A 72,089-nucleotide genomic window follows, 5' to 3' on the forward strand; every position below is an offset into this window, starting at 1 on the left:
TCTCCTGGCACAAAGTCATGGACCACGTCACCTGTGGATTCTGGAAGAGAAGCAGAAACTGTAGAGTGGGTGTTAGACAGTTCCTTAGACAATGCAATCACAAATTGTACAACTTTATCATTTGTCTCAGACAACTCTTGTGGCCTAATGTCTCCTATTTTAGGTGGAGCACCAAAAAGAATCTCAAAGGGAGTCAGGCCGTGTTTTCCCTGTGGGGTGTGTCTGATATGGTATAGGACCACGGGGAGCAAATCTGGCCATGGGAGTGGGTGGTCCTGGCTCATTTTAAGCAACTGGGTCTTAATTGTGGAGTTCATTCTCTCAACTTTGGCTGAACTGGAGGGGTGATAGGGGGTGTGCAGACCCAAATCTGTCCCTAACATGTGCCACAATTCCTCGTAGACATTGGCAGTGAAGGCTGGGCCTTGATCTGATTCAACAACTTCGGGAATTCCAAATCTGCACGAAATTTCAGTGATGAGCTTCTTAGCTGTAGTTTTGGCAGTCATGTTGGTCACTGAGTAGGCTTCGGGCCATCCTGAGAACATATCCACAGCCACTAGGACATACTCATACTTTCCTGACTTGGGCATCTGAATATGATCAACCTGGATTCTCTGCCAAGGGTAGTCTGGTTTGGCAAGATGCTGAAGTGGAACCTTGGCGGTGGCTGTTGGGTTACAGATGGCACAGACTGGGCAGGCTCTTGAGTAGGCTGTGACAGTGGTAGAGATTCCTGGGGCCCAGTAGAGCTTCTTGATACAGGCCAGAGCTTGGTTCTTTCCTCGATGAGTTGATCCATGAGCCCATGCTGCAACGGCTGGATACATTCTTTTGGGTAGACAGGGTTTCCCATCCACCTTATAGAGTCTAGGAAATTGGTATTGTCCGGCAGAACTACGATTCCCATGAATGGCTCCTGCAGCTTCCCACTGCTTCTTTTCTTCTTTAGAGGTCAACTTTTGTTCTTCCCACAATCTCTCTTCAGGTGTTCGGGCTGGCTTCCAGACAGATCCGGTGGCAGGGTATTCCATTTCCATGTCTTCTATCAACTCCCTCTTCTTTCTTCGGGCTTCGGACTTCTCAAAGTCTCGTTCTTCTTCGGCTTGGGTAGCTTCTTTGGTTGCCTGTTCTCTTGTTTGTGCTCTGGTAAGCACAGGCATCACAGGTGTATCAGTGCCTTCCCAACAGGGTTTTTCTGGTGCTGTTTCTTCTTCTTCCCACTTTGCTGAGACATTCTTTATGGCAGCAGCTTTGGCAGCTTGATCTGCTAAATGGTTTCCTCTAGTCTCCTTCGAATTGACTTTCCCGTGAGCTTTGACCTTGATCACCGCAATTTGTACAGGTAGCTCCAATGCCTTCATCAGGGCTTTAATCCTTAGTGCATGTTTAACAGGGGTTCCTGTAGCCGTAATGAACCCTCGGGACTTCCACAGGAATCCAAAATCGTGACAGATTCCATAGCCGTATCTTGAGTCAGTGTAGACATTGGCCGTCTTCCCTTCTGCTAGATAACATGCTTGTTGTAGGGCCACAAGTTCGGCTTCTTGAGCCGAAAGGTGAGGTGGCAAGGCTTCAGCCAGAAGGACTTCTGTTTCAGTGGTGACCACATATCCAGTGTGGAACTTGCCATAAGAGTCTGCAAATCGAGATCCATCAGTCCATAGTTGCAAATCAGGGTTGAGAAGTTCTTGAGTTACCACATTTTGTGGTGCAGAGGCTTCTTGTTCCAGTGCTTTTACACAGTCATGCGGGTCATCAGGTGACCTCCCGTCTGGTAAATCCTTATACCCGTCAGGGAACTCCCCCCTAGAATGTGGAAGCAAAGTGGCTGGGTTGATGGTAGTACATTTCTGGAAGGTGATGTTGGAGGGCAGAAGTAGAGAGCATTGAAGTCTGAGATGTCTTTGGCTCGTTAGATGCTTAGGAGATGTTTGTTGGAGGACAGCAGAGAGACCATGTCCAGCTTGAATGACCAAGTCATGACCAAGTGCTATGTCAGCAGACTTATCCAGAAGAACATGGGCTGCATGCACAGCCTTGAGGCAGGAAGGAGCAGTTCTGGCAACAGGGTCCAGCCTGGCTGAGTAGTAGGCCAGAGGACGGAAACGATCAGCATGTTTCTGTGCCAGCACACCAGAGGCATGTCCTTCAGATTCTGAAACAAAGAGATGAAACGGCTGAGTGTAGTCAGGGAGACCCAGAGCAGGGGCGCTGACAACAGCTTCCTTGAGAGCCAGGAAACAGTCCTTTTGCTGAGCATAGATATACGGATTTTCAGCATGATCCCAGTCCGGTCCTCCAGTCTTGAGGCAATCATACAAAGGTTGCATGAGTCTTGAAGCATCCGGAATCCACTGTCTGCAGTAGGTAATGAGTCCTAAGAAAGACTGCATAGCAGAGTATGTCTTTGGATAAGGGATATCCTCGATTGCATGTTTTCTGTCCTCGGTGAGGTGTCTCGAGCCTTGAGAGATGCAGTGTCCGAGGAAGACGACTTTCTCTTTGCACCACTGGACCTTGGCCTTTGAAACTTTGCAGTTGGCAGAATGAAGAAAAAGGAGCAAGGACTCAGAAGCAGCAAACAGATTCTCTTCAGTTCCACAGAGGAGTAGGTCATCAACATACTGGAGAAGCGTGACATGAAGATTCTGTAACACCCACGGATCCAGGGTCATCTTCATAGCATGAGTGAACTGGTTAGGGGAGTTCTGGGCACCCTGTGGTGTCCTGGTCCAGGTCAGCTGAGATCCTTGAAACGTGAAGGCAAATAAAAACTGTGAGTCTTCATGAAGCGGGACACTGAAGAAAGCATTAGCCAGGTCAATAACGGTGAAGAGTGTTGCTGAAGTAGGCACTTGAGAAAGCAAGGTGTTTGGGTTGGGTACCACAGGAGTTTCCAAGATGGTGGCTGAATTGACTGCTCTGAGGTCCTGTACAAGTCTGTACTTCGGAGGGTCTCCAGGAGCTGTCTTCTTCTTCACTGGAAACAGGGGTGTGTTACAGGGTGAAACACATCTGATTAGCACTCCAGAATGTAAGAGGGAGGTAATCTGAACTCCAAGGCTCCGCTCTTGGGCAGCCTTAAGTGGATACTGAGGTAGTCTGGGGTATGGGTGCCCAGGTTTGAGGTGGACTTGTACTGGAGGCACTTTGAGCAGACCCACATCCTCAGGTCCAGTTGACCACAGAGTGGTAGGTAGATTGGGCAAATCCGGGGAAGGTGTCGTTTGCAGAGTCATCATCATCAGAGGGAAAGCCTTAAGGACACAACGATCTTCAGTGCCTTGTTGTGAGGCAGGATCTTGTAATTGCAATTCCATCCCTTGATCACCGAAGATGATGGTAGCGTGAAGCCTTTGAAGGAGGTCAGCTCCTAGAAGGTTGACGGGGCAGGTTTCAGACACCAGAAATTTGGCAAAGACACCAGAGAATGGGCCAGCTGGGACGGGAACAGTGAGTGGTGATGAGGTTTGTTGACCTTCAACTCCAATACATGTGAGGAAATCTGAAGACAGGGAGATTGTAGGAGGCAGCTGAGATGAAGAGATAACAGAGGTGGCCGCCCCAGTGTCCACTAAGAACTTGAGAGGTTGATTGTCCACTTCCAGGGTCACTGTACCACAAGACGAGGAAGTACAGGTGGCGGGAAAAGTGGGCACCGGTTGGCCTGAACTTCATGAGTGTGGAGGAGGAAGAGGTCTCTGAGGGTGCCCCCTGCGAGGACAACTTCTTCTCATATGACCAGGGCTGGCACACTCCCAACACAGAGGTCTCCCTTGGTCATCACGAACTGGTCTGTCCCTGTAGTTTTGGCCCTGGGACCCTCTCGGCCTCAAGCGTGGTGATCCATACCGGTCCTGAGCCTGATACACCATAACAGGTACTTCTGAGGCTTCTGCCATATACATGGCTGGTTTCTTCTTGCCTTTGTCCTTCTGTGCTTCCTTCTCTGCTTCCTTTTCTTCCCTTTGAAGCATTTTCTGATAACTCTTCACAACAGTGAGGGCCTGTTTTAGGGGACCATCAGGTAATTCGGGACGAAGCTTCATGACCTTATCCTTCAGTGGATCTTCCAGACCATCAATAAAAGCACGGACCAACAAGGCTGCCTGCGTCTTCACATGAGTTGAATAACCCAAGTCTTCAAACTGCATAGTTAGTCTGGCAGCGTATTTCTCCACAGCTTCACCAGATTCTTGTTGTATATCCTGTATTGATCCTGCTTCGTCACAGAGACGATCCTGGGCCCACTTTGTGAGTTGAGCGATAAACTCCTTTCCAGACTTGAACTTGTTGAGAGGTCCTGCTTTAGTGGGGTCCAATTCCTTCATGATGGTGGGGAGAAAATATTCGGAGGCTTTGATTGAGGTGATGCCTGATAGATCAGACCATGTAGCCCCGTAGATGCTCCTAGTCTGTTCCAGTTTCCTTACATACTGCATGGGAAATTTGTCCGGGTCAGGTAACTTGTTAACAATAGCATCAATTTGTACCGGAGTGAAGGGTTTGTATTTCAGCTTCAGCCCTTCTTCGTCATGTGTCACTGCCTCATCCTTCGGGGCAGTTGGGGGTGCTGTGGGTATTACCTCATCCAGGGGCTTTATACCTGTGTGCATCAGTGGTATCATGTATTCAGCTACCAAGGGCATGATGCCCTCTAATCCGGATTCATGGTAACAGACGATCCTAACTTCTTGTAAATCGAGATCTGGGGTTGATTGGAGACAATTCTTGATGACTTCAACGTGTTCCTTCATACAGGGGCCCAGTGGGTATCCAAAGAGTCCTGAAGATATCAATGGTATAGCCAAAGTTCTACGAGGAAGTGTATCTCTCCCTAGCCGTCCTGCAAAGATAAGCACTGTCTGTAAGGCGGTCTGCAATATTGTACGGCAATGCTCGGGTGTCCTGTAATCATATATAGGGCCTGCAGTGTGTAACACTATATCACAGGGCAAATTCCCTCCCTGGGTGGACATAGCGTCTCCTGGATGCAAGGGGCCATAATTGGTAAGGTAGGCCTGACACTCTTGGGTTATGGCTGGGCCTCCCTTTTTAGCTATCTGTTGGGCCAAACCACCTCTATGCGACAGGGTAGAGTTAGCTGGGTTCACTATGACTCCTACCTGGTGGGTAACTATGTCCCCATACCCCACTGAGAAAAGAACCTGGGAGCCCTGAGGTGTGATGTAATAGCGTGAATGACAGGGGAACCAGATTTCAGGGTCATGGGGCAACCTAGAGGATTTGTTGAGAGGGGTAGGTCGTGGGCTCCTTCCGGGCCGGGGGGATTCGAACGGACCTAATAGCAGTGGCGGGGCAGGGGGAATTGTAGCAACCTGATTGTCAGAATCTTCTGATCCCTCATCATTTTCGATAGCTTGGCGCCTCATACGCATTACGGACCGGAAAGCCGTACTGCCGGTCAGGGCATCAAGAGTGAAGGGACCTTGACCAGGTGTATTTACAAATATCACAGTGGGTTGCACCGGGAGACTAGGCCCAGAGGCCGGAACAGAAACAGGAACATTAGAGGTGGGAACAGCATCGGTCGGTGCCGGAGGTTTCTCAGGAAGTGGTGGTCCCTGATAGTACTCGCCGGAAAGTGTTACCAGCGGACATAGTGGCTGGGGAGGAATTCCGGGTGCACCAAGATGGCTGCCGGTGGAGGCGTGGCATGCCCCACTTCCGTCCATGGTCTGGGCGGAACCCCAAGGACGGCCCGCCCCACACACACGGCAGGTTTCCACCCAGGTTGGATTCTGCACGCCACAAACAGGACACACCCACGCTTCTGGAGAGCTCGTCTTGTCGCCATTATAGGGCGGTGGTTGGGACTGCATTTTCATCATCAGTGGCACGGCGGCCATTTTACAATCTATAAGATCACAGTTCAAAGGCATTTTATAACCAAACACAGGTTCCGCATTGTCTGATCCTCCTTCCCCATCAATCTCTTTCCATCCTTCATTCTTCAAGCCTCGCGCAACTCGCAGATGCGCTTGTGCTTGTTCTAACAATCCTTTATCTTTCAACATGCCTCGTTTGTTCTCTATGAGATTATGCCACATAGCCGGCTGTAATCTCCCTGACGAGGGCAATCCTACATGCTTATACAATCTCTCAACATTCTTGACTGCCTTCTTGTGACGCTACTATTGCCTTGACCTCCACAGCATCCTCATCTAACTTGTGGGGCACAGACTTCTGCTTTAAGATACGCAGCATGACTCTTACAGAATACTATGGTTCTCTGCAGAAAAACCACTGGTAGCGATATCAACACTGATGTTCCACAGTACGGAGCCTCACGTTCGACGTACTAGGAAAAGAGCCTCGCGCTCAATATTTCCTTTCCCTAACCTTGAACAGCAGTGATTAACAGATTATCCTGCCACGATATTCCAACAGTCGGGAGGCGGTCTCCTAGTGAGAGCCCTCCACAGAAATACAGGTGGTCCCTTCTCGGGACGTCTTAATTACCTAGCTGGTACAATATCACAGAGGCTGCGTCTCCTATCCCTTCCTCTAAGTTGCCCCACAATCTGCAACTAGCTCAATTTATCACTCCACTTCTAGACAATAGTCACGGGTAGGGTGGTTAAATGGAGTACAATGACCGGTGGAGGAGGTGTGGTGTACACGAGGACGCGCAGAATGCGACGTCTCTCAGTTGCTGGTTCAGAGCGTGGCACAGGATCGCACTCAGTCTCACCACTCGACCGGTCACCCCTCAGACCCAAGGAGACCACAGACAAACCAATAACGGCTGAGACACTAGCAAGTGTGACACATACAGTGTATATGATCTCACTTACCGTGTTTTGGAGGGTGATCAGTCCTCGAGGTCAGCCACTACAGGTATCATCCACAGACATCCAGGCATGGGTCCAGAGGAGCCTCGGATCACTGTCCACGCCCCCCGTTGGGCTCCAAATTGTCGGGGTCGTAAACGACAATAAATCCTCATTCACCAGTCATTCCAAATCATTGTGCGAGCGCAAAACATCTGGTACCAATTAAGAATGACTCAGACACGCAGTTGATTCAGTCTTAGCTAATGTCCCGCATCCACACCTGTCAGGAGCAGTACAACAACTGGCTTTATTTACAAATACACAATACTATATTGAGTGTTAGGGGAAGGCGTGCATTAGGCGGGGTTTATGCAGTATACATCTAGTGTCCAGTCTCTCTCTGATTCGTCAAAAAGTCTCCCGATGGTTACTTCTTCACATTCCTGAGTTATCTTTTTTTAGGAGAAATGAAACTTAACTTAACTCTTTAGACACTGAATTTAAGTGAAAGTGAACACTGGCAGCCATCTTTAATACAGTTACATTTGCATTAGCAAGCAATTAGGAAAAACTTATTGTTTCACAGTATAAAAGTATAAAAGTTATATAAGAAAATATATTTTCACCTTGACAATTCCATCTTGAAGGTCGGGTTCTTTATCCATAGATTGAGGCGTCTGAGATTTATGATTGTCCTGAACGACTGATCCGGTTTTTTTATTAGGAAAAGGGGTGAATAAAACCCCTTTCCTTCCTGTAAGCGTGGCACCTCGGACAGTACCCGCTTGTCTATCAGGCTCAGGATTTCTGTTTCTAAGGCCAGTTGTTCTTCGGTCATCTTCCTGATAGGTGTGATGACGACCACAGATTTTGGCTGACGAATAAAGGGGATTTTCAGGCCTTCTTTTAGGATGCTCAGAATCCAGGTGTTGGAGGAGATCTTTTCCCAGGCCTGGAAAAAGAGTGCCAATCTCGCTCCTACTGGAATACTGGCGTCACTGTGGTGACTTTTTGGAGGTGGAGGTGCCTCCACCAAACATAAACCCTGATTCTTTCTTCTTTTTATCCTCCCATCTTCTTCTGTCAGCGGGAGGACGCCCTCTATTGAATCTCCCCCTCCGAAAGGGCTGTCTCCTCTGATCCATAGGGAATCTGGGGAAGCCTTTTTTCTTATCGCCTGCTTTCTCCAGAATATCGTCCAAGTTCTTGCCGAACAGGAATCGGCCATCGCAGGGGAGAGAGCACAATTTGGCCTTGGACTGAAGGTCACCCGGACAGCCCTTAAGCCATAACGCGCGTCTAGCAGCATTTGATAGTGACGCTGCTCTGGCTGTCAATCGCATAGAGTCCGCCGAGGTATCTGCCAGAAAAGCCGCTGCCCCGTGCAAGAGATACATGTCTGATAAGATCTTCTCTCTTGGGACCCTTGACACCAGCTTCTCTTCTAACTGCTGCAGCCAGATCATGAGGGAGCGTGCCGTGCAGGTGCCCGCTATCGCCGGCTTAAGACCTCCTGCTGTCGCTTCCCATGCGTGCCTCAAATATGAGTCCGCTTTTTTGTCTAGCGGGTCTCTAAGAACCCCTGCGTCTTCCAAGGGCAGGGCCGACCTTTTGGAAGACCTGGACACCGCTGCATCTATTTTTGGGACTTTGTCCCATATTTCCGTATCCTTGTATTCAAAGGGGTATCGTCTCTTAGAGGCGGATGGAAGGGCCCCCGATTTTTCAGGCTTTTTCCACTCCTTCTCAATAAGCGCCTGGATTTTCGCGTTTACTGGAAAGGTTCGTTTTTTCCTCTCCTGAAGCCCCCCAAACATGACGTCCTCTAGGGTTTTAGCCGCCCTTTCTTCCTGTAGGCCCATTGTGGTTCTAATGGCCTTTAGGAGGGCATCTGTATCTTCTATAGGGAAACATGGCTTACCCCCTGTGTCACTATCTGAGGAGTCTGAGGAGGATGATTTTTCCGCCTGAGATGATACTGATGCGGAATCTGAGGGGGAACTAGGGAAATCCTTCCTGCTTTTTTTCCCTTTTTTCAATAAGGACTTAATTGAGCCTTCCATTTCTGACCTGAGGGCAGATATTAGATTGGCTGCGAAACTAGGCGCTTCCTCCGCCATAGTCCGCTGAATGCACGAAGCACAGAGATCTTTTTGCCAGTCTCTTGCTAGGGGAGATTTACATATAGCACAATCCCTATTGTTCTTCTTGCTTCCCGCTTTTCTGGGCCTTTCCTACAGGGTGAAGCATACAATAGAAAAACCCCCTATTAATATACTGCTGACATTCACGAAGATCACTCACCACCCGTAATCAAGGGTACCGGATTTGGAGGCTGCGTCGGAGCACCTGACCCGCGCTCTTTGGACCTTGAGGAGTGCCCCGACCTGCGGCTGGGGCGACTGCTGCTTGAATGGCTTCCATGCTTTCTGCCAGAGGGCTGTGAGGGAGGCAGGGACGCTGAACGTTCCTGCTCGGACTCCATCTTGCACCGCCGATCTACAGCTGTCTTTCTCCTTTTAAATTGCATGCCTCCGCCTGGTGAGCGTCTTCCTCCCCTCCCCCCTGCGACCGCCGGCCCAGCGCTTCAGAAAGCCGGCCGGCGTCGCACCCGGCGCCATTACACCGTCGCCTTCTGCTGACGTCAGCCGGCGCACCCAGCATTCCAAGCGCCGCTGACGTCAGCGGCCGGAAGACGCCAGCGTCTCTCCCCTACCACGGGGATAGAGATGCGGCGTGCGCGAGGGGAGGGCGGCGCGGTGGGGGCTTCCCGGAGCCACCGGGATCCCATCCACGCCCGCACGAACCCGGAGCCCCAGGGACCCCGGGGACTGCGCTTCCAGGACCCGACGGCCGGCGCTACAGGTAAGCTACCTGTTCTTCCCGCGCCGGGACGGGCCTGGGTCTTTATCTTTCTCTTCGCCCATGACAGGCACCGCCAGTGGGATTCCTTCCAGGACAGGAACCCAACTGAAGCGGGGGAGAGGTGCCGCCCTTTATGTCTCAGTAGGTTCCTGTCCTGGCGGGGCGGATCCCTCTCAGGTGGTGCTGTCATGGGTGAAGGGAAAATTATGCTTTTGATGGTGAAAAGAAAATTGTACTCCACCATCAGAAGCACCACAAGATCCAATGGGCATCTCCGGACCAAGCTCGGTGGCCTCCTCTCTGCCAATCCACTTGACATGAATTACGTCCTCTCCAACATTTGCAGAGACTATGGAATTTGTGCATTTAATCGTAGGGCCAGTGCCTTGTTTCCCATACATGAGAAGTGCCTGTACTACCAAGGTGTTCAAAGGGTAATGTTCCCGTGCCAACTACAAGGAGCGGACTTGCTCTGGTAAGGTGGTTATTCGAGCAAGCTCGGGTGCTAAGAGTGTCTTCGACGTGCTCGAAAAATGTTCAAGTCCCCACAACTGCATGTCTAACTGGGCTCGAATACGTTTTCCAAGCTCTTTGAAGATAGTGGGTTAGCACACGAGCCTGCTCGTATAACGCTTTTTCTGAATATGTTCGTTAATCACTAAAATTTGACACCGCCAAAATTTGGAGCAATTTTTGCCATGGCCATGACACCAACACCCATACCAATATGACCGTCACATAATGCCTGCGCGGCCCTAACTCAAGGGGTTAAGAGCGCCAGCACATTCATGAATAGTATGTCTATCCCCCATTGGTGTCATCCAAATGCAGTTTTGGAAACAGACTTTTCAGCAACCCAGTGGGAAGAGCACAGTGTCCGTCAGTGGCTGTGTCCTAATGAGCTTTTACAGTGGGATCAAGGCTAGTTTCTGGTATGCTATGTCTTGGAAATATAGGCTTCATAGTTGGGTTTCCATTACTTTTTTTTTTATGGATTTCTTTCTTTATACTTCTTTGATAAACATGGTCTTGAAAGTACCAGTAAAAACGTGGATGATCACCTCTGGCCATCTGTCCCATTAATGCATAAGATATCATGAAGCCCATGCAGAGAAAATGAAGGATTAATTGGAAGCTATAAAACATTTTCACTTACACAATAATGGAAGCTCACACGGAGGGGTCCAAAAACACAGTAGACAGGATAGTGTTTTGCAATTTACAAATAGAATATACAAAGTTCCTTTTTTCCTATCCCGGAGTCCAAAATTGAAAGGACACCGGATATGTATAAACCTGCAGATCACGAGCTGTGCATGAAATCACCCATGGACAGATTGTCTCAAATTTAATGGACATTTGATACTAAATCAGATGTTGAATGAGAAATGTACTCAAATAATAAGAATAAATTTCCCTGCCTAATCTTGCATGGTTCCAAGTAGAGCGTGGCCTCAGACAAGGCTGGATCCTGTCACCATTTCTCTTCAATTTACATGCAGAAGCTATTTTCAGGAAGGCTGGACTTGCCCAAAAAAAAGGAATCAACAATCGTAAATATGTAGACGACACAACATTGATTGCAACAAGCGTAGATGGAATGAAGGCCTTATTACGGAGTGGCCAAGATGGAAAGCTCGAACCTTGAACTGCTACTCAAAGCAAAGACGACTACTGCCAGGTACGACTGGGACACTTGAGATGGACAGAAATTAACAAAGTTGTAAAGGACATCAACCTACTCCGATCGATGATCACTAAAGATGCAATGACAACACCGGAAGTCAGAAGAATAGCTATGGGCAAATCGATAATGAAGTCACTGGACGAGGTCTTCAAATCAAGGAACATTTCACTGGTGATGACGACAACGGCACCTACAAGTAAAAAATGAAATCATCCAACCAGAGAGAATTGTATGCCAATCACCTAGCCCTTTTCTTCTTCAGGGTCATCCCTTCATCTGGACGATTTGGAATCAGTTTTATGTAAAACAACCAGGGATGGACCAAGTCTCCAACCCCAAAAGTTCACATCCTTCAAGCAGTGAATGTAAAGGATCGTCTAAGCAGGAACTTCTGGAATCCAGGCAAGGGAATTCTTCATCCAGAAATATTCCTTAGGATCACTCAGTTCTGAATATTACAGAGTCCAGATTTAGTTTTTTTTTTCCAAAAGGGAATCACTCAGACATGCCAAAAATTTCTTGGAAGTACACAAACAATTTATCCATGCTCTCCCTTTCCTCAACCAGATCCTGGAAGATCCCTGCAATTGTCTTTCTTTTCATTCTGGTTCCACAAGACCTTGTCTGAGGCTTTCGAAAAACGTAATGGAAAATTTACCATACTTTTTATTCCTTTTGAAACTCAAGTTGAAGCTGACAAAGTACCCAACGCCACGTGGAAGTCTACACCTTCACATTTATAAAGAGAGAGGATGAAAAGCATCGTTAAAACAAATCTGTCCGATCTCTCCCCCGGTTTCTGTAATTTTATGTGCTACTGACTCATGAGGATCTACTCAATTTTCCAAAAATTTCCAGTCGACGAGTCATTGATTTTATGCATAAATATAAGCATCTTCACTATTTGGGATGTGAAGAAGGGGTTACTGGAGAGTTTCTCATGATTGATGGTCCTTCATTTCAGCAAGGTAACGTCTGAAGTCAGTGGCAGCAGATCAGCCACCTACTCCCTGGCACCTCTTCTCACTAGTAGACCTCCTTGACGTCAAGCATGTCACATCACAATGGCGTTGTTGGTCCTATCAGAAGATGCGCGCACAATAGGTGGATCACAGGTCTCTGGACCTGCGGGCGGGGTCAGACATACCGTCTGGACCAGGGTCCGGATTAATCTTTTTGCACAGCTCTAGTTAACCGGGGGAAGACCAGTTATCGACTCCCGTGAGCTTTTTCATGTCGCACGTTGACTGAAGGTGTTCCCTCCAACTTTTTCAATTCGACAAGCTGCTTGTCAGAAAGACACGGCTTAAAAATAAAAGTACAGCAAAAACTTGCTGTTTCAAATAGCTCAACAATGACCACAACACAAAAAAAAAAAACACCCAAAACATTCATAAAATACAAGGTTTTTATTTCAAACGCTTCTAAACAAATACATGAAGGTTCAACTAATGACGACTGGAATGCTATGGAGAGTTCACTCGTTTTCTACAGCTCCACAGTACAGGGAGGGCGGCAAACACTGTTTACACAAATCTTGACATTTGGCATAAAGACATAAAATGAAATGAGAAATTGATAAACTCTAGCCAATTTTAAAGCGGTTCTCCAGAATTAGAAAAAAAAAAAAAAAAAAAAAAAGTGGCTTCCTACTTCCAAGAACAGCACCACCTCCAGTCTACAGGTTGTGTGTGGTACTACAATCCCATCTTCAATGCCGACCAAGGACAGTTGGTGGCGCTGTTTGGGTGAAGAATGCAACCATATTTTTCTAAATTCTGTAAAAACTCTTTAAACAAAAAAAAAAAAAAAGCGGTAACCCTCGTCTAACAGCTAATTCAACTTTTGGAGGAGACAAAACAACTACAATTCAGTGACACGTGAATACTGATCATCGCTGAAGGTGCCCGGTGGTTTACTGCATCCCGCCTAGGTGTAGACTAAAAGACTGAGGAAATATAAGTTCTGAACAACAACTTCAAAAAAAAAAAAAAAAAAAAAAAATATAGCTTACTGAAGTATTGTGTTCTCAAAAACAGAAGCCTGATGATCATCTCTCTGGTTTAAATCACTATAAATGACATTTAAAAGGAGTTTTCCACTGCGGGACGCCGGAAGGTAAATATACCCCGATTTTTTATTCTTTTTTTTTTACAGGGGTATGGTACCCAGGGCCTGGAGGACAGTCTCCTCTCCTCCACACCGTGGGTACCAACCGCACATGAGACGCTTAACTTCCCGCATGGTGGGCATAGCCACATGCGGGATGTAAGTGATTCTCATGCATTCCTATGGGTGCGGAATCGCGGCAATTCTTTGCGATTCCGCACAAAAGAAGGACCCATGCTGCGCTGAAAAAAGTGCAGCATTAGCACAGCATGTGCGGAATGCCATAGGAATGCATGGGGGTGGGTTCTGTACACGATTATTAAACATTTTCGCAGCGTTTTCGCGCCGAAAATCGCGGCAAAAACACTTAAAAATCGCTACGTGGGCACACAGCCTTAAAGTCTCGTCTCACATCATCCAACCAGTCATAAACCAGTTGATATTGTCTGGCAGCCGACAAAAATCTGTTTTTTTTTTTGGGCTTGGGGTGAAACAAAAAAAGTGGAGTTACCAAAATAAAACAATGAAGTGAGAGAATACGGGAATAGTAAATATAGTCATCATGAGATTGACAAAGATCCATTTTTTTTCCATTAAACTGTCAAAAACACACTAACAAATGAAATAAATCGTCAAAGTTCTGCTCTAAAATCAGAAAGTTTAACAATGGATATCACAGGTGAAGCCAGCAGAGGGGTCTCATATTGATTCCATGCAGTTTTGAATATAGGGGGGGGGGGGGGGTCACACAATTGAGAAACAATCTTTGTTTTCTTGTATGATGGCAAGACTATAGTTCTGTTTATTGTGATGGATTTAATGGGATCGCTTGGTCTTTAAAACAAAAAAAAAAAAAACAGGAACAAATAAAAACAGCCACGCTGAAAGCACATAAAGCATACTAAAACGATAGAAAACATTTCGCTAGTGCAGAACGTCAAATATGCCGAGGCTTCACAACAAGCTAGACACCAATATCAATGACAACCGACGGTTCGTTGGCTATGTAGTAGTCGGATGTTAGAAATTGCAAGATGTCACCCCCGCATCAGATAATGTAGGTCTAGGATGTGTAAACCTATTGCAGAAGAAAGTTTAAAGGACATTGCTGCCCACATACTAGGTACTCGGCACATCACCATAAAGCATTAACTTCTCATGTTGCAAACTAAACAGAACAAATTAAACAACTTTTTTTTTCTTCAGGCTTTTAGTTTGTCTCTGGAGCCTTTCCCATCTTGCTGAAAAGTTTCTAAAAGAGAGAAAAAAAATAAAAATAAAGATGCATATATGTACAATTGTCAGAAAAAATACATACATATACACACCGTATATACTTGTGTATAAGCCGACTTATTCCTGTACAGCAGGAAATTAATGAGAAAGCGGCAAAGGCAACTAGGGCAATGGCACTGAAGCAACGAGGGATTGAACAAGAGAATAAGGACATAATATTACTCATTAAAATCTGCCATTGATTTACAGCCGATGGTCTAGTGCAGGGTTCCCCAACGCCAGTCATCAAGGCCCACCAACAGATCATGTTTTCAGGATTTCCTTTGTATTGCACAGGTGAAGCAATTATCACCTGAGCAATACTAAGGAAATCCTGAAAACATGATCTGTTGGTGGGCCTTGATGACTGGAGTTGGGGGAACCCTGGTCTAGTGGGCTTCATCAGTCTTTCGTACTGTACAACCAATGCCTGGCCGTAGCAGTCACATGCTGTGTATGCCAGCTCCAAACACCAAACAGCAGTGGAAATCAGCTTCGCACATGGGGGAGGGGAGTCTGATAGGCTGAAACAGAACAGCCATCCTCTAAAAGCAGCCAACAAGCAAACAAAGCAGCAATAGGTAATGATTGTGAAAGGACAGACCACTCACCTTCAGTTTCTGGTAGTGGGGCAAGGTGCTGCAGTGGGTGACCTTAGCCACGTTCTCATTGGTGTAGAACAAGGAGCACAGCTTGCAGTAGAAACCAGTCTTGGCAACCACAAATTCCACCCCTTATAGCAACAACATAAAACAGAAGTCAAAACATGACAACTTTTTACTGGAGAAAACTGCAGCCGTTTTTCTGCAGTGCACCACGGCACCGCACCGTTACATATACTCACCAACAGGCTTGTTGGCCTCAAATGGGCCAAGGTTATAATCTGCAGATAACGCTGTGCCTCCAACACCCTCACTAGCAGATCCTGGGCGCGTTTGGTCGGGATCATCATCCGCTTCATTTTCTTGCTCTGCATTCTCCATGCTTGCGTTGAGCTCCATATCTTTTGCAGATCTCTTGGCAGCTCTCGCCTTATCTGAATCCTCTACGTCGCCAACCTCGTCAAGAGTAACAAAATCATCTATGCGCCCAGAAAACTTAGCTGCTCCCTGAAATATATGACAAATTTATACCAGCCCCTTATTAATTCACAAATGTCATCCAATTGGTGTGTTCCAGACGAGCATTCAGCTTAGTACTTCTGACATGGGAAGGATGACTCTTTACTGACATCTCTTCCGGCTCCACACTGCATAGTGGAGACAGAGGATGGCGACTGACTGCACCGATTGTTTATGCTCCCATTCAGACTGTGCTGATGCTTCTGCCTTTTTTTTTTTTGCCATTGGCAGGAATCCATACTCAATAGACTAACTACATGATTACCGTCCGGATTGCGATCGTAAGCGTCGGCACATACCGTGGTGTATTACTCGAGTCGTTCTTACCTTCTGTTGCTTGGGGACAGGTGCAGAGGGATCTGAAGAGTTCGGTTCCTGCGCCTCACTTTGGTCTTCCATATCATCGTTTCCTTCGGCCTCATTTGGGTTCGGAACTTCATCATCAGCCACGGAGCTGGCGGTTTCTAGAAGAGCAGCGGCTTCTTCATCGTCCCCCTCTTCCTCCTCCTCTTCATCCTCAACTAGTTCAGGTTCACAAGAATCGGTCACTATATCCTTCTCATCCGTCTCCTCCGAGGTGTGAATGGTGTCATCAGCGGTGGCTTCTTCAGATGCGGCCTGAGCGCCAGTTTCAGAATCTGTCTTTTTCTGCTTCTCCTTTACACCCCCTTTTCGGTCTGGAGAATGAGCTCTCTTGCTACAGAAAAAAACAAAGAAAATATTTGATAACTGCAACTGACAACCCTGCTTGCCATGGCGGAATAGGTTACCCAACATTCTGTCACAAAGGGGCGCTAACGGCGCCAGGATTTATAAAGTTACCATTGGACAAGGCAGTAAATTCGCTCTAGCGGGAACTAAAGTTCAAGGAAATCGTTTCTGCAGTCTCTAAAAACTTCTAAATATGTCGGACCCAGGAGAAGATTCATTGGATGGGATTTGGGGCCATTCACTGGAATTAGGCTGAAAAGTCACCAGTTAAATTAAACTGCAGCTGAGTGAGGGTTCACAGGTTACGCCCTCTGCCAGGCTGTTCTATTTGAAGGCGTGAAATGTGAATGGTGGATCCTGTGTTATCTACTGTATATAGAGGTGTTATCAGTCATTGTACAGGAGGAGGTGGTGAGCTGTGATCTTGTATTGTGAATGGCAGATCCTGTGTTATCTACTTTATATAGAGGTGCTATCAGTTATTGTAAAGGAGGATGTGACATCACCTATTGTGAATGGCGGATCCTGTGTTATCTACTGTATATAGAGGTGTTATCAGTCATTACATACGAGGTGAGTTGTGACATCATGTATTCTGAAAGGTGGGTCCTGAGTTACTTTTCATTATAACCCTGTATTCTTAATCCTCTCTTGTACAGAGCAGGAATGTCAATATGAGGCTTAAGGTCCGTGAAAAACATTGGCCTCAGTTTAACCTTCATTCCAGCGGACCTCTTTCCATCATTTAGGCCTAACCCAAAACTGCAAATCTGACAGTGAGACAGCAAACCCATTTCTGAATGGATTATACCAAATTTCCCATAAATGCCATTGTAACCATAGAATAGAATAATTAGGATAAAGTAGAATCAGAAGCCGGCGAGACTGTGATTGAAGTTGGTTCACCTAGGCCATAATACATTATACACAGAGTGAAAGAAATACTTGCCGGTTCTTTTCTTTTTCTTCAATAAGTTTGTTTGGGATCTGGAGAAAAAAAAATTGGAACAATTAAAAAATCAGCACTAAATGAACATAGGAACATATGGCATTTCCGAAAAGAAAAACAAAAAGGTCATTTTATGATAACCCTTAAAATAAGTGTTTTATCCGCAGATCATCACTACAGGATTAAGTGCTTCCTAGTAACTAGCCCTGTATAATCCCACCTCCACCACTGATTGGCAGCTCTCTATGTACACAAAGCTGCCAATCAGTGGTGTGGGCGGGGTTATACAGAGATCAGTATTCTAAGCTCTGCAGCACAGAAAACAGTGATTGTTTCAAAATGAGAGCATGCAGGGTAGCAAGTGACCCCCGCTGGAATCAGGGTCTCTGTCTCCACATCATGCTGCTCTCAGATTACATAAACTGAACAATTATTTTAAAACCTGAGAAAACTTAATCTTTTTTATATACATAATACGGGAAGAAAAAAAAAAAAACCCTGAAAACATCTAGATATCACTCCACAGGATGCAAAGCTGTGGGAAGTGGTTTATCAGACTAGTCCATCCACCGGATGTGCCTGTAACATGGCGGTAACAATGATGGTTTCTGAGGCTAGGGACCTACCTCTAATTGTGACTTACACCCCATCATAGAAACACAACAGTAAGGGACCCCCTCCTGGGAACAATGCAACGCTTACCCTTAGCACAAGCTTCTTGTATCTTTCAGAGAGGTCTACCTTCAGTGTTTTTCCATGGAAGACTAGAGGGACAGTTTCACAGCGCTTTACCATGTCCCGAGCATCTTCCACTTTCTCCATTTCAACAAAAGACTAAAACAAAAGAACAAAAAATAAAAATACATATTTCTATAGCGCCAACACGTTTAGCAGCATTTTTCATTTCAGAATACATGTAATATATAAAATTTCGTATATACCAGAGTATAAGCTGACCCGAGTATAAGCCAAGGCCCCTAATTTTCACACATACAACGGGACGGGGGGAGCCAGGCATAGCAGGACAGAGATGAGGGGACAATGCATACCCGGCTTATACTCGAGTCACTAAGCTTACCCAGTTTTTCGTGGCAAAAGTAGGTGCCTCGGCTTATACTCGAGTATATATGAATATTAAACACTACAATACCTTTCAGGAAATCTAAAGTATCTTCCTGACAGTCACCTCATGTAATTTTACCTGATTCCTCACTCTCATTAGGATGTAGGTTTTCACTTTGCCAAAGTCCTCGACGAGCTTCAGGAGCTCAGCATCCGTGTAGCCGAAACTGGGCAGTTTACTGAGGTGCACAACCTTGCCCGGTTCTGATTTTTTCAGTGGCTGCTTGGATTTTGCTTCAGGCTTTTCCGATTTCTAAAGAGAATAGAACAGAAGATAGGAATTTAAGGTTTCGGCCTTTTCCTTTAGGTCCCGGGCACTGTGCTGTTCCTCAATCTTGCTGGAAAAGCATGAAGAAATACTGGAAACGTATGAACAAACCGATAATAGAAGGTTACAGGCTACGGCTCTCCACACAGTGATCACACACTCTGCGTACTGCTGCCCAATAAGGTGTCAATGTTATGTGGCTATTGGATATCACAAAGGATGGAATTTCAGGCGCATCGGCGACCACCCTACTGATAGTGAATGGTGACACCCAGTTCCTATATATATGAAGAACAGCACAAATATCCGCTGTCCGGACACATTCTGACTTGATGTGCAAGTCTAGTCAGAATTTAGATCGGAGTATGCACATCGCATACTTGCGGTTACATGCCCTGTATGTACCGTGTCTACTGTTAATCAGAGGAGATGCTGTGGTCAACTACTCTGGGAAGTAATCTCTTGGAGATAAAACCTTCACTGTAAGTAAACAGCACACAGCTTAATAAATGACAAGGCTGAATTCTGTGATTTAGGCTTTATCTCCTGCTGTTTTTTTGGATATAGCAAAAACCTGCTGACAGATTCTCTTTAAGAGCATTACCCAGGTAGTGGACTACTTTAAGGCTAGCATGAAAGGTATTTCTGCATATACACAGACCAAAAGACGAAAAGGCAAATTTATTCACAACAATTGAGAACTTACCTTAATACTTTTATATTTCTGAGACAAATGAACACGAACAGGTTTCCCGTGGACGAGAGCTTGGTTTGTGCTGTAATAGTCTACTACCGCCATTGCATCTTCTGGTTTGGACATTTCAATGAAAGCCTTTACAAAAAAAAAAAAAAAATATGGGGAAAAAAAAAAAACCCTTTAGCTTTGGAACATGGAAACTGCAGCACCAAGGAGAATGATATGAAGATGGTGAAAAAAAACATGGAAACATTGTCAAAATATCCTTTTTTTTTTCCATTATCGAGCATGTCATGCAGAAATCCCGGCACTTACAGCCTCGACTGTCAATGAGGTCATTAATGGTCATCTAAGGAACGTTCTGCCGCGCTGAATGATTTGGGCAACTCATTAAGATCCGATACTGACAGGTCCTGTCTAATCACCAACCAATGACGTCCCGGATGTGCTCGATGGGAGACAAGTTCGGAGACGATGCAACCATGGTGGCACGTTTAGGTCACGCAGGCGTCTGACACTAGCACCAGCAACATGCGACCTTGTGTTTTCAAACACTAAGAGGGGATGGGAGGAAAAACAGCAGACAAGAACATGCAGCAGAAGGACAAACTAATCAAGGATACTAGATGTGCTACAGAGGACCCAAGATGGGGTACTCAGAAGGAAGCTAAGAAAAAGGAAGCAAAACTTCTTTCCTGCATGCAGACCAACGCAAGGCGCCCAACCAATAAGACTGAAGATCTGGAGTTGGTAATGTATGAGGAAAAATACGACCTAGTAGGAATAACAGACATGGTTAGACGACAGCTATGACTGGGCGGCTAACTTGCAAGGATATGATTTGTTTAGGAGGGATCGTAAAAAAAGGAAAGGGGGTGGAGTCTGTCTATATATAAAGTCCACTTTAAAGCCCACACTAAGAGAAGACATACAAGAGGGAAATGAAGAGGTGGAGTCTCTATGGGTGGAGATACAAGGAGGGAAAAGTAATAAAATCCTCATAGGGGTTTGTTATAAGCCACCAAATATAACAGAAACCACTGAAAATGTATTATTGAAACAAATAGACAAAGCAGCAAATCCCAATGAGGTGATTATTATGGGGGACTTCAACTACCCCGACAGACTGGGAAACTGACAGTGACCAAGGATAATTATCTGTCACAACTTGTGCAGGGCCCAACTAGAGGGACAGCCCTTCTGGACTTAAGTTTAAGCAACAGGCCAGATAGAATAACAGAAGTGCGAGTCGATGGGCACCTAGGGAACAGTGACCACAATACAATACAATTCCACTTGTCCTTCAGTAAGGTGCCCTGGAAGGGGGTTACAAAAACGCTGAATTTCAGGAAAGCAAAGTTTGATCAGCTTAGAGAGGACCTTCGCCGAATTGATTGGGACAATGTCCTCAAAAATAGGAGCACAGAACATAAATGGGAAATATTTAAAACAGTTTCCCACTGTGAGCTATCCATACCGCACAGAAATAAAAGGGCTAGGAACAGGAGAACACCAATGTGGCATAATAAGGTTGTAAAAAGGGCAATAAATAACAAGAACAAGGCATTTAGGAAGCTAAAACAAGAAGGCAATGAAGAAGCATTAAAAAGTTATAGAGAAAAAAAATAAAATTTGTAAAAACCAAATACATTTAGCAAAAGTGGAAACTGAGAGACTCATTGCTAAGGAAAGTAAAACAAACCCCAAACTATTCTTTAATTATATAAACAGTAAAATGATTAAAATTGATGGTGTCGGCCCTTTAATGAACAATGAGGGTGAAATCATAGAGAGCGATGTGGGAAAAGCAAATGTTTTAAATACTTTTTTCTCAACAGTGTTCACACAGGAAAAGGATTTGCCAGAGGAAATGCAGAGTGATAATGTAAACTCCCCATTAAGTATTACCTGCCTAACCCAGGAAGAAGTGCAGAACCACCTCAGTAAGATTAAAATTGACAAATCACCAGGCTTGATGGCATTCACTCTCGTGTATTAAGGGAGTTAAGTAATTTGATAGACATGCCTCTATTCCTTATATTTAAAGACTCTATAGAAACAGGGTCTGTTCCTTTTGATAGGCGGCAAGCAAATGTGGTACCAATATTCAAAAAGGGGTGTAAAAGGGAACCTGGAAACTATAGGCCGGTAAGCTTAACATCTGTTGTGGGTAAAATTTTTGAAGGGTTTCTAAGGGATACCATTATGGAATATCTCAATGTTAATAAATGTTTAACTCCATATCAACATGGATTCATGAAGGAGCGCTCCTGTCAAACTAACCTGATCAGCTTCTATGAGGATGTAAGATCTCAAATGGACCAAGGAGAATCATTGGATGTCATTTATCTCGACTTCTCTAAAGCATTTGACACTGTCCCACATAAAAGATTGGTAAGTAAGAGGAGAAAGCTTGGGCTAGGGGAAAATGTGTGCAGATGGGTAGGTTAGCGGGCTTAGTGATAGAAAACAATGAGTGGTTATTAATGGTGCATACTCAGACTGGGCCAGGGTTACTAGTGGGGGACCACAGGGTCCTGTATTGGGCCCCCTACTATTTAATATATTTATTAATGATCTAGTGGATGGCTTACACAGTAAAATATCAGTATTTGCAGATGATACAAAACTATGTAAGGTAGTTAACACAAAGGAGGACAGTTTGCAACTACAGACAGATTTGAGTAAATTGGAGAATTGGGCTGAAAAATGGCAAATGAGGTTTAACACAGATAAATGTAAGGTTATGCACATGGGAAGGAGAAACAGATGCTACAATTACTTACTAAATGGGAAACTGCTGGGGAAATCAGACATGGAAAAAGACTTAGGCATCTTCGTTAATAAGAAGCTAAATTGTAGTGCCCAGTGTCAGGCAGCTGCCACCAAAGCAAATAGGGTCATGGGATGCATTAGAAGAGGTCTGGGGACACGAGATGAAAAGATGGATTTTTGGTTCTTACCGTAAAATCTCTTTCTTGGAGCCTTCATTGGGGGACACAGAATACCATGGGTGTATGCTGCTGCTGCTAGGAGGCTGACACTATGCAAAAACAAGAAAATTAGCTCCTCCCCGGCAGTATACACCCACCGACAGGCACCAAGCACCTCAGTTGGTGAAAAAGCAGTAGAAGCAACGATAAAAACTCGAACCATATGTACCAACCCAACAAGGGACTCTAAGACCCAACACGGTACAACTGAAACAGGGAGGGTGCTGTGTCCCCCAATGAAGGCTCCAAGAAAGAGATTTTACGGTAAGAACCAAAAATCCATCTTTCTTTATCGCCTTATTGGGGGACACAGAATACCATGGGACGTCCCAAAGCAGTCCCAAGGGTGGGAACAGCAAAAAGGAACGAAAGTAACCGAAAGGCTCAGGTCGGCCGGTGAGCCACCGCCGCCTGCAGAACCTTCCTACCAACCACAGCATCAGACGAAGCCTGGGTATGAACCCTGTAGAACCTCGTGAAGGTGTGCAAAGATGACCAGGTTGCAGCCTTGCAAATTTGCATGGCCGAGGCCTGGTGACAAGCAGCCCACGAAGCCGCCACAGCCCGGGTGGAATGAGCTCTTACTCCCGGAGGGGGCCGCTTTTCCTGAAGACGATACGCTTCCAGAATGGTAGAACGAATCCAGCGAGCGATTGTGGATTTGGAAGCCGGAAGGCCCTTCTGGCGACCTTCAGAAATGATCAGCAAGGAATCGGACAGACGAAAGGAAGAGGTCCTGGCAAGATAGACACGCAGGGCTCTAACTACGTCCAGTTTGTGGAGAGACTTCTCAAGAGGATGAGATGGAGCCGGACAAAAAGAAGGAAGGACGATATCCTTATTGATATGGAAAGCGGAAACCACCTTTGGAAGAAAAGAAGGAACGGGCCTGAGGACGGCTTTGTCCTGATGGAGAATGAGGTAAGGGGAACGACATGACAAGGCCGCCAATTCAGAAACTCTTCTGATGGATGAAATGGCGATCAAAAAGGTGACCTTCCAAGAGAGAAGGGACAAAGGAATGTCCTGGAGAGGCTCGAACGGCGCCTTCTGGAGCGCGCTAAGGACGAGGTTGAGATCCCACGGGTCTATTGGCGAACGATGAGGAGGAGCCACGTGGGAAACCCCTTGTAGAAAGGTCTTGACCTGTGGTAGAGAAGCTAGCTCTCTTTGGAAGAGGATAGAGAGAGCGGAAACCTGGCCCTTGAGCGTACTGAGGGACAGACCCGCGTCTAACCCAGCCTGAAGAAACCCCAGGATAGACGGGATAGAAAAAGACATTGGGAAGACTCTTATCATCGCACCAACGGAAAAAAGCCTTCCAGTACCTATAGTAAATGCGGGAAGAGGCTGGTTTCCTGGCTCTGATCATAGTTTGAATAACCTGACTGGACAGACCTGATTCCTTCAGAATTGCGGTCTCAACGGCCATGCCGTCAAATTCAGAGACTGAGAATTCTCGTGGTAAAGGGGGCCTTGCGAGAGAAGGTCTGGACGGTCCGGAAGCCTCCAGGGAACGTCCGCGAGCATGTTGACCAGTTCCGCGTACCAAGGCCGTCTTGGCCAATCTGGAGCGACTAGAATCACTGGTACGCCTTCCGATTTTATCTTTTTGACCACCCGAGGGATCAATGCCAGAGGCGGGAACAGATACGGAAGTTGAAACTGGGACCACGGAGTCACCAGTGCGTCGCATGCGACGGCTAGAGGGTCCCTGGACCTGGCTACGAACTGCGGCACCTTGTGGTTCATCCGAGATGCCATGAGATCGACATCCGGGGTGCCCCAACGGTCGCATATCTGAGAGAAAACCGCGGGATGCAGGGACCATTCGCCGGACGCTAGGCCCTGGCGACTCAGAAAGTCGGCTGCCCAATTTTCCACCCCTGGAATATGGACGGCGGAGATTGTTGGAACGTAACGTTCTGCCCAGCATAGTAACTTGGCCACTTCTGACATTACTTGTTTGCTGCGCGTGCCCCCCTGATGGTTTATGTACGCCACGGCCGTGGCGTTGTCCGACTGAATACGGACCGGCTTGCCGGAGAGGAGGGGCTGCCAGTGAAGAAGGGCCAGGAAAATTGCCCTGATCTCCAAAAGATTGATTGGAAGGAGAGACTCCTGTGGCTTCCAGCGGCCTTGGGCCGCTTTCTGATGGAACACGGCTCCCCATCCTAGAAGGCTCGCATCGGTGGTGATGATTCGCCACTGAGGCGGAAGGAAGGACCTCCCTTGGAGAACTGACGCTGGCCGTAGCCACCAAGTGAGAGACTGCCTCACTCTGAGAGGAAGCCGAATAGGACGGTCCAAGGACCTCGTGGTCTTGTCCCAGGCTGAAAGCAGAAACAGCTGGAGGGGGCGAAGGTGAAACTGCGCAAAGGGCACTGCTTCCATGGAGGCCACCATCTTCCCCAGGACCTTCATGCAGAACCGAATGGGAATGGGAGCAGGCCTCTTGAGAGTTCTGATGCCCTTGGACAGAGTTGTAAATTTTTCCTTTGGAAGAAAAACACGGGCTAGCTCCGTGTCGAATTCCATACCCAGAAAGGTCAGACGCTGGGTGGGGATCAGAATGGACTTCTCCTTGTTGACCAGCCAACCTAGGCGGCTGAGAGTGTCCAGGGTTATCTGAAGGCTCCGGAGACAGTCCTGGCGAGACGAACCCTTGATCAAAAGATCGTCTAGATAAGGGATGATGAGGATCCCTCTGGAGCGAAGGATGGCCATGACGGTCGCCATCACCTTCGTGAAAACCCGGGGCGCTGAAGCTAGGCCGAAAGGGAGAGCTGTGAACTGAAAGTGGTCTCCCTGAAACGCAAATCGAAGATACTTCTGATGTTGCACACATATTGGAATGTGCAGATAGGCATCCAGAATGTCCACCGAGCAGAGAAATTCCCCGGGCTCCATGGAAGCAATCACCGACCGAAGAGACTCCATCCTGAAATAAAGAATCTTCACGTGGCGATTGAGCAATTTGAGGTCCAGAATAGGACGAAGAGAGCCGTCTTTCTTCGGGACTACAAAGAGATTGGAGTAGAACCCGGAAAACCGTTCGTCTGAGGGAACGGGAACAATGACTCCGGCGGAAAGAAGGGAGGAAATGGCCTGCAGAAAACCCGGAACCTGGGCCCGCTGTCGCGGAGGCCAAGACCGGAAAAACCGTCTGTTCGGGAGTGAAGCAAATTCGATTTTGTAACCGGATGCGACGAGTTCTCTGACCCAAGCGGACAGCAAAGCATCCGCGAAAAAGGAAAGTCTGCCGCCCACCCTGTAAGAAATTCCAGGTGGGGGTGACCCGTCACTTAGACGAAAATCTGCCGGAATTGGCTCCTGCAGATCTGGAATATTGTCCTCTAGATCTCCAGCGAGGAGTGGGTTTGTAGGAAGGTTTCCTCTGATCCCGCTCCCTGGTGGCAGGCGGCCGATCCTGTTGAGTGGCTCTCTCCGTGGCAGAGAAGGGACGAAAGGGCCTGAATGGTCGAAACCCCCTTTTGTTGAAGGGACGTTTTGGTCGAGACTGGGGAAGCGAAGTACTTTTACCTCCAGTGGCATCGGAAATTATCTGATCCAGCTTTGCTCCAAAGAGCCTAGAGCCATGGAATGGCAGATTGGTAAGCGACTTTTTCGAAGTAGTGTCCGCATTCCATGACTTTAGCCAAAGGACTCGGTGTACAGCTACTATGTTACTGTTAGCCCTTTCTACGCAGCCGGCCGCGTCCAAGGAGGCGGCCAAAAGGTATTTTCCCGCCTGGTTAATCTGATCTGCAAGATCTGCCAATTCGTCTCGAGGAGCTGACGCTAAGATGCCTCTGCGAAGAATTTTTGCCCAAGCGGAAATGACCTTCGCCACCCAGGCGGATGCGAAAATAGGGCAGAGAGAGGCGCCAGATGCCTCAAAGATAGACCTAGCCAGAGATTCAATCTGCCTGTCAGTAGGATCTTTGAGCGATGCCCCGTCTGGCAGAGAGAGCACCGTTTTAGAGGCTATCCGGGATACTGGAGGATCTACCTCTGGAGCCTTGGACCACTTTGAGAGCAGTTCTGCGTCAAAGGGGTACAGAACGTCCAAATACTTGCGGCCTGAGAAGCGTTGCTCAGGGCGCTCCCAGTGTTTGGATAAGGTAGTATCGAAATCGTTGTGATTGGGAAAGGTTCGGGACGGAGGTCTGGCTCGTCTAAGGAGAACTGAGCTTTCCTGAGCCGGAGCCTCATCCTGTTTAAGTTTTAGTGTTTGGAAGATAGCTGTAATAAGACTATCGACCATGTCCCGCGTTTTAGAAACGCTGTTCCCCTCTGAGCTAGCTTCCGAATGAGAATCATCGCCTGACTAAAGGCTGTCATCCGAGGAAGGAGAAGGAGGCCTGGGAGCGGAAGGGCCCTGCGAGCTCGAAGACGAAGTAGACAGAGCCCGCTTCCTAGAAGTCCTTCCCTGTCTGTCTCTCTGAAGGTCACGGTCAGGTGCGGACGACTCACCCCGAGAGGTGGTCGGGGCAGAGGTGGCTGAGGATAGCTGAGGTAATCGTTCTAAGACCTGGACCAGCGACTGTGATACTTTTGTCAAGTCAGAAACAGACTGTGACATTGTAACGGCCCACTCCGGGGGGAGAGAGGAGGGAAGAGCGCCCTCCGCCCGGGACTCTGTGCGTTCCTGAGATGCTGACATAATGGAAGGACTGCTGGGGGGGCAGAATGGGGACGACTGACCCGATGCCCACTTCTTTTTACAGCTCGCACAGGCGTAATAGGTAGCGGTGGGCCTGAAGCCTCTGCTTCAGAGGGTTGGGCATAAGTGAATGGCCTGAAGCCTCTGCTTCAGAGGGTTGGGCATAAGTGAATGGCCGCAGAAATTAGGGAATAACTGCCGAGGAGAGCTAATCCCTGTCCCAGAGCCGAGCCTACCGAGATTCTGTGCGAGCAGCAGAAGAAACGCCGAAGTGTCCCCCAAGCAGCGCAGGAAGGTAGTGAAAACCCAGGAAATCCTTGTGCTGGAAGATGGGGGCGGAGCTTAGCGGCTGCGCCGTGATTGGCTAACGGCGACGGAGAGGGCATGGCAGAAAGGGGAGGCTGGCATCTCAAAGAGAAAGAAGCCCTGTGATGGGCTAGAAAAGCCGCGCTGAAAAGAGCGCGCTCAGGAAGGGAGGAGGGAGCAGAGAAATTCCCCTCGCTGAGGGGGTGAAAGTAAAAGTGACGGCGCCGCAGCCCCATGCCTACCCCGACATACCGCGCTCAGGAAGCAATATGACAGCGGTCCCCTGCTTGCGACGCTGCTGCGGTGAGTGAAGGGATCCCCAGAGTCTCCCTGACTAGAAAAGGGGGAGGGAAGGGACGCAAACAGCTGTGGGAGCGCGCGGCAGGCAGAAAGGGCGGGAGATTCAAAAACTGTGGACATGTAATCCCAAGGTCCAACTTCTCCCATGCACTGAAGCCTATGCGGGGCCGGAGGGAACGTACAGGCACTTACCTGACGTCCCTGAAGAGGATGACCACAGGGGCCCACGGGGAAACGGCAGGCCGCTGGGGGGAAGGGAGTCCTCTGTACCCGCATCCTGCAGAAGACGGCTTGAACCACCTGCGATCGCCGTCTTCCTCTCAGCCCTGTCCCGAGAGAGGGGTGAGGAGGGGGATTCGGCAAGGACCAGCCACCTGTCCACAACCCTTATCACCGGAAGGTGATAGGGAAAAGTCCTGCCTGCGGTACTGAGAGTTGCGATGTGGGTGACACCACACTGCTCGCTCAGCCGCATGATATAGGAAATCAGGGTGATAAGTATACCCTGTTTCCCAACGGAAAAAACCTAAAAGATAAAAGAAGAAAGGATTAAAAAGTTCAAACTAAACCCTGAAAGGAAAAATTGGATTAATAACTGCGGATCTGGGGAGATCCCGGTCCGCCTCCTACAGACACTAAGCACAAACTGAGGTGCTTGGTGCCTGTCGGTGGGTGTATACTGCCAGGGAGGAGCTAATTTTCTTGTTTTTGCATAGTGTCAGCCTCCTAGCAGAAGCAGCATACACCCATGGTATTCTGTGTCCCCCAATAAGGCGATAAAGAAACATAATTCTCCCTCTGTACAAATCAGTCGTCAGATCACACTTGGAGTATTACCAAATCCCGTCCGTCCCATAGGTAGTCCCAACCATACCAAAAATAGCACAACCCACTCCCCGACATGCCCCCTGAGGAAGAGGACGAAACGCGCGTCGGGGAGTGGGACATGCTGCTACTCACATCCATGTAAGCAAGTTGTGCTTTAATTGTTGCTGACCGCGGGTGTAGCATTATCTGCAAACACGGATTTTTACATAGTAGTGCTATTAATTATGTTGGGGCACTTATAATTAATTGTGTTGCAAGAATTGCTACCTAGCGGTATCGGACATTTGAAGGGAGAGTGAGTTGTGCTATTTTTGGTATGGTGTCCATGAGGAGCCTTTTCTAATTCAGTAATTACCATGATTGCTATCTGAGCTATAGGTTTATATTTATTTGGCTTACCTCATGGTAATATTTTTTCCATAGTATTTTCATCCATTGTTTAGCATTTATGATCTCTCCATTGTCCAATATTATCGATCTTTTGGATTTATATAGCTATGCACGTGTCTTATAACAGAGGTTTTCCATGATTGTTTTTTAATATTAATCAATAAATTTATGTTTTTATTATGTTTGTGCATAGTGCTTTTTCTGTCTTGGGGTAATTTTTACTACCTATGGGACGGACGGGATTTGGTATTGTTAAAAGACACTTGATTATTATTGGTTGGATTTCATGTTGATCACACTTGGAGTATTGTGTGCAATTTTGGACGCCGGTGCTCAAGAAAGACATTACTGAACTTGAAAGGGTTCAAAGGCGGGCTACTAAAATGATAAATGGAGTTGGTTCACTACAATACCCAGAAAGGTTATCAAAATTAGGTCTATTTACTCTAGAAAAGAGAAGACTTAGGGGAGACTTAATATATATGTACAAGTATATCAGAGGGCAATACAGAGATCTCTCCAATGAACTGTTTGTACCAAGGACTGTGACAAAAACAAGGGGGCATTCTCTTCGTTTGGAGGAAAGAATTTCTGCACCAGCATAGAAGAGGGTTCTTCACGGTAAGAGCAGTGAGGCTCTGGAATTCTCTTCCTGAGGAAGTGGTGATGGCCAACTCACTGAATGAATTTAAGAAAGGAATGGATGCTTTTCTTGTAACAGTATAGAAGGTTACGAATAACATAATATTATAGGTAGATGGTTGACCCAGCTTTGGGGAAGGAACTTTTTTCCCTATGGAGAAAATTGGCTGCTACTCTGTGGGTTTTTTGCCTTCCCCAGGATCAACAATGCAGAACAGCTGCACTAAAAATAGGCTGAACTAGATGGACATAAGGTCTTCCTTCAGCCTTCAAAACTATGTACTATGTAGCTCCTCGGACACTTTGGAGAAATGGCCGCACCATCAGTTCCACCAACATATCGATGTAATACCGAGGTGTTAGTGTACCTGGGATGAAGGCCGCCTTTGGTCCTACTCGCGGGGATAAAATATAAGTGGCCGGACCCCTCTAGCTTTCATTCCAGCACTAGCAGCTCTGCGTCACATGAATACACACATATACTATATATTACACATACACTCACTGGCCACTTTATTAGGTACACCTGTCCAACTGTGTGTTAAGACTTAATTTCTAATCAGCCAATCACATGGCGGCAACTCAGTGCATTTAGGCATGTAGACATGGTCAAGACAATCTCCTGCAGTTCAAACCGAGCATCAGTATGGGGAAGAAAGGTGATTTGAGTGCCTTTGAACGTGGCATGATTGTTGGTGCCAGAAGGGCTGGTCTGAGTATTTCAGAAACTGCTGATCTACTGGGATTTTCACGCACAACCATCTCTAGGGTTTACAGAGAATGGTCCGAAAAAGAAAAAAAATCCAGTGAGCGGCAGTTCTGTGGCCGGAAATGCCATGTTGATGCCAGAGGTCAGAGGAGAATGGGCAGACTGGTTCGAGCTGATAGAAAGGCAACAGTGACTCAAATTGCCACCCGTTACAACCAAGGTAGGCAGAAGAGCATCTCTGAACGCACAGTGCGTCAAACTTTGAGGCAGATGGGCTACAGCAGCAGAAGACCACACTGGGTACCACTCCTCTCAGCTAAGAACAGGAAACTGAGGCTACAATTTGCACAAGCTCATCGAAATTGGACAGTAGAAGATTGGAAAAACGTTGCCTGGTCTGATGAGTCTCGATTTCTGCTGCGACATTCGGATGGTAGGGTCAGAATTTGGCGTAAACAACATGAAAGCATGGATCCATCCTGCCTTGTATCAACGGTTCAGGCTGGTGGTGGTGGTGTCATGGTGTGGGGAATTTTTTCTGGGCACTCTTTGGGCCCCTTGGTACCAATTGAGCATCGTTGCAACGCCACAGCCTACCTGAGTATTGTTGCTGACCATGTCCATCCCTTTATGACCACAATGTACCCAACATCTGATGGCTACTTTCAGCAGGATAATGCGCCATGTCATAAAGCTCGAATCATCTCAGATTGGTTTCTTGAACATGACAATGAGTTTACTGTACTCAAATGGCCTCCTCAGTCACCAGATCTCAATCCAATAGAGCATCTTTGGGATGTGGTGGAACGGGAGATTCGCATCAGGGATGTGCAGCCGACAAATCTGCGCCAACTGTGTGATGCCATCATGTCAATATGGTCCAAAATCTCAGGAATGCTTCCAGCACCTTGTTGAATCTCTGCCACGAAGAATTGAGGCAGTTCTGAAGGCAAAAGGGGGTCCAACCCGTTACTAGCATGGTGTACCTAATAAAGTGGCCAGTGAGTGTACATGTCTTGTAACTTATTTTTCCATCCTTCTTAACACATACCTCATTCATTGTGTTTAAAATGAGAAAATTGGTGATGACTCCAAATGGCTCAGCCAGCCACAGCAGCTGGTTCTTCAGATTCCTCCCTCGCTCAAAGTTTATGATGTGAACAACTCTACCGGTTTGCTGGAAGAGAAGATGAATAAAAATTTAACGCCGACGCATTCAGTGTGTCCCAACATTCTCTATCTCTAGCATAGGACGCAGAGAGGCACTAATGCGCACCGAGTGGGACAGCCTCTGAGACAATTGGTCAATGCATGTCCCATTGTACTTAAACAGGACACTTGTGCACACCGGCCACCAGGATAGGTGTGCGCGTGTCCTTGTGAGATGTCAGACCGCCTCTGTAAGTGAACATGTACATACCGATCTGTTCTGCATACGCCTTGGTCCAGGGCCCTGATCATTCATTCCTGAAATACAAGAGTACACAATTACAATAAACATTACAATACAATAGGATGTGAACAAGTTGTCATTAGTATATATGTGGTCCATAGAAGTCTATGGACGGAGTGGTGTGTGAAAGGAATCTTTTATTTCTCTATCGCTTCATTGGGGGACACAGGTAACCATGGGTGTATGCTGCTGTCGCTAGGAGGCTGACACTATGCAAATAAAGCAACACTGGCTCCTCCCTCACAGCATACACTCACCGACAGGCAGGAAGTACCTCAGGTTAAGCTTAGTGTCTGTAGGAGGCGGACCTGGATCTAACACCAGATCTGCAGTGTTTTCTTTCACAGGTTTCTGTGTGAACTTATTAATCTTTTTCCCTTTGTTTTTCAGATACAGCTCGTCGGGTAACTGGGTGCAGAATTCTCACCCTGTTTTCCCACATTTAAGCGACCGAGAGAGCAGTGTGGGGTCACCCACATCGCCCACTCTCGGACCCGCTGGCAGGACTCTGTCCCCTGTCCCCCTTTGGGGTGTTTCAGGGTGACTCTTGGTGGCCAGTCCTTGCCTTATCCTTTCCTCACCCCTCTCCTCGGAGAGGGCTGAGAGGAAGACGGTGGTCACCAGTGGTGGCCTTCCCCCTTTTTTAATAAGGGGTCGATACAGTCTTCTGCACCGTCTGGAGACGGTGCGGGAAGGAGGATCATTTCCAGGACCCTCTCACTTCCGAGGGCTGCTGATGCGATTCTAATCTATCATCTATCAAGAGGAGCCGGATTCAAGCATGTGGTAAGCCAGCGGACCCCTCCACCCCCCCTGCAGAAGCTCCCTCCGGCAGCAGTTACCCCGTTTACCGGTGTATAGGTCCCCGCTGTATTTCCAGTAGTCCTGACATCTACAAGCTGTTAAGTCAGACCTGGTACTTGGAGCTGGCATACATGCTCATGGACGCCTCCTGGGGCTTTCCGGACCGTCCGGATATTCTTCCGCAAGGCCACTCTTCTGCCACAGTTTCACAGTCGTTTAAGTTTAACGCCATAGCTTTGAAGCCTACTTCTGAGAGGGACTGGGGTTTTTCTCATCAATTCATTCTGACCATGCTTTGGGCAAGAAAACCTGCATTAAGTTTCTACGACAGTTTCTGAAGATCTGATTCAGGGAGCGTAAGAACAACTATTTGGTTCCATTAGCCTTATTGGCTACCAAGAGAAATCAGGGGAGTTCTGTGTTGGCAGCATTATCCTGCCGTCCTCCGTTCCTTTTTCATTCCACTTTAGTGCAGACATTGTCCTTCTCTAGGTCCTTCTTGCCCCTCTCCGGTCCATACTCTGGATAAATCCTGGGGCTGTTTCTCGCTAGGCCTTAGCTTTACAGGTTGCAGGGCCGCGACCTAGTCATCTCTGCACGGTATTGCAAAGTCTTACAAAGTTCCTACTTATGTCTAGTCCGATGCAGGCCTAGGAAGGAAAGGTGCTACAGGCGGCGGTTACGCACCGGCCGCCTCAGTCCTTTTTTTCTCTGCATTCTTTCCGCTCCCACCCTCGGGGACTGCTTTAGGACGTCCCATTGTTACCCGTGTCCCCCAATGAAGCAATAGAGAAAGATTTTTGGTACTCACCGTAAAATCTCTTTCTTGGAGCCTTCATTGGGGGACACAGCACCCTCCCCATTTGTTTGTACTGGCTTTGAGCCTACGTGCCTTGGTTGTTGAGCCGGTCCATATGTGGAGTTTGTTGGTTACTTCTCCTACTGCTTTAACACTTAACTGAGGTACTTCCTGCCTGTCGGTGAGTGTATGCTACGAAGGAGGAGCCAGTTTTGCTTTATTTGCATAGTGTCAGCCTCCTAGCGACAGCAGCATACACCCATGGTTACCTGTGTCCCCCAATGAAGACTCCAAGAAAGATTTTACGGTGAGTACCAAAAATCCTTCTTTTTGATACATCAACAGGCAGATTTAAGTTTCTGCACGACTGAAGCTCTTGATCGTTCCCCTGTTTCTGAGGCAAGCAATCAGATGTTTGTGATGTTCCCAATACATTAAAATATCGTTAAAAAAAGAAAAGTGGAAAAAAACTTGGCAAAATGGTTCTATACGTGACAAAAATGACCACCAGCGATCAGTGCAAGACTCATTCAAGATCAACAGGTTGTCTTTATAATGCCGGAAATTACAGATCCTCCAGAGAGACGCTCTTTAAAAAAGCTGTTGATGGTGGGATCCCAAAGAAAGTGTCCCTTCTCTGGATAACCCAGAGGCATAACTTTTATTTTTCTGTCAATACGGCCATGTTAGGCATTTCTTTGCGGGTCAAATTTCACTTTACAACGACACTACATGACAATATGATTCTCCATGTCACTACGAGTTTGCAGATACCAAACATGTATAGGTTCTTTTTTACTTAAGCGGTGAAAAAAAAAAGTAAGTTGCTTATGTCACCATTTTACAAGACACGCAGCGTTTCCATTTTTTGGGATTTGGGGCTGGGTGAGGGCTTATTTTTTATACCGAGCTGACATTTTTATTGATACCATTTTGTGGTAGATACAGTGGTTTGATAGCCTGTTATTGCATTTTATTGCAATGTTGCGGCACATTAAAAAAAATAAAAAATAATAAAAAAAAAATAATTCTGAGGGTTTGATTTTTTTTTCTCATTACTCAGTTTATCGCTGATTAATTTACTTTAGATAAATCGGACGTTTATGAGCGCAACAAAACTAAATGTGTCTTATTTTATTTTCAATTGCTCAAAATGGGGGCGATTTGAATTAGTGTTATTTTATTTATTTTTTTTAAACTTTTTTTTTTTTTTTACTGTTATGTGTGGGAGAAATCATGGTCTATGAATGCCGGCCACGAGCCGGCATTCATAAGAGTCAGTGACAGGCACTGGGGTCTTCTGCAGACCCCTGGCTGTCATGACAACTCAGCGGCAACCAACGATCACATGACAGGGGCGCCGATGGTCAGGCCTTGTGTGGTGCTTCCAGCCGACACATCTTAAACGCCGCTGAGAGTGATTGCAATTTAACTGGTTAACAGATTCAGTTCAGATCTTAAAATATAGAAGACACCGACGCATATGGGGTATTAATCTGAATATATTGAGGAAAAGTGACAAACTCTCAGGCTACTGACATGGGGATGTTACGAAAAAACAACTGAGGACGCTTATGATGGCTGCAGTCGGTGGATCGAGGTTGGACCTAGTGGGAAATACTAGGTACAAGGATAATCCGTTGCGATGGTGCTGCCATCCAAATAAGTCTCGTCTCCCACAGGAAATGGGTAATACATATGTGACCCATAGTGGCGCTGGGAACAAGACTAAAAGGTGTGCGAATACACCAAAACACTAGTGGTGACCACGACAGGCTTGTCTATGAGTAACGGATCGATGATTTTGAGTTGGGTGGGTAATTAATAGGACAAATCTCACTCACCTAAGTGACCCCTTTGATTTCCTCGTCTTCCTTCAGGTCCACCTCCCATAGAAAACATTGAATTAGGTGGGGGTGGCGGTCCCAAAAGTCCTGGTGCATTATTTGTAGACTGCCGCAGCATGACTGCGTCACCTCCACTGCAAGACAAATATGTTTATCACTATGTAGCTGTTGCAGAAACAAAATACAAGAGGATTAGAAAAAAAAACAAGAGCATCCATTACTAGCAGATGTTGGGATTGATTGCCACTGTGAATGCACAGACTTGACTGCCACCCATCATAATGGCTCGGGTGAGTGGATACTTACATGCCATGTCCTTTCCAATCTGGATATCTAGATTTTAAAAAGAAAAAAAAAAAATATTACACCTCACACTTAAGGTCTAAAATTGACAAATTATAAAAGAAATATATATTTTATAAAAATAACAAATATAATAATAATAATCTTTATTTTTATATAGCGCTAACATATTCCGCAGCGCTTTACAGTTTTGCACACATTAGCATCGCTGTCCCTGAAGGCTCACAATCTAAATTCCCTATCAGTATGTCTTTGGAATGTGGGAGGAAACCGGAGTGCCCGGAGGAAACCCACGCAAACACGGGGAGAACATACAAACTCCTTGCAGATGTTGTCCTTGGTGGGATTCAAACCCAGGACTCCAGCGCTGCAAGGCTACAGCGCTAACCACTGAGCCACCGTGCCGCCCTTCATTAAAAAAAACAAAGAAATTATTAAAGCGCCATCTTTGATGGACCCATAAATGATGACTGGAGCAGCTGCATTAGTGGAAAGCAAGCCATTTTCCAACCTGTGTCTTAAAATTAACGGCTTTTGGACTGCCCATCGCGATCAGAGGTGGGTAACTTGCGGCCATATCCAGCCCTTTGGCTGTTCCACTCTGGCACACAGACAGCCATCAGAAGGACTGAAACAGTGGTCCACGGGACGCACCATGCCCTCACCAGCCATATGTCCACTTGCACCGCTATCTACATCCTCAGGATGCAGAAAGCAGTGAATACATTGATGAAGGAAGTAGCCTCCAGATCCTTCTTCCACTAATCAGTGAGACAGCAAACGTGATGACGTCATTACATTGCTGTATGGAGAGTCAGTTCAAAAGAGACCGGAGCAAAGCACCGAGGATTAGGGAGCGAGGAGAGTGTGATTTTTTTTTTTATTCGTAAGTGTATGGGATGTTTACATGTATATAGGAGGCCGCGCGGGGGTCTCACGCTGCACAGAGAGAGGCCACGCGGGGGTCTCACGTACAGGAAGCTCATACTGTATGTAGGGAGCGGTGTGCGGACTCGTATAGTATATAGGGGATATCAGCAAAATTCATTCTGCTCAATATTAAGTGATACAATTATTTTATATAAAGATGCTAATTTTAATATTGAGCAAAATTGCTTTCAGCCTATTGGTTCGGCTCTCCACAACAGTCTCGTGGCCTCTCGGGAATATTAATTGCCCACCCCTGCCACAGACTATAAACGTCTGGACAATCCACACTAATCCTTGCATTATCTAAAACATTAATGCAGTCTAAGGGTGCTTTCCCATTGCATTTAGGCACACTCTGTTCTCTGTCAGCGCATACGTACGAATCCCCTTCCCCACGCAAAACGGGATTAGGATGTATGAGCTGACGGGGCCATAGAAAGTAATGGTGCCGGAAGAGGAAACGTTTTTAGGAGTGTACGCCTACAGGAGGTGGACGCTCAGATGCAGTCTACTAAGTCTCAATGTCAGACTCCTCTAATCATACACACCAGAAAATGATGCACATTAAGAGAGCATGTTCGCTCTGCCGGCACCATTAGTCTATGGCTTCGTCGCCGCAAATGTCCGAATCCCAGTGTGGGTTTTCGGACATATGCCCCGACGGGACACCGAGTGTGTCCTTAAACGCAAAGTTAAAGCACCCTAAGAAGTTTGCACAAGTTCCTGAAGCTGTGGGGAGCGGCTGTCAGACACAGCCAGACTCCCCAATGAGAAGACAAGTCATGGTTTATCATCATAACTCATAAGTGTGCGCTTGGAACACTCAGAGAAGAGGGAAATCTAAATTAGGTGGTTATAGAAAAAAAAAAAAAAAAAAAGTGAAACCGACGTGGTCATGTGCTGACTCACGTCACGAAGGTCCTGTACACCTGGAGCAGCTCACAGACGTCGGTAGCACGAGAGGCCGCTCACGTCTGCTCCACAGCTGGAGGTACACTGACAGGAGGCTGCCACCGGCTGGGGCAGCCCCTGTAACTCGTCTACACCCCTGTGTACAAACCCCCCCTCTTTTTCCAAGCGCTAGCGCAGAAAGCGCTATTTTAACCTGCACCGCTTACTGGAGTGAGGACTCCGCATCGCATTATCTTTACAGGTACCACTCTCTGACTTGTGCATTTACTATTGCGGCTACTCTGCACAGCCATTCACAGGCTGCAGTTTGACTTTTTCTTAAGCTGCTATCAGGTACCCTGTAATATATAACCTGTTCAGTGATTTTAGGTTTTTACCCTTACTCATGCCTTTTTAGTTTTTAATGATTGTTCAGGTTGGAACTAAGATTGCCACCAGCATGCATCCATCCATCCATCTATCTATATATATATATATATATATATATATATATATATATATATATATATATATACACACACACACACACACATTTTTTCGCTTAAGCACTTCTGAGGTCTTACAATTGTCTATTTTTAATCACAATTTTCTTGTTATTATCCAGCTACATAAAGAGCACTTATAAGAGGTTTTTTTTTCTATAACCACCTAATTTAGATTTCCCTCTTCTCTACGAGTGTTCCAAGCGCACACTAATATTATGAGTTATTTTAACTTATTTCTTTGACACCCTTGTGACGGATGTCTTAGTGTTTGCTGCTGGAATTACCCTCATACACAAACACCACTGAATCTCCATTTATATGGTTTATCATCATGTTTACCTTTTCCCATCTCTGTATACACAGCATAGAAGCAGTGCTTGTGTACACAAATTAGGCTGCAATACGCTCTTGGGGACCCAGTGAACCAGTTGTCGCTGGGTGTAAAGAGGAAGCAGTAACTGCTGGGTCCTAGGAGATCCAGTCAACTTTGCAATGTAGCCAGGAGGCTGAAATTCTCCTGTAACTGGGGTAATATACCAGCCCAGTTACAGGGGAAATCAGCAATGTGGTCATAAAAAAAAAACAAAAAAACAAGTCCTTAAAGTCCAATCTGCAATCCTAACGCCTTGACAATACATATCCTATTCCGAAACACAAATGTAATGATAATACTTGACGTACAGGTTGATCAGCAGCAGACAATGCCTTCTGTGAGTCGGGCCGATGACGTGTTCATGCCAACCCTACAGAAAAGAAATATTTAGTATCACAGTACAAACATGATAAAACTGGGCAAAATAATTCCCTCACAAAATCGGTGAATGGGTATGAGACATTGTGCTATTTTTCTCTTTATTACAGAACCGTATAAGACAGCAAAGGCCAAAAAGTTCCTCAATTTAGTCTTTTGTCCACACGTAGTGATTACAAGTGTCTGATACCATCAAGACCAAGCTACCTATTCTTCCCAAGAAACGGGTCGTCTAGAATTAGAAAAACATGGGTCTTATCTTCTAGAAACATCACATCTGCCCACAGTTATTTCTGGCATTTCAGCAAACTGCAATATCACACTCTGCCTGTGGTCAGATATGGCACTGTCTTTGGAAGAAAGTAGCTGTGGGTGTCTCGCATTCCATGACAACCAGTATCAGGCAGCCGCAGATAGAGCGGAGGAGTGGACGTCAAAACTTGTCTCGCTCTGTATCCCTCATAAAACAAAAATGGAAAAAGCCATTGGGTCATCTTGCCATTTAGTCCAACAGGAACCCCATACTACCCGTTGTAGAAGTTAGACACCCCCCCCAGCTTTTCTTTGCTTCTATTTACCCTCATATTACTGATAAATATTGAGATATCTTCTCTATGGGTCTCTACCAATCCCCACTCCTCCCTACTCACTGTCCTGTCTTTAGCTGTAAAAATATTAGCTACAGCAGGAGCTTGCCCCCTTGGCATTAGGACAAAACGATCACTAAGCTCTGTTCTTGATCCATGAGGTCAGAGCATAAGTTATCCACCAGTCAAAAATGGAACTAATCATGAGGTCACCACTCCTGCTGGATTTCTTCTATACTTCTTGTTTAGTACATCTAGGTTTCGTTGCCGGTTTTACACATCCGTCAAGCACGCATCATGTGTGACGCTGAAGACGTAGCCCTCCTGCCCTCATCTAACCGTGTAACATCTATATATGGAGCAGCTAGTTCAGGTCGAGAGACATGGCGGTCTGGCTTGATTTTCCCGATTCGAGCACAGTCGGCATTAACCGACACATGAAACCGGTCTAAGTGAAGGGAATACGGTTCTGTAATAAATTCAGATGGTTGAAATTAATATTTTGCTCTTCTCTACGGTTACAACATTCCTTAGAAAAATATTCTTTGGTGAGGTCTATAAACTGCTGTAAAGAAAAAAAAAAAAAAGTTATCGAGCTCACGATGTTGGAAATTTTGGTGCTCATCGAGAAAACAACAAAAACGCTCAAGTGTTTGTAGAAGACAAGAAAGTAGTGGTCACATGAAACAAATCTGCCATCCAGGCAAAAAGTTGGCTTCCATTTTTTATTTTTTAATGTTTAGAAACTGAGTGAGAATAGAGAAGGAATTCTTGGGGTAAATGTCAAGCATCAGATTTCAAGAGACTGTAGTCGGAAAAATATAAGTTTAAGGGAGTATCGGGCGAGAGAGCAGAAGGCATGGCCAAGTGCAAGGACTCAAACGGGATCTTCAAATAATGCCCACCCACCCACTAGACATTACTTAGTACATAAATTAGAGGGAAGATGTGACACACCGTTGGTCGATATCGGAGGTTAGCCAACGAGGTTCAGCAAGGCCATCAAATAAGATTTTGCCCTAATCATATTACATTGATCAAGGGCTAGTGGGAGCTGAAGAACCAAAGGATTTGAATAGGGACCTCCCTTTAGTTTCCTAAGACTTTTACAGCCCAAACCATCTAAGTGAGATTAGAGTATAAAATCCCAGAGAAATTGGGATCCAACAAGACTACAATATTTTGGAACAAGGCAAATACAGATACGACTCGAGAGGGAATGATACATGTAAGAAAATTAAGGGAAGAGCAGCGGAACAAAATTGGATTTTGGCTGATGATCATATGCATTATACAGACAAAGTGAGAATATTTGAGAAGATACCATTATCTAAGAGTTGTAGAAAATTCTGATTAAATGTTTTTAAAAGATCAGAGTGAACCCAAAGTGTAGGATTTATCATGACTTCAACAAAGGAGTACAAGGTTTCATGGCCAAAATAAGCTATGGAGGTAGGAACTCACCTTCTTAGTATGTATTGGTATGTCACATAGAGAACAGATTTGGGGAAAATCTTTCGGCATTACTCCATGGAAATCGTCAATATTTCTAATGGACGGCATTCCTCTTGCCTTTTCAAAGACAGATCGCTCTTGCGCTTGTCTGTAGCTCATGGAGTCGTAGTCGTTACTAAGCTTACGGAAAGGAGCATCAGATGCGAAGCGGTCTTCTCTAAACCTTTCCCGATCTCTTAAGCGGTCGTCTATATCCAGCCTTTCGCGAAATGTGGGCTCTCGAGAGCGGCTCCCGTGGTCATAATCGACCACGTGGTCGAGACCAGAAGAGCGTTCACCAAAGCTCTCTCTTCTGAAAGCTCTTACATCATCATCCCAGTCACTGCCAGATCCTCTCAAAGACTCTCGAGGAAGCCTCTCTCTGTAACCTAACATAGACATGTCTTCCGACCTCCTCCTCTTAATCTGCTGAATTAGCTGCGGCAAACTTTCAGGAGTAATCTTCTCCTCGGGATAGCGACTTAATTCATCCAAATCCCTAGAGGACAGACCAAAGCTGGCCAAGATCTTATTGGCCGGATTGGTTTCTCCTCTGTGTTGAGGAGGCATAGGTGGAGGACCTCGATTACCAAGACTAAATATCGATGGCAAGTTTTTGGAGGAACTGGACAAGCCACGAGAGCCTTGGGGGCCAGAACCGACGTTCATAAAGTCTCTGCCTAAAGACTGAGAAAATGGCTTCGACATGTTACTGGGCTGGTTTGTGGCAAGAAGAGCAAAAATGAGAATGTCCCGAGAAGGAGTATATTTACGGCTGAGAACGTAGCTATGAGGAAGACTGAAGGATCTTCGTTAAGCAGAAAGACGGCACACAATTCTGTAGAAAAACAAGTAATTTTAGTCAACAACAGAAATCTGGATACAATTTGAACAAAAATAGGATTAAAAAAAAAAAATTAACATTTCCTAAACACAGTCCCAAGAATGAAAATAAAGTAAGGATCCAACAACAGAGGACGTTCTGCTGAGCAGATCGTGAACAGAGGGGCAAGAAAATTGCATGTAGAGATGGATCTACATGAGACTTCTCAGTTTTCAATTCGGTACTGGTTTGGTAGAACTTTGTAAGTTGAGTCATTACTTAAAGTGTCCACATTCTTATACTGTTCATGGTAAAAAGGACACTGACCCAAGAAAGAAAACATAAAAGTACATCTTAAAAGGATACACCAAGCAAGATTGACCAGGTGGGTGTAACAGGACTAACGCAATTCATAAAAGGTGAACATGATACTTTATCAACCGTTTTAAAATGAACGGCAATACCTCATACTGGGAGCTAAAAATACGGGATAGGACATCTTCAGATCAATTATTTTCTACCAGCACTTACAGAGTATCGAACAAGGTAAAGCATGGACACAGCGAGAGCTCTTCCGAAATGAGAGAGGAAGTCAGAAAGTAAGGTTTCCTGCTAGGTTTTATCCTATGAAATTGCACCGATCCAGTCTAAATGGTAAAGCAAGAAAGTAAACCGATACCGTAGAGTCTGAAATAAAGCTACATAAAGTTGGAAGTAAGCTTTCTGATGGATCCATCAGACGGATGTTTTTCTAAAGCAGTTAAGCCAAAGTATACAGCTACAAAAGATGAAGTTAATCTTCCGTTCGCACTGAAATGGCACAGTATACAATAAACTGAGTGTAGCTTAAGCATTTAACGTTTTCTGCCACCCATCACCGGAGCAGACTAGGTGATAAAGTTGTATCCCATCAGCAGGAAACCATATATTTTCTGACTTCTCCTCGTACAAAGAGGTGGAGCATCAAATTAGGCCCTCAAATAAGAGCAGGAGGCAATGTAGATTACAGAACCCTACATAATGAGAACTTCATTCTGTAATCTAAAGATCGTATATTACAAACGCTCCCAGGTCGCAGTTTTCCCACATATGAAAGTGATATTGAATAGTCACACCAGGGATGGAGAGATACCAACTTGCTTTTTAAGCCAATGTATACCATTCTGCATAAAGCAAACATAGGGAACAAGGGCATTTCCTAGACATGAGAGAGAATTAGAAGTCGTCTGAACAGGTTGCACCTCTTGGGGTACCTTGATGGCAGCTAGAACACTGGTCCAACTTTTAGCCTGAAGTCTCCCCTTCATAGGAACAGATTTAAAAATAGATCATTACATATGCATAGAAGAACTCTATGACCTGTGTGGTCATCATTAGATAGGATAGAGATTGCAGATTTTAGGAGCCGGTCAGGTCAGTTAAGAAGCAACATTAAAAAAAAACGACAAAAAAAAAAAAAAAAATGAAATGTTAAAAGCACCAATAACCTGGTGCTTCTGGGGCATAGCCAGTCCTGGAGAAGTCTGGGGTGGAATAGTGTAAAGTCACAGGACTACGATGAAGCAAAGGCAGCAAACCCTATAGCAGAGGCCCCAACCTTTTCTGTCTCACAGGACATTTGCAAATGGGGTATAACCAATTGACATGTGCCATCGCTCTAGTACTATCTGCAAGTGACACACTGATGAGCTTAGTGACAAGTTACGGAGTTGCCACCAGCTGGAGAAGCGCATGGGGATCCCAAGTTACTGGACGGAAAGTGCATTAATGCTTTAAACAAAGTTAAGAATCAGAAGGAGAAATAAAATCTGTAAAGTTTTGACTTTTACAGGTTCTTGAAGCAGTTTGTATTTATCCCTGATCAGACATGTCAACCACAAATCTAACTTCAGACATAGGAAAAAGGGGTGAGAGATCAAATAAAAGTCACCTGGGATATATGCAATTAACTCTTTAAGACCCATTTACACGACCCAATAAATTGGCAAACAAGTGTAGTCACGAACTAGTGTAAGGCTGGGTTCGGTCGGCATTATACAGACAGCAGTGCCTGGACTGACTGCGGGTCTGCTGACCTAAACTTAGTCTCGTATATGCATCTGACAATGAAGGTTCAAATCAGTCAGGACATTGTGGTCCACAGGAGGTCCTTGAAATATAGTCGTCTGAACCATGCAACCGAGTACTAAATACAGAGGCAATAAGTGGTGGGCGACCATGCAAAAAAAATAGTGGGGGTTGGGGGAAACAAGAACTTTACAAAACAATTAAAAGATTATTTTTCTATGCATGGACCACCTCCATTCATAAGGTACACCTTTAAGTCTCTAATGTAATTGCACCTGCTTCAGGTCCTGGCATCATCCTGCCTCAGCATAGAAACATTGCGCATATATAGCCTCACCTCTCCTTCGCTCCGTGCATTGGCCAATTTACCTGCAATGTAAGTTTATTTTATAACAAGCTCTATACATATTGAGCGAAAAATACTGGGAAATTTCAGCTCTGAAACCTTAAAGGGGTTGTCCACTTATAGGATTAAAAAAAAAAAAATATATATATACTCCCCTCCCATGCCATGCCTGTACCGTTCCTGTGACGTCAGCACTCGCAGTCTCGGGGCTCTCCTGTCGTGTTGTGACACGTGGTGCCCAGTGCCCGATCAGCACTGGCATCACTCTCTTGAACACTAAGAGGAAGCCAGGCATCAGCTGCAGCCCTCATATTCAATCCAAACGAAAGCGGGGATAGTCACACCAGTGCCGATTCAATGCTGGGCACCACGTGTCACCACCATCGCACGAGAGCCTCGGGACAGTGAGTGCAGACACCGCTGGAACAGAGCTAAACGGGAGGGGAGTATGGTTTGTTTTATTGGGGCCAGACATTTAGTTCAAGAAGGGGTTGTCCTAGTAGTTGGCATCCCCATTAAAAGGAGTTGGACACTACTTGGACAACCCCTTATTCCCTGGTAACAAAAAAAAAAAAAAAGCTTTTACTCACCTCCAATGCCAGCGCCATTCCAGTGGTGTTGGCACTCGCGTTTCAGGCGCTCACATAAGGTTCTCTCATTAAGCCCTACACTCAACCACCGCCGGTGTCACTGTCCCCACCTTCACACGTATAAGTAACGGGAGGTTAGTGGCTAGCAGCAGCACTCACTGCCTCTTGATTAGTTATACATCCGATGGCGGGCACAGTGACACCAGCGGTGGTTGGGTGCAGGGCACACGTGACATAAGCTCACGTGAGGTAACACAGAACCCACCCAAACTATTTGGTGGTTGCAGATCGCTTTCTTCCCCCCTTGCATCAAAACTTGGAACCCACAATTAGGCTCAGCGATGTACTGCTCTGTTAGCGGGGTGTTACTGCCAAACTGAAGGGAGCCGGCTATAAACTAGCATGACATCGGCAACAGAGCAGCACAGAAGAGGAAGTCCTGGACGAATCCTTTAAAATATTAAAGATTTAGCCCTCCTCCGAGGCTCCCTTAAAGGGAACCTGTCAGTAACATTACTCACGTCATCACTGTTCTGAGAGCACAGCCTGTGTGACCCGTGAAGCTTTGTTCTCAGAACGAGGCTCCATAGATTGTGTACTACAGAATCCGTGTACGTCATGGGGACACCATGGACCACGTCAGAGCCGTGAGGTTAATAAATTGGTGATCGAGGGACTGTGTTGTCTATTTAATTCTTTTTATATATTTCAGGTTGCCATTTGTGGACTACTTTGGACCAATATAGCTTTTTTTTTTTTAAATTAATAAACTGGTGAACCAATTTTTTTTACAATAAAAGAAAAATAACGAACAAAAATATTTTAACATACTAAGTTAGTAATGGGATTGTCTGATAGATGCCTTTCCATTACTAACCCCTGGGCTTGATGCCAGCTGACACTATACAACTGACATAAAAACCCCAAAAATATCACCCTGATTGTCAAAACACCAGCGCAATATCAGTAGAACCAAGCAAAGGGCCAGAATTTGTGCATCTCATGTGATGCACCAATTGTAGGGCAGCTGAGGGCTGGTATTTATAGGTTGGGAAGGGGGCAATATTCATGGACATTCCCAGCCTGATAATATCAGCCCCCCACCTGTCTGCTTTACCTTGGCCGGTTATGGGGGGGGAAATAAGGGGCGAACCCAAAGTCATTTTTTTTTAAATTTATTAGGTTAAGCCAGGCACCTGGTAAAACACCGTAAACGCACTTACAATGCATGTGCTTTTTATTTTTTAACTGCGTATTTACTGCATCTAATGCAAGTCTATGTGGAAATTCAGCACAGAAGACTTGCCGCAAGAGAAATTGATATGCTGCGGCTCAGAAACACGCACTGCATGTGTGCTTACGCAGCGTACAGAAGCAGCACAGGGGGCATGAAATTTCACGAAAAGTCGGCAGAGCCCCCGCACCAACGATCACCTGCAGTGGCGCACAGCGGAATACCCCCTCATCCCAGCCTGCAGCAAAGCTCCACTTTTGCCTGCTCCAGCAGCGACCCTGGGACCCCGATTCACCGCAGCCACTACACTATAATAGACCACTTTTTGCATCAGCCACGATCAGTGTTGGCAAAGTTCATATCTGTTTAACCCCTTAGAAGCTCTTGTCAATAGTGACTACATCATATAAATGGTTAACAGAGTGTGGGGTCTCGCTCTTTATCCCCATCGGCACCCTGAGATCATGATTGTGTGGTCCTGATGTTTGCCATGGCAGTTCACTGCCAAATAGCGGCCTTACCGACTGCCGGCTACAGCGACCTGTTCCGAAGTTAACGACATTTAAGCGGTAAAAATACAGTTTTTCATTCCTGTCATGCCACTTTGCATTAATTCCTCAAAAGCACCTGAAGGGTTAATAAACTACCTGAAAACAATTTTGAATATGCTGAGGGGTGCCGTTTTTAAAATGGTATCACTTTTGGAGGTTTTCCAATATATTGGAACCTTACAGTAACTTCAAACCTGGATAGGTCCCTAAAAAATATTTTTTGTACGTTCCCTTGTAAAAAAAAAAAAAAAAAAAAGAAAAATTACTGCTGCATCTTTAAAACTCAAAATTCTAACAAAATAAAACAACATTTTACAAATGGTGCTGATGTAAGGCAGACATGAGCAAAATGTTGCTTATTAATGCTTTTATGTGGTATGACTATCTGGATTAAAGGGAATCTGTCACCCCTTTTTTCGACTATGAGCTGCCGACACTGACATAAGGGGCTTATCTACAGCATTCTGTAATGCTGTAGATAAGCCCCCGATGTAACCTGAAAGAGAAGAAAAAGGAGTTATACTATACTCACCAGGGGGCGGTCCGGTCTTGGTCCGATGGGTGTTGCGGTCCAGCGCCTCCCATCTTCATGTGATGCCGCCCTCTTTGCTGCCTGTCGTGGCTCCGGCGCACTGATCTGCCCTGTTGAGGGCAGAGCCCTCTTCAGACACCTGCGCACTGCAGGACTCTGCTCTGCCCTCAACAGGGCAGAGCAGTGCGCCTGCGCAGGAGCCACGACAACAAGCAAAGAAGAGGACGGCATCTTATGAAGATGGGAGGTGCCGGACCGGGCCGCGACACCCATCGGATTGGACGCCGGGGTGAGTATAATCTAACTTGTTTTTCTTATCTTTCAGGTTACATCGGGGGCTTAGCCCCTGATGTCGGTGCCGGCAGTTCATAAGCGGAAAAAAAAGGGCGACATTCCCTTTAAAGGGAATCTGTCACCTATTTTTTGGCCTATAAGCTGCCGGCACCGCCATCAGGGGCTTATCTACAGCATTACAGAATGCTGTAGATAAGCCCCCCGATGTAACCTGAAAGAGAAGAAAAATGAGTTATATTATACTCACTCAGGGGCGGTCCGGAGGGCGTCGCAGTCCGGTGCCTCCCATCTTCTAGCGATGACGTCCTCTTCTCTTACCGTCGCGGCTGCAGCACTCTGCTCTGCCCTCAACAGGGCAGAGCAGTGCGACTGCGCCAGGAAGCAAAGAAGAGGACTTCGCTAGAAGATGGGAGGCGCCGGAGCGGACCGTGACGCCCTCCGGACCGGTCTGCCCCTGGGTGAGTATAATCTAACTCATTTTTCTTCTCTTTCAGGGTACATCGGGGGCTTATCTACAGCATTCTGTAATGCCGTAGATAAGCCCCTGATGGCGGTGCCGGCAGCTTATAGGCCAAAAAATAGGTGACAGATTCCCTTTAAAGGGATAATCAAAGTTTGAAAATTGCATTTTTTATTTTTACATTTTGGCAAATTTCTGATATTTTCTATAAACACAAAACATATCAACCTAAATTTAGCATTATCATATATTATAATGTGTCACGAAAAAAAACCCAAAAACAATAAATGGGATATGTTGAAGCGTTCCAGAGTTATTATCCCATAAATTGACATTGGCCAGGTTTAAAAAAATTTGGCTCGGTCACTAAGGGGTTATATGGAATATGTTCATTGCACCAATTATCTACATATATTCCATATTCATTCCCCACCTATAAAGCACATGGAATATAATATAATCTGACAGCCCATAATGTCTGTACCATATAGGTGGTGTTATATGGTAGGATACAAGGTAAAATATCCAGGCTGTAAGAGAACACACGAGAGATACAGTGTAAGCACAAAAGACACGCAGCAGGCCCGGGCGCCATTACAGAGCGCGAGCGCCATGATGGACGACAGACGGCTCCCCCTGCTCATAAGAAGCAGCTGCGTTTTCCAAGGAGAATAAACACTCAAAAATCTCCCTCCTCCTCCTCACCGGTATCCCCGCTCGGTGCCCCGCGCACTCCGGTCTGACGTCGTCACGAACACGCGCGAGCCTCCGAAGACGACGACAACGACTTGCTTCACCTCTTCCGGTTCCGGGCGGGAAAAAAAAAATGCGCAGATCATAGAGTTCACTTCCCGCTGGCTAGATAGTACACAGCAGAAACAACCGGAAGTGACGGTTTACCACTGCGTTACTTTGGCAACGTGTATCTCTATTGCGGTGGAAGAGGAGGGAATAAAAGGATAAAATGTAAAAAAAAAAAATGTAAAAAAAAAATGTAAAAAAAATAAAATAAAGGAAAAGGAAAGAGCAGATGAATAATGAATGAAGGAAAAAAATATAGATGCAAAACTGTAAACTCAAAGTATAGCCTAATAAAACCAAAAAAGAAAACTCTGGTGTCGTCATTGTTTTTCCTCGATACGTTGTTCTGTATTTCCCCATCTGAGTAAAATCGCATTGAGACAATTTTAGTTCACTTCAAATTAAAAAAATAATTTTTTCTGGAAAAATATATAGATTTTTTTTGCAAAATCCAGTCAAATAGCAACCAGACGCCATTTTACTGATTGTAAGGGGCCAGGATGGGGTTAAAAATATAAGTAGTCATCTGTGAGGGACTAGGTCTCATGCAACGTCGACTCGGGTCCATCAGCCTCTGAAACAGAGGCCTGCAAATCTCACCTCCCGGCATCAGCCGAGCTGTTGCGACGTCATGTGCGTCATCACACTTTAATTAATGACGTCAAAGAAGAGCCGCGAATGGTTAGGTGGTCATAGATGTCCAATCCAATGGACTGAGGTCCTGCAAATCGACTCTCCCATCTTCCCTTCTCTTCTTATGAGGCCAAGTCAGCGCTGAACATGCTGGAAGAATGTGGACCCCAGAGAATAACATGGCACATTCGATTCACATCGAATAAATTTGATGCAAGCTTAATTTCCTAGTAGAATTTTGAGAAAATTAATGCCCGCGGCTAGGCCATCAATGGATTAATTCCAGACAACTCCTCTAACCCATTCCCGACATATGACATGCAGTTATGGCATATGTCTGATCCCTGACGCGCGCTGAGCCCAAATCTTTCCCGGCAGATGATGGCTGAGTTATTCCAATTATTATTATAGGTGGGCATAGTACCGGTGGGTCCTAATGGGACATCTGAAACAGCCCCCCCCACCTATCAGGTACCTTAATAGTACCGGTGGATCCTAATTAGAGATGAGCGAATATTTCAATATTTCAATGGTAGTGATGAGCGAGTATACTCGTTGCTCAGGTTTTCCCGAGCACGCTTGGGTGTCCTCTGAGTATTTTGGCCTGCTCGGAGATTTAGTTTCTGTGGAAGCAGCTGCATGATTTGTGGCTGCTGGACAGCCTGAATATGCAGTATGTGAGGAATGCCTGTTTGTTAGGGAACTCCCACATGTATTCAGCCTGTCTATTAGCCATAAATCATGCAGCTACTTCGACAAAAACTAAATCTCCGAGCACGCCAAAATACTCAGAGGTCACCCGAGCAACGAGTATACTCGCTCATCACTACATGGCAGCAATCAGCCACGCATGAGGTAAAAGGGTCTGGGCCAAGATTTACAGCTTTGAACTGAACTTCAAATTAAGACGAGGTGGGTGAGGGATTGGTGTAAGCCTGCTTTCCTGGGAGCCCTGTTACCACATGCAACAGCTCAACCTGCTTTGATGCTCAGCCACACTCAGGTGGCACAAATATCAGTTTCGTAAACTACCATTGTCAGAAAAATATAAGTATAGTAACACGGGTAGTTGATTCACAGGGTGTGGAGGCCTGTCGGTCTCGGAGGCCTACTGCTACAGGCATCACATATAAAGGAGACCCAACCAGGAGTCTACACATTTCCAAAAATTAGTGGCAGACACCACCAAAGTGGCATCAATTTCACCAGAGTAGAAATAGTATAATAGGGGCCGACAATTCTTCCACTACAGCCAACCCAGCAGATGGAGACCCGATCAGGAGTGTTCACATTTCCAACAATTAGTGGCAGACACCACCAAAGTGACATCAATTTCACCACAGTTGAAATAGTATAATATGGACCGACAGGTCTTTCACTATACTCAATCCAGCAGATGGACACCCAAGCAGGAGTGTTCACATTTCCACAAATTTGTGTTAACATCTGCAGCAGCAACAGCATGCACAGAAGCCACAGTAAAGATATCACAGACTGCAATTAGGCGAGATCAATACTGCACACTAAAAACTACAACATTGCCTAGTCTGTGCACTCTGCGATTGTGGTGCAAAAGTCCTTGGAGATCCATGACATGTTCATCTTGATGAAAGTTAGATGGTCTACACTTTCAGAGAACAGCCGGCTGCGTTTATCCGTCAGGACACTACCGGCAGTGCTGAAGACATTTTCTGAGAGAACGCTAACTGCCGGGTATGATAAAATCTCCAAGGTGTGAGAGGCGAGCTCAGGCCACTCATCCATTTTTGAAGACCAAAATGTAAAAGGGTCCAAACCCTCCGTGATTGTATTGATATTGAGTTCTAGATACTCCTGCACCATCCTCTCCAATCATTCACCATGTGTCGGCTTGGAATCTGTTGTGCTGGTGCACGAGCTGGTCTAAAAAATGTGTCAAATGACTCACAGAAATTGCTCCTACCACTTACACTACTGCTGCTGCTGCTACTGATGTTTTGGCGTTGACGAATTGACGTGCCGGAGGTTGGAAGTCTACAGCTGCGATGTACACTGTGTGCCTTACTGCTGTCTTGGGGAAGACCTCTCTTAAGGTTGTGTAAAAGTGTGTTTTGATACTCCAACATTCACAGGTCCCTTTCCAGAGCGGGAAGCATCTGGCGAAATTTTGTCTTATAACGTGGATCTAACAAAGTGGCAACCCAGTAGTCAGCACTATTTCGAATAATAACTATATGGGAATCATGTTGCAGATAGTGCAGCAAGAAGGCACTCATATGTCGGGCTCTTCCATGAGGTCCAAGCCCATGCTGTGTTGGTGGCTGGGCAACACTGATGCTTGTTTCCTCCGTCACCTCCCGCCAACCATGAAAAACAGAGAGGGGATGATTATCCTCTTCATCTCCTGACAGATGCTCACCCATCACCTCTTCCTCCTCTATTTGTTCCTCAGCTCTTGCATCTTCACTAACAGTTTGGTAACATCAGCTCCCCTCGATCGCAGTATTTCACCCTCCCTCGGCACCCACCTGTGTGACGACAGTCTGTAACTTTGAGACAATGTTATCCCTTCCGCATCCTCCTCTGCTTCCTCTTCTTCTTCTGAGACCACCACCTCCTCCCGCAGGCTATTCAAAGTCTCCTCCAGCATGTAGATGACCAGAAGGATGATGATGATGATGATAGTGATGCTGATGGCGTCATCGTCAGCTTTTGCCATCTTAGTAGCCATTTTGAAACTGTGCAGAAGGATGCAGTGGTCCTTAATCTGTGCCCACTCCGTAAATGTCATATGCGCCACATCTGTACTGTGTTGCCCCAGGCTCTACAACATGACATACTGTATCAGGGCTCGTTGCTGCTGCCACTGACGCTGCAACATGTGCAGAGTGGAATTCCACCGTGTCGGCACATATCATATCAACCTGTTAGCTGGCATTGACAAAGACCTCTGTATTGATGCAAGTCAATGATCTGAGGGGTGCAAATGGCGGAAGTGAGCACACAGCCTCCATGATTTCTGCAGCAGCTCACTGAAGTAATGGCAACTGGGCAACTGGTACTGGGGGACTGCGATGGCCATCAGCTTTCGAAAACTGTATCTACCAGGCAGCATTTCCATTACCAACAGATTTGAGATAGTGGAGTTCAACCTCTTAGCTTTGTCATGCCTAGGAGGAAACAATCTTTTATGTGACCACAACTGCGAGACCGAGGGCTGGCTGCAGTGCTGAGAGAGGGTGGAGTACAGTGAACCGGACAAATTGGTGGACCGTGAGTGAGGTGCAAGCAGAGATTGCATTATATTTTGGTGATCCTTACTATTTTATACACAATTCTTTCCTTCCCCCTATTTTGCATTTATCAGTGTGTAGTTTGTGATCCCATTGCATATTAAATGTAGTGCCCTCAGCCCTTTTTTTCTATACAGGTGCAGGCAGAGATGTTACTATGGATTAATAAAGTTGTGGTGTGCTTGTTCTCTGACAGCAGGCATTTCCATTACCATTATAGCTGACGGGCTCTATCTCAGCCTGATTGGAGAGGGTAAAGAACCGTAGGTTCAGCGGTCGGAGACCTGCGTGACACTACTTGGCACGGTAACAGAGGAGGTGGAAGAAGCAGCACATGCAGTTGATGGGGCAGCTGATGTTTGTTGAGGTGTAATGGTGGTGGAAGGTCATGAATTGCTTCCAGAACCCCAAGGGTTTAACGTGTTTATGTACTTGTATGTGGTGCAGGTAGAATACCCCATGGGGCTGCAGTTGGCTGGGACAGGGTTAACTGTACTGGCCAACCCAGATGGGAGAGGGGGAACTGAGTCAGTGGCAGGAAGTGATAGTTTGGTAAACGCAAATGCAGGAGTGCAGATGAAGCAGGAATAGTAGGCTGCTAAGGGCAACACGAGCGCAATATTCAGGACAGCAGATTTCTGTAAATACCTTCCATGTGATTCCTTCTAATGGCCAAGGGGAACATTGAGATGGATGTTGGGGGCCAGGGGCACACTCAGCTTGTGAAGCTAGAAAGAAAGATGGATTCAAAATACATGGGGCGGAAGGTATCACAATCCAGAAATGCTGCTAGAGATGAGGAAGATCCCCAAGGTATAGGAAAGCAAGAAAGGGGGATATGGGGATATGCCACCTATCCCGAGAACCAGGGCTAGAGTTGTATCCGGTATCTGTGGTTCTGTGGAAAAGATGACAACCCATTCGGCCTTATCCTTTAAACCTGCTTGTAAATATTGTACAGACTGCCATTCTCTCAGAAAAATTTTGGCTTTTATGAACCTCGCGTCTCCTGGACTGTTTGCTGCCCTGGTTCCAGAAGACGGATTCCTGGACTCAGAAGAGGCCTGCTGGCCACAAGTAAGTGGGAGGCACCACATACACAGCAGAACACCAGGAGTGAGACACCCCTTGTCTGTAGGATGCCAGAGCGAGTGGGGACCAGAGCTCGCCCATGACTACCTCGCTTGGGCATCTTAGGCTCGTTTCACATTAGCGTTACCGGGCGTAGCGCAGGGCCGCCGCTAAGCTCCACCCCTGCCGCGCCCCCTCCGGTCAGCTCCTCGTCCATAACGCTGCATGCGATCAGCATACCCTATACTTAGCGTTGGGTACACTAGTCATATGCGCTGGTACACTTTTGCCCGCACATCCGCCCTTTTGGCATTGCGCCGAGCGCACAAAAATGCAACACAGTACGTTTGGCGCACGTCAGCGTAGCGCCAAAAGAGCGGATGCGCCGACAAAAGTGTACCAGCGCACGACCAGCGTACCCAAGCTAAGTATACGGTAAGCTGATCACATGCAGCGTCATGTGATCGGAGGAAGAGCTGACAGGAGGGGGTGAAACTAGCCTTACAGAGGTCTGCTGGTCTGCATTTCATCGCAGTGGGATTGCCAGAGTAAGGCGTGTTGATATATGTAGTAGTCAAATTATTGCACTTTTTCCCTCTACTTAGTTTTTTTTGCAAAGTTGGCAGATAACGTGAATTGGCTCATCCTTTGCAGTGTCAAAAAAGGTCCAGGCTAGGCAACCCTTGCCACCCCTGTGAGCTGCAGACCAGCTAACGTTGCTGGCCACAGACACATTTGTGGCTGAGGATGCTATGCTCGTCGTGGCTTCATCACTCCATGTCTGCGCCGTGTGGTGCAACGTAACCTCCTCGTCTTCCTCCTCCTCCACCTCCTCAGATGACCTACTCATCGGCATGCCTCACACCAAGTGGGATCTACAACCTCATCATCATCCTCTGTGTTATCCCATTCCTCGCCCTCCTCTTCCTGCCCTAACAGCACAGTACAGTCCACGTGAGCCTCAGATATCTAAGTCTCATCAGGATCACCTCCTCCCCCGTGGGTTAATGTCTGGTGACAAAGGTCAGGATGCTGCTCTGACCCTACTTCGTCCTGCCCCTGATCCAAGCTAAAAAAAATTTGGGCATCGGTGCAGGTGATTTCCTCCTCTTGACTCTGTGAATCTTTGGAGTACACTTCTGATGTCCGTGGCATAGAATGTGTGAACAGCTCTGCAGACTCACCCATCTGTGGTTCCCTACAGTCAGTTGGGCGGTTGGAGAGTTGTGATGAGAGGGGAAGCCAGGGTAATTGGGGTGTCACATCTGTGGACTGTACCAGGTGTGCACTTGCCATCCACTCGAGCACGTGCTCTTTCTGTGTTTCATCAACAGGGCGTACCGCTGTGCGGCTGTCAAAGAAAGGCAGTGGAGTAGCCCGTCCAGTAACAGAAGTCGTCAGTTTTGTTTGGCTAGGACGGGATGGTGTTGGTTCACTATTGCTTTCACTAACATTACCACCTACCCCACGTACACCTGTAACACCAAGCCTATTCCCCCTTCCACCATGACTTCGCTTTTCCCAGTCATGTTGCTCAGATAGTGTTGTAGGAGCACAGTATTAGCAACAAAAAAATTGATTTTTTTACTCTGCACCAGCTCTGCACACAGCTGAATTTCTGCAGCACTAAATGACAACGTGAAATATGGCGTGCTGAATCACGTTAGTAACAGAAGAAAGTATTTTTTTTTAGTGTGGATGAGGCCTGTATAACATAGAATACATGCACCAAACAAGTTCAAACTCAGATCTAGCCTGCTGTATCACGTTTAACATAGTAACATACTGTAGTTTTGAAGGCTGAAGGAAGACCTTATGTCCATCTAGTTCAGCCTATTTTTAGTGCAGCTGTTCTGCATTGTTGATCCTGGGGAAGGCAAAAAATCCACAGAGTAGAAGCCAATTTTCTCTATAGAGAAAAAAATTCCTTCCCCTTAGCTGGGTCAACCATCTACCTATAATATTCTGTTATTCGTAACCTTCTATACTGTTACTCACAAGAAAAGCATCCATTCCTTTCTTACATTCATTCAGTGAGTTGGCCATCACCACTTCCTCAGGAAGAGAATTCCAGAGCCTCACTGCTCTTACCGTGAAGAACCCTCTTCTATGCTGGGGCAGAAATTGTCTTTCCTCCAAACGAAGAGAATGCCGCCTTGTTCTTGTCACAGTCCTTGGTACAAACAGTTCATTGGAGAGATCTCTGTATTGCCCTCTGATATACTTGTACATATATATTAGGTCTCCCCTAAGTCTTCTCTTTTCTAGAGTAAATAGACCTAATTTTGATAACCTTTCTGGGTATTGTAGTGAACCAACTTCATTTATCATTTTAGTAGCCCGCCTTTGAACCCTTTCAAGTTCAGTAATGTCTTTCTTGAGCACCGGCATCCAAAATTGCACACAATCCTCCAAGTGTGGTCTGACGAGTGATTTGTACAGAGGGAGAATTATGGTTTCATCTCGTGTCCCCAGACCTCTTCTAATGCATCCCATGACCCTATTTGCTTTGGTGGCAGCTGCCTGACACTGGGCACTCCAATTTAGCTTCTTATTGACTAAGATGCCTAAGTCTTTTTCCATGCCTGATTTCCCCAGCAGTTTCCCATTTAGTAAGTAATTGTAGCATCTGTTTCTCCTTCCCATGTGCATAACCTTACACTTATCTATGTTAAACCTCATTTGCCATTTTTCAGCCCAATTCTCCAATTTACTCAAATCTGTCTGTAGTTGCAAACTGTCCTCCTTTGTGTTAACTACCTTACATAGTTTTGTATCATCTGGAAATACTGATATTTTACTGTGTAAGCCATCCACTAGATCATTAATAAATATATTAAATAGTAGGGGGCCCAATACAGAACCCTGTGGTCCCCCACTAGTAACCCTGGCCCAGTCTGAGTATGCCCCATTAATAACCACTCTTTGTTTTCTATCACTAAGCCCGCTACCTACCCATCTACACACATTTTCCCCTAGCCCAAGCTTTCTCATCTTACTTACCAATCTTTTATGTGAGACAGTGTCAAATGCTTTAGAGAAGTCGAGATAAATGACATCCAATGATTCTCCTTGGTCCATTTGAGAGCTTACATCCTCATAGAAGCTGATCAGGTTAGTTTGACAGGAGCGCTCCTTCATGAATCCATGTTGATATGGAGTTAAACATTTATTAACATTGAGATATTCCATAATGGTATCCCTTAGAAACCCTTCAAAAATGTTACCCACAACAGATGTTAAGCTTACCGGCCTATAGTTTCCAGGTTTCCTTTTACACCCCTTTTTGAATATTGGTACCACATTTGCTTGCCGCCAATCAAAAGGAACAGACCCTGTTTCTATAGAGTCTTTAAATATAAGGAATAGAGGCCTGTCTATCACATTACTTAACTCCCTTAATACCCGAGGGTGAATGCCATCAGGGCCTGGTGATTTGTCAATTTTAATCTTACTAAGGCGGTTCTGCACTTCTTCCTGTGTTAGGCAGGTAATACTTAATGGGGAGTTTACATTATCACTCTGCATTTCCCCTGGCAAATCCTTTTCCTGTGTGAACACTGTTGAGAAAAAAGTATAACGTTTGTCATAGAAAATTTTTTTTTTGTACTCTGCATGATCTCTGCACACACCTGACTTTCACCACCACAAAATGAAAAGGTGGGATATGGCGTGCTGTATCACATTTGTAACAGAAAAAAAATAGCTTTTTTTACTCTGCAGCAGCTCTGCTCACAGATTTATTTCACTGAAACTAAATGACAAGGTGAAAAAAATCTGCTGGAAGATCGATATCACAGCCACACAGGACACTGGCTATCTAAACTATCTAACTTAGATTTTAGCTAGTTAGCTAGGCGGTTGTTTCTATCAGCACCCAGGACCAGGAGCAGCCTTTCTGCGATGTTATATTGAGAAAATGGTGCTAAAACAAGATGTCTGCTCTTTATATAGAGAGGGACATGTGATTTCAGCAGCCAATGGCACAAGGCGTTGTCTGGACATTGTGGATATTTCCTGCGTCCTGATTGGCTAACTGCAATGTGCACACATAAAGTTAGAAAGAAACAAAAATTACAAGCTCCTCTGAGCTCTCCCCACCTCCTCCCCTCATCAAACACATGCCCCCCGCTTATCATGCACCACCAGTATCCTTGCCAAAGTGCTAAAAATACTTTAGCGGCAACACAAATATTTTCCCCCACTTTTACCGATTGTTACTGATTTTTCCAGATTTTAAGAAAATTTGCTTATGTGTCTGATCACGAATTTGAATGTGCCATATTCATGCTGAATTTATGTTTGGTGATCGTTTTCCGAACATGTTCGCTCATCTCTATGGCTCTCCTCACCTACTCTGTCACATGCATGCTTCACATACCGGCATAACTGTTTATGCTCCCCTTTTCTGTGGCATACCTCTTCCTTTTAACAACAGTACCTATGCAAGTGGTTAGGTCTCCTCCTCCACTCAAGCTGGAGCTGATTTATGCCTCTCTGTGGCCCCCACAGATCATAGGGTGATATAACTTTATTAAGCGCTTACTCACCCCCACTTGCTAGCTATCTACAGTGCAGGTATTTTCTCTTCTGTACAGCTTCATCTCTGCTTGTCTCACCTTTCGAAATGGTGTAACATACATTCACGTTGCACCTCTGTTAAAATCTGTTGCATCACACAACACAATAAATCTAATGAAGCTTACATTTATATGGCATTAATGTCTTTTATCTAAGTGAAAATGGATAGTACCTAGAAATAACACTTTGAAATAACATTTTGCTTGCAGCACACAACATATTATAATATTACTTGACATTATAAAAGAGCACTTATTAAGCATTAATATGATATTGGTAGCAGAATAACATAACTTAGGTCATCAGCTGGTATTTTCACCCCGACCAGGCTAATATTATTCCAAAGCAATTAATAAACAATATATCTCTGGATGATCAGCCATAGATCTTCAGTCTCTTCTGTCTCTTCTCTACAAGGAACAGCCTGCATGAAGATAATTGAGGAGGAACATTTAATATGGCTTCCAATATGAATATCATACTAGTCTTATAAGTAAGGAAGGACTCTGTCTAAACAGATGAACTTTAACCCATAGACATAATATATTCAATGGAACTTGTGTGAATAAATCACTATATAGCACATATATGAACCGGATGTTAACTTGCACAACCAGATTAGTAAGCAAATTACATTCAGCCGTATAGAGTAGTTGTTAGAAGCTGGTAAACCATTGAATGGGTTGTTTGGACATAGGTATCTGATGACCTATCCATGGGTATAGGTCATTAATAGTAGATTGGTTTGGGTTCGATACCCATTTAGCTGTTTGTACCTTCAGCGGCAATGAGATGTAAACTCCTCGAATGGCGCTGCTAAGTGTAACCCCATTCCGAGCTGCGCTTAGCAGTTCCTTTGAAAATGTTTCCATCCTGCCACCACCAAAGCAAAAATCAGCTGATCGGTGGGTGAGCCAAGTGTTGGACCCTCACCTATCTGGTGTTAACAACCTATCTTAACCGAACAACCATATAAAGTTTTTCTTAGCTATGGAGAGTCTGTGTGGCTATGTTTTCCAAAGATGAAAGCTGAGCCACTAGGCTACTGAAGTAGCCATAATTAGCAGAAAATAAGACTAATACTCAATGGCCACATGGGCTGTCTGATCTTGAGGTCCCAATGTGATACCTATAGCTGGACTCCCCTCTATCATGTGCTTTTTATACTATCAGTATTGACTTATGTGGCCGAGACTACAGGCCTTCTCAGATGTGACTACTACCTCTACGTCTCTTGATCGGCAGAACACAGAGCTTGTAGCTCTTACTGGAGGACCATACTCCAAGGATCTTGGAGTAGTAATGCCTAGGACTCGAGGCTATTCTAGTAAACACATTGAGCAGGTCCCTCAAAAATTAAGGTGGTTGTTGAAGCACCTAAAATGTTTAAAAAACTGCGTAGAACACTGTAAAACATCTCCACACCATTCTGTTCTTCCTGCTTTAGCAATGACAAAGCAAATCAGAAAAGTGAGCGCTGCAGACAATCACTGAGGTCACTGCACAATGCTGCAGCAGCAAGGAGAGAGAACAGGAGAAGCAGTGGATCGGACAGTGAATATTACTTCTATTATTTTAAAGCATTTTATGTGGTTTTATAAACATTTGGGGTGAGTGGACAACCCCTTGATCTACATCAGGGCTTCCACTATGACGCACCCAAGCGTGGTCACCAGTGCGGATGTGAAAAGAAGCTTTAACGCAGATGTGATCTGTCCATGACTTATTCTTATGGATACAATGGGCTGATAAATATCATAATAATTCAAGTGTAAAGGACATCAGACTTACATTTAAAAATGAAAAGGAACAATATGGGCAGCAGGAAGATTAATATACCCCGAATTATGTTTCCAATTGAAGCTGTTTTCCGTCCTCCGACATCGAGTGACTTTGTTGCTACCTATATTCAGAAAGAATTTAAGGGAATCTGTCAGTATATACCCTCCTAAGCCGAATATATGGGCATGGAAGTCATAAAAAGTTGAATAAAATGATACCTTGATATCTGCGATCATATGTAAATAAATACTAATACATGTGCTATTACTATTCTTTTTGCTTGTTAATTTTGTTTTTATCTTAGGTGTTGTCTGTTAAAAGGCCACAGTGTGAACAGGTTCCTACACATTGCCCGTATTCAAACGTGTGCTCCGGCTCTTTTCTTTGTTTTTTTTGTAGTTTCTTGTACTTTTTACAAACAGGGTCATGACCCCCCTTTTCTGAGCTATGTATTTCAATATGGGCAGGTGTATGAACTAGTCAGACTCCTCTCTTGCTCTGACCTTATGTACGTTGAGGTCGGTTGACACATGGTAAGGTTTTAATACAAGAGCTTGGACAGTCCCAATGGGTACAACTTACCGTCAGGTGATTGCATTTACTTTTTTGTTTATCAAAATAGCGTTAACAAAGTCCCCTATGTTATTTACCTGTACTATTACTATTTACTTACTGCAGGCTATATGCTAATTTCGTTTTATCTTAGGTTTTGTGACGCTAGTCACTACTCACGAACAGACCATGAGGCAGAGGAGTCAGACATTGCAGGGTCAATACCAAGAGAGTACGTAGATAACCAAGATAAAAGACAAAGGCTCAAGTCAGGTCACAGTCCAGGGTCAATTAGAAGAGATAGGGCATCAAAAGCCAAAGGACAAGACAAAGGGAGAGTCAGAACATGGTCCAAATGGTCAGGCAGCAGAAGATCAGAACTCAGAGCAACAGAATCAGGCTAACACTCACCAAGAAGCACAAACTACGTCTGTCAGTGATTAGGGGCAGACCACTCAGTTAAGTAGCTGGGTAATCACCAGAACACCGAACACCTGTAGAAAGTCCCGCACCTCACAGTCACAGATTGGACAGCTGAGCTGTCAAAGCACTGACAGCCCAGCAAGTCAATCACAGGATTGGACAGCCAAGCTGTCAATCAAGACAGACCACTCAGCAAGGCAGTTTCCATAGAATAGCACAGTGTTATGCTCGCGCCCTCACTGGGTGGCGCGAGCGAGAATTGTGGCCCCACTGTGCCACAAACCAGACTACTCTGGAGGGGCGTGAATAAGCAGCTACCTTGGTGTTCACTGGAGCCTCTAGTGGTGAGGTCAGGCTTGTGCGGTGAGTAGCTGCCAGGTACCACTCCAGGGTGGTGTCTGGCTGTAGCAGATGATCCCACTGGGAACAAAACACTAATGACAGGTGCGGGCAAGTACAGACGGGCACGACTGGTACTCTGGCGGGTACAGCTGGCACTCTGGCAGGCAGGCGGGCATGGCTGGCAATCTGGCTGGCAGGTGGGCACGGCTGGCACTCTGGCAGGCAGGCGGGCACGGATCAGAATGGAGGAGCCTTTTCCTTGAATCTTTTTTTTACAGTCTTCTGATTGGACAGTGCCTTGTTTGGAGTGGATTTCATCAGGATCTGCTTTAACAAAGTGACGTGTGAGCGTTTTTTAAGCAATTTTTGAAGAAGATTTGAAACTGTTCTAACAATGCTGAAAACTTCTCACCTACTGTTATCCTGACTAGCATTTTTTTTTTCTGGTTAGCGGATGATGAACCGATTGTGCGGCAGCAGTACATCCCCTCGTCATCCTTAGTGGCTTTGGTGATGGTCAGGGACAAGTCCCCCTGACTAAGGTTCCCCAGTAATTGATATCTGTCAGGTATCATCCAGGTCACTCTTTGGCCACCACCCCAGATCATCACAATATTACATGCTCTTGATACTGAACATCCGCCTCGTTCCCAGCACATGAGGCGTTGATTACTAGCACAGGGTAAGGTCAATTTGCCATTCACTAATCCTGTGACAACTTCTCCTGTTGTAGCCTCCACTGCCGAAAAAAGAAGGATACACTTTTTTTTAGCTCAATTTTTCCTTAAAAACACTAGTTTACATACATTTTATAACAATTCACTAGATTATACCCTACGGCCACAATTCACTATTTTTTTTTTTCAGTCGCCTTTCATTTTTGCCTTTTGGTACTTATTACCATTTGCGCCAAATTCTTCAAAAAGACTTAAGCGGTTCTTGAAAAATTTGCAAAAGAAAAAATGCTCTTAATTTTTGTCCTTAACATGTTGTGAGAATTTTTAGATAAAAAAGTGACATGTTGTTCTAAAATGAAGCAATATTTTGTGCCAAAACTACAGGTGTCAAATAAAATCACTCCAAGAGGGGTACCGGAGTAGATTTGCGCCAAAGAGTTTTGTGACTTTTCTAAAAAGTTATAATTGATGAATCAGACGAAAACATTTGGAAAATGCATACCCTGCCCGGAATGGTGAATATAAAAAGGAAAAAAAAGGAGTTGAACACATAAATAGGACTAAAAAAAGGGTCAAATTGAAAGACGAATAAAGCGCACATCTCACAAATGAAAAACAAAAAAATAAAACATTCCGTTGTCAGGTGAGCATACCTTCCGACAACCCTAATGTTATGAATGAGTCACCGAAGGAGGAAAAAACAAAAATACAAGCTAAGTCCAGAAAACCGGAGAGGTTGGTAGCTATCGGATTGCAGACCCCTGATCCTATCCACAACAACTAACAGTAGCCGTGGGGGGTTCCTACGATGCCCTAGACACCTCAATCACAGCCGGAGAACTAAATAGGCCTAAAGAAAGAAAGGGGAAATCTAAACTGCCCCAGAGCAGACCCCAAAGCAATAGGCAGCCCCCAACATATAATGACGGTGAAGCAAGATGAAAACACTAACACAGATAGAAAGATAGGTTGAGCAAACGATGGGGCCCAAGCTAACTAAAAAGGACAGGATAGACAAGCTGCTGTCTGCAATCCGTAAAAAACCCTACCAAAAAATGTCCCAACCGTCTGATAGGAAAAACAGGCCCTGAAGTCGCTAGGACTTCAAAAAGACTATATCAGCACTCAGGTATATTCTGAAGACAGAGCAAAGAGACATACTGATCAGAGACAAAAATGGAACTCAGCACACCCCCGACCGGGGATGGCTGAACTCCAAAAAACAAGGTAAACAAAACAAAACTAATAAGTTCAATAGCAGAGCAAAAACTTATCTTTGGGAAGCAGGAATCAGACTGGTCTCCAAGAATCCAGCAGAGAAATCACCAGCGACTCAGAAGGGCGTCGGCTGCCTTATATCCAGTCAGAAGTTCCTGTTACCCAGTCATCATCTACCTGATCAGGTGTTTGGTAATCAGCCTCACTACCTTCCTTCACCAGAAGAGGGAGTTCATCAGACATCGACGGTGAAGGGGAAAATGAGCTCACAACACCCTAATTTGTCATCTTATTCACTATAGATTTTTTATAACATGTATATTTTTAGGTTGGGATAATTAAAGGATCTACATGTAGGGTTTTCTGTCAATAATAATGTATCACCCACTGCCAGTATAAGGCTTTGTTCACACAGAGCTATTATTTTATTCATTTATTTATTTATTTTTTACGTTTTTCAAACAGAAATCAATTTTTGGAACCGCTCTTATTTTTCGGAAGTGTTTAGGAAGAGTTTTGCTGAAGGATTTCCTGAAGTGGTTTGGAAGAATTTTAGAAGTGTTTTTTATTTTCTCCTGAAGCTTTTCTTTTACAGTCTTCTGATTGGTCAGTGCTTAGTTTGGAGTAGATTAAATCAGGATCCGCTTTAAAAAAAAGTGACGTGCACTCTCTTTTTTCCACCAAGCGTTTGGAGAAATCTTTTCTGGACAAACAAAGCTAAAAGAAAAACTCGGCATATGAATAGCATAGAAATTAATAAGAAGAGTTTCTGAAGAGGATTTTAAACTCTGTTCGAACATTACTGAAAATTTCTCACCATCTGTTATCTCGACTTTCACTTCTTTTTCTGGCTGTTTAGCAAAAAATGAATCGATCTCTTTCTTTACATTCGTGCGGCAGCAGTAGGTTCCTTCATCTTCTTTAGTGACCCTGGTGATGGTCAGGGACACGTCCCCCTGACTAATGTTCCCCAGTAGCTGATATTTGTCAGATTTCCTCCAGGTCACGTTTTGGCCGTCAGTCCTGATGATCTCATTATTACAAGGAAAAATTGAAAAAAAACAATCTCCTCGTACCCAACATATGGGATTTTGAAAAGCACAGGGTAAGGTCAATCTGCCATTCACTGATCCTCTGACAACTTCTTCTGATGTGGTCCCCCCTGCTGGGAAAAGATGGATACACATTTTTTTACTTAAAAATACTAGTTTAGAGAGATTTTTTTTTAAAGCAATTCGCCAAAATATACCCTACATCCCTAATACATTATTATAATTTTCTTTGAGGCTGTGTGCCCACGTTGCGCTTTTTTTAAGCGTTTCCGCAGCGTTTGTGCCGACTCAGACGCTGCAGAAACGCCTAAAAGAAGCTTCACATTAATTTGCATGCGTTTTTGGCTTTTTGTGCCAATGCATGCGTTTTTAAACGTTCAGGAATCGCTTAGCGGCTAAAAACGCAGCATGCTCATTAATTTCCGCATAGCTGAGCGTTTTTAGTCTTTTCCAATGTTCCCAGAAAACGCGTGGAAAAAAAGCGTCAAAAACGCGCGGAAGTAAAACGTGCGTTTTCTGTGAAGGGGATCAGTTTCCTGAGCGTTTAAAAACGCTAACGTGGGCCCATAACCCGAGCAACGAGTATACTCGCTCATCACTAATGGCAGTAAAATTTTACTTTTTATCCTATTGCTCCTTATTCCATCTTTTTTTTGGGTTGCATTTCTCGTTGTGATGAATGAGCTTTGATATATTAGCCTTTTTTGGTTTCATGATGAGAGATGGTGTTTGCCACGCTGTCATCTGCCGGATGTTCAGCCCCCCCCCCCCCCACTCATTTGAATTGAGTCTGGGTTCCAGTTCGAGTACTGTTCTGATACCCGAACTGAACTTTTTTTAAATGTTCGGCCGAACCCACCGGACCCAAACATCCATGGGTTTGTCCATCTCTAGACACTGGGTATACAATGCGCTCATCGCTTTGGCTGTCTATGTTCCCTGAAGCACGGCCCCAGCCCACATCCAGTACAGTACGTCTGCTCTGGAAGTAACAGCTCACAGGAACGGTCAGATCGTCTCCTGAGCCTGATTCGGATCTGCTCACAGTCTTATACTGGCACTGCTCACATTCTTCTACTTGCACTGCTTACGGATCTACTGGCGCTGATTACAGATCTTCTACTGGCCTTGCTTATGGATCTTGTACTGGTGCTGCTTACAGATTTATACGTGGGCTGGTTACGGAACCATACTGGCACTGGTTATAGACTTCTTATGGCACTGGTTACAGACTTCTAATAGCACTGGTTACGGACTTCTAATGGCATTGGTCACAGACTTCTACTTGTGCTAGTCACGGATCTTCCTCACAGCTCAGCCCTTCTCCGGTGTTATGAATGAGTCACCGAAGGAGGAAAAAACAAAAATACAAGATAAGTCCAGAAAACCGGAGAGGTTGGAAGCTATCGGATTGCAGACCCCTGATCCTATCCACAACAACTAACAGTAGCCGTGGGGGGTTCCTACGATGCCCTAGACCCCTCGATCACAGCCGGAGAACTAAACAGGCCTAAAGAAAGAAAGGGGAAATCTAAACTGCCCCAGAGCAGACCCCAAAGCAATAGGCAGCCCCCAACATATAATGACGGTGAAGCAAGATGAAAACACTAACACAGATAGAAAGATAGGTTGAGCAAACGATGGGGCCCAAGCTAACTAAAAAGGACAGGATAGAAAAGCTGCTGTCTGCAATCCGTAAAAAACCCTACCAAAAAATGTCCCAACCGTCTGATAGGAAAAACAGGCCCTGAAGTCGCTAGGACTTCAAAAAGACTATATCAGCACTCAGGTATATTCTGAAGACAGAGCAAAGAGACAAACTGATCAGAGACAAAAATGGAACTCAGCACACCCCCGACCGGGGATGGCTGAACTCCAAAAAACAAGGTAAACAAAACTAATAAGTTCAATAGCAGAGCAAAAACTTATCTTTGGGAAGCAGGAATCAGACTGGTCTCCAAGAATCCAGCAGAGAAATCACCAGCGACTCAGAAGGGCGTCGGCTACCTTATATCCAGTCAGAAGTTCCTGTTACCCAGTCATCATCTACCTGATCAGGTGTTTGGTAATCAGCCTCACTACCTTCCTTCACCAGAAGAGGGAGTTCATCAGACATCGACGGTGAAGGGGAAAATGAACTCACAACACCCTAATTTGTCATCTTATTCACTATAGATTTTTTATAACGTATATATTTTTAGGTTGGGACAATTAAAGGATCTACATGTAGGGTTTTCTGTCAATAATAATGTATCATCCACTGCCAGTATAAGGCTTTGTTCACACAGAGCTATTATTTTATTTAATTTTTTTTTTTTACGTTTTTCAAACAGAAATCAATTTTTGGAACTGCTCTTATTTTTCGGAAGTGTTTAGGAAGAGTTTTGCTGAAGGATTTCCTGAAGTGGTTTGGAAGAATTTTAGAAGTGTTTTTTATTTTCTCCTGAAGCTTTTCTTTTACAGTCTTCTGATTGGTCATTGCTTAGTTTGGAGTGTATTAAATCAGGATACGCTTTAAAAAAAAGTGACGTGCACTTTCTTTTTTCCACCAAGCGTTTTGAAAAATCTTTTCTGGGCAAACAAAGCTAAAAGAAAAACTCGTCATATGAATAGCATAGAATTTAATAAGAAGAGTTTCTGAAGAGGATTTTAAACTCTGTTCGAACATTACTGAAAATTTCTCACCATCTGTTATCTCGACTTTCACTTCTTTTTCTGGCTGTTTAGCAAAAAATGAATCGATCTCTTTCTTTACATTCGTGCGGCAGCAGTAGGTTCCTTCATCTTCTTTAGTGACCCTGGTGATGGTCAGGGACACGTCCCCCTGACTAATGTTCCCCAGTAGCTGATATTTGTCAGATTTCCTCCAGGTCACGTTTTGGCCGTCAGTCCAGATGATCTCATTATTACAAGCAAAAATTGAAAAAAAACAATCTCCTCGTACCCAGCATATGGGGTTTTGAAAAGCACAGGGTAAGGTCAATCTGCCATTCACTGATCCTCTGACAACTTCTTCTGATGTGGTCCCCCCTGCTGGGAAAAGATGGATACACATTTTTTTTACTTAAAAATACTAGTTTAGAGAGATTTTTATAGCAATTCACCAAAATATACCCTACATCCCTAATACATTATTATCATTTTCTTTGAGGCTGCGTGCCCACGTTGCGTTTTTTTAAGCGTTTTTGCCGGCTCAGACGCTGCAGAAATGCTTAAAAGGAGCTTCACTTTAAATTGCATGCGTTTTTGGCTTTTTGTGCCAATGCATGCGTTTTTAAACGCTCAGGAATCGCTTAGCGGCTAAAAACGCAGCATACTCATTAATTTCCACATAGCTGAGTGTTTTTAGCCTTTTCCAATGTTCCCAGAAAAAGCGCGGAAAAAAACGCGTTAAAAACGCGCATCTTTTTTTAAATGTTCGGCGGAACCCACCGGACCCAAACATCCATGGGTTTGCCCATCTCTAGGCACTGGGTATACAATGTGCTCATCGCTTTGGCTGTCTATGTTCCCTGAAGCACGGCCCCAGCCCACATCCAGTACAGTATGTCTGCTCTGGAAGTAACAGCTCACAGGAACGGTCAGATCGTCTCCTGAGCCTGATTCGGATCTGCTCACAGTCTTATACTGGCACTGCTCACTTTCTTCTACTTGCACTGCTTACGGATCTACCGGCGCTGATTACAGATCTTCTACTGGCCTTGCTTACGGATCTTGTACTGGTGCTGCTTACAGATTTATACGTGGGCTGGTTACGGAATTATACTGGCACTGGTTATAGACTTCTTATGGCACTGGTTACGGACTTCTAATAGCACTGGTTACGGACTTCTAATGGAATTGGTCACAGACTTCTACTTGTGCTAGTCACGGATCTTCCTCACAGCTCAGCCCTTCTCCGGCATCTGACTGCTCTCGGACCCTTCTGTGGCAATGGTGACTGTAAGCCCACTTAACAGTCACACAACCTGTCCTGGCACAGATTTTGTTGCCAACTGCCTCTTCTCAGCTTGACCAGGACTTTAATAATTAGTCATTGCAACACAGGTGTCACCTGACCTGGTCTAATGGTCTTGTCTTTAAACTCTTCCTGTGTGAACATGAGTCACCACTATTAAGTTCCTACTACTGTAATTGTTTCTTTGCTTTCTCTTTCGCTTTTCACATCAACTGTATTCTGTCTTGTCGACTTCCTTACACATTCTGTACGTTGGTACTCAGTCCCCAGCCGCTGCAATTTTTCCCGGTGTGCCATCCCTGCCTTACCCTAGCACGTATTCCATAACATCACCTGTGCGCTGACCAACACAGTTACTGGGAAGGTCCACTTAATGACTGACACGTGGACAAGTGCTTGCGGCCAGTGACACTACATTTCCCTAACAGTATACTGGGTGAACCTTGTGGAGGCCGGGACCAAGTCACACACTGGGATGTCACACGTGTTACTAACGTCAAGGATTGCGGACCCTAGTTCTATTAGGGTTTCCTCCATCTCCTACATCAGTTCGTTCACCCCCTCCTTCTCTTCATCCTCCACCTCTGAATTGTCATCTCGAACCACTTTGTTCATATCAGTCTCAAGTTGGAAGCACTGCAGTACTGCCTTGTTGAAGCGGCAACAGAGCCAATAATTTATATAGGTGACAAACAGCACCCTGCCACAGAGTTGTTGAAAGGTATAACAGAGCAGATAGAGCTTTAATTCTCACCGCTGAACATACATGGTTCAGGTACATGGTCATGCTCAACTTACTGTTTTCAGTGCTTTCTGAAAACCTACCTAGATTTGCTTGAGATAATTGTGAGGTACACAGCATGTTTGCCCATTTCCGGAAGTTGGCTACAGCTGACGCTGGTCTGGCAGAGCTGCAGCAACGCTTCCCATTGCCAGCTCACCGACTGGTGTGCGATGTTACCACACGCTGGAACTCCACAACAGATATATTGTCAAGGCTTTGTGAGCAGCAGATGACAGTTGTTGAATGCCAGCTACAACATGCCTGTCGTTAATTCGGTAAGCCTTCGCGCATAACCATCGACGATTGCACATGGATGTCTAATATCTGTGACATTCTATGAAACATTGAGGAAACAATCACCATGGTGATTGGAGATAATAATCAGCTAAACCATCCCGCATCTGTGCCTACTCAAACGCTCGCTGCTCACATTTAAAGATGAAGCTTTGCATGTAGATCAGGTGGAGAAGGATGGAAAAGCACACAAGGTGATACTACTTAGCCCAGTCTGATCTAATCTTTTCAGCATGGATTGGGTGATAATGAGGGGGCTGAGGAGGAGGAACATGAGAAGGTTGCCTGCACTACAGAGGGTACTACCCAAACCAGCTTAATTCTGTCTGTGCAGAGTGTATGGGCTGAAGAGGAGGAGAGGGAGGAGGAGCAGATGGAGAGTCATCCTCCTGCTGGGGACAGTGAAGTCTTGTCTGTTGGGAGTCTGGAAGACTTGGCTGCCTTTATGTCCCTCTGCCTTTGCCATGAATCTCGTATTATACGTGTTTTAACCAACACTGATTACTGGTTGTTCACCCTTCTTGACCCGAGCTCACAAGGAGAACTTTCCAATTTTCATTCTACTGGCGTAAAGGGCCAGTAAGATGGTACAATATCAGAAGGCCCTAGTCGAACAATTAGTACAAAAATTCCTATGTGACAATGCTGGCTGCAGAGATACTTGGGCAACCAAAGAGGGGAGAAACACGGCAAGTCCAACAGAGGCAGGGGAACACTATCAAAGGTCTGAGTCAGTTTCATTATACCCTCCCAGAGCCCAAGCCCTGATGCGCGGAGTAGTCTGAAAAGGAGGGAAAAGTTTTTGAAGATGGTGAAGGAGTGCCTAGCCGACCATACCAATGGCTTTCGTGATTCCTCTGTGCTGTACAACTATTGGGTATCTAAACTGGAAACGTGGCATGAACTGTCCCTCTACACCTTTGAGGTGCTGAGTCTGACCTGACTTGCCACTAGCATTTTATCAGCGTGGATTTTTACTGCCATCGGGGGCATAATAACTGATAGGCGCATCCATCTGTCAACTGAATATTCTGACTGGCTGACTTTTATGACATTGAACATGGGCTGGTTTGGCCCAGACTTCTCAACCCAACCTGATGACAACAGCGGAGTAAAAGCCAATTCCAATGTAGTGTCATCAGGCAGCCCTCAATCAAGATCTTTGTAGTATCATCAGGTGGCCCTCACTCAAAATTTTTAGAGTGTCATCATTCGACACTCGCTCTCAATTTTTCCAAGGTGTGTAAGGTGTGAAGTCCAAGGCCTTCATGATTTTTTACAGAATGTGTGTAAGTAGGGTAACCGACTGGGGGGTGGTCCACTTCTTGCTGCAAACAGACTCGAGACAGAGACGGGATCGTGTCCAACAGGTCCTCTTTATTAGCCGTCGTCACGACGACCACAGCAACACACGACAGCAGTTTACACTCTCCGCACACAGGCCCGGGTACCTTCGCCTCCTCCTTACTTCAGTATGACGCCCCTCGCGGCTCTTTCACTGCAGCTGCCCTAGGCCTATCTACTGCAGCGCTTCACCAGTCCGAGTCCGTCCGCCTTGTGGTACCCCCAGGCTGTCTCCGTCTGCGGCTTCTGTCGTTTGGGCCACCTCCCGTGACCGTCTCAGCTGTCAGTCCCCTCCGGAGCTTCTTTTCCTGTCTTTTCTCCTCAGCAGATCTTCCTGTCTCCTGCGCTCCTCTCGCTGACTGACCCTTCCAGAACCTTCTCTCCCTCTTTTATATTCTTCTCGTTCTGGTAACCCTGCCCCCCATGATTTGGCAGTTTCTTTAGCCAATGGCTGCTGTCTAGTCCTATGCTCACAACTCTCTCCTGCCAACTAGTGGTCAAACCCTGGTAGTACACTCCTTTTCCACTTTTCCCAGCTATTCCCCTTCTACTAATACAAACGTCTATCTAAAGTGCACCATCCACTCCTTCTCCCTACAGACAAGTTCATACGTCAGGTCACCTTCCCTACATGTGTATGAGGCTTACCTCTACAATTCTCTTACATACATATATGTATACCCACAGGTAAAAATTACATTTACTGATGACTACCGGTTGGTGTAATCTTATTTTCACCTCTACTATATCATCTACTGTAGTCATAGGTGACAGGTAAATACTAGACATGAGCATATATGTTTGAAAAACGATCGAAAAACATGAATTCTGCACGAATATGGCACATTCGGCTAAGATAGTGGTGGTGTATGATGAGCGTGGGTTCATGCGTTTGATGAGGGTAGGGGGTGAGGAGATCTCAGAGGCACGGTGTACTTGTAAAATTTTTATTTTTTTCTATCTTTATGTGTGCACATTGCAGCTAGCCTATAACAGCGCAGGAAACATCCACATTGTCCAGACACAGCTTATGTCATTGGCTGCTGAAATCACATGTCTCTCCCTCTATATAAAGAGCGGCCATCTTGTTTTAGCACCACTTTGTCACTATAACAGCGTAGAAAGGCTGCTCCTGACGCTGGGCCTGGGTGCTGATAGATTTTAGCTAGTTAGCTAGGCATATAAATCAAAAGAGGAGAGGGAAGCTAAATGCCATAAAAATACAAGACTTTATTAAGACATTATTTAAAAGAACATTTAAAAAAAACATAATGAAATAGGGAGAAAATATGCAAATGTAAGCCACTCATTTAAGGTAATGAGATATTGGTAGCAAAAAAAAATCCAATTCTATACAAAAAATATATGCCTAAATAGAAAAATGAATACATAAAGCATAAAGCCATAAACAATGTAACAAATCAAAAGGGCACTATTGAGAAAATGCATGCGGAGGAAGTATGTATCACATTACCTTAAGCGGTGGCGATACCCCGACGTGCGTTTCGCGTGTTGCTTTTTCGAGGGGACTTGTTTATGGCTTTACGCTCGGTATACATTATTTTGCTCACATATCACTGCTGATTTGAGCCATATTCCCTTTTT

General features: G+C 45.3%; 1 protein-coding gene across 3 annotated transcripts; it reads right to left on the reverse strand.

Annotated features, from left to right (window-relative positions):
• Nucleotides 1–12,746: 12,746 nt before the first annotated feature.
• MATR3 (matrin 3) lies at nucleotides 12,747–48,562 on the reverse strand. Of its 3 annotated transcripts, none has more exons than XM_073567748.1 (15): nucleotides 48,406–48,562; nucleotides 40,774–41,641; nucleotides 38,653–38,714; nucleotides 35,648–35,674; nucleotides 35,339–35,475; nucleotides 31,859–31,905; nucleotides 31,490–31,615; nucleotides 19,614–19,739; nucleotides 18,719–18,892; nucleotides 18,220–18,351; nucleotides 17,518–17,555; nucleotides 16,185–16,554; nucleotides 15,581–15,794; nucleotides 15,348–15,469; nucleotides 12,747–14,713 (listed from the first exon to the last, which is right to left on the reverse strand). In XM_073567748.1, exons 2-15 carry the CDS (start codon nucleotides 41,509–41,511, stop codon nucleotides 14,672–14,674), a joined length of 2,355 nt encoding a protein of 784 aa, XP_073423849.1. In that variant the 5' UTR covers nucleotides 41,512–41,641; nucleotides 48,406–48,562; the 3' UTR covers nucleotides 12,747–14,671. The 3 variants fall into 3 exon arrangements, with proteins under 3 accessions (XP_073423849.1, XP_073423848.1, XP_073423850.1); XM_073567747.1 differs by having other exon boundaries at nucleotides 15,581–15,845; XM_073567749.1 differs by lacking the exon at nucleotides 40,774–41,641 and having other exon boundaries at nucleotides 15,581–15,845; nucleotides 48,406–48,544.
• Between the last annotated feature and the right edge of the window lie 23,527 nt (nucleotides 48,563–72,089).

Source organism: Dendrobates tinctorius, unplaced genomic scaffold (assembly GCF_039654945.1).
Source record: "Dendrobates tinctorius isolate UK_male_01 unplaced genomic scaffold, ASM3965494v1 ptg000020l, whole genome shotgun sequence".
NCBI classification, from domain to species: Eukaryota; Metazoa; Chordata; class Amphibia; order Anura; family Dendrobatidae; genus Dendrobates; species Dendrobates tinctorius.

Bases quoted from the DNA above. Each gene is read 5' to 3' on its own strand.
- MATR3 (XM_073567747.1), bottom strand. From the start codon at position 41,511: ATGTCGAAGCCATTTTCTCAGTCTTTAGGCAGAGACTTTATGAACGTC. The intron at 16,555-17,517 runs GCAAGTATTTCT...TTTTTTCTGTAG, and splicing joins GAAGAAAAAGAAAAGAACCG to CAAGAGAGCTCATTCTCCAG. The intron at 15,846-16,184 runs GTAAGAACGACT...CATATATTTCAG, and splicing joins CTGTCCCCAAGCAACAGAAG to GGAGCAGCTAAGTTTTCTGG.